Source organism: Anabrus simplex, chromosome 11, assembly GCF_040414725.1.
Source record: "Anabrus simplex isolate iqAnaSimp1 chromosome 11, ASM4041472v1, whole genome shotgun sequence".
NCBI lineage: Eukaryota > Metazoa > Arthropoda > Insecta > Orthoptera > Tettigoniidae > Anabrus > Anabrus simplex.
Window position 1 is genome coordinate 108,769,018 of NC_090275.1, and position 60,948 is coordinate 108,829,965.

Below are 60,948 nucleotides of genomic sequence, written 5' to 3' on the forward strand. Positions count from 1 at the left end.
GTAGCGTACGCTGGTTGCCTTGTTACGGTATTGAGTCTTTGTCGACGCTAAATAAAAACATATCCATGTTAACTCAAACGATACGCATGCAATGAAAATATAGAGCATGTTGGCAAGAATGCTTTAAACCCTTAAATATTCTGACATTCGCAAACTATTGCAGACAGAACAAAGAAAGGTAAAGAAATGGTTGTCGGACCTTAACTAGATCTAGAATTGCGCGTGTCTATCTCTAAGATACAGTTCAAATTAAACCTTACTAAAGGTTGTAAACCAGTAAAATATTCGCACGATTAATGGCAAAACCTGAGACACTTCGGGAAAATAATGTATCCCGAATAAAATTAATGGCGATGAAAAGTCTTTTCATAGAAATTATTTCCAGTGAATATACTTCAAAAATGTTTTATAAATAAATCGGTGGGTATGTTCGAACTCCCTGCAGGCATGACCCAGCGTAGTTATTAACGTTGTAATGGTTATCTTATCCCACGATATTCCACACTCTGCACCTACAGGAAAGTGCTATGTTGTAAATTAACCTACTTAAAGACTTGAAGTTTATCAGAGGAAAACGTAGTTGTATGCAGATTATTCTCTGTCAGTAAGATACACAAGTATAGACTAGTGTGAACTGGCTACTGGTGTACTCTTTAACGGTCTTTTAGGAACCTGGGCATCCTGCAGCCAGCCTACTTTGTATACAGCACTCTTATTGATGTCTTCTGTTTCTTTACGCACTTTTCACCACTAACTATTGATCAGCATCGCACTAGTTTATTAACTCTACCGTCATATTCTTAGTTCATGACCCCGCCAGGAAAAGTTGAATTCTTGAGCTGTACGACAGCTAAGGCAAAGAGAGGCAGGGCAGGGCGGCAAAGTCAAACTGAGAAAACGAGGGAAATAATCCGTGTGTCTCCCAAAATGAGAAGCTTATTTCTAAATAGTACCAAATCAGAAGTAACATTTTACACGAGAGAATAAAAAAGCTCAGGATGTAAAATTTCAACTGAAAATTCATGTTAGCACTTTTAATATGTGCAGATAATAAGTGCATAGTTATACAAAGTGTTTCTGTAAAAACCTTTGCAGTTCAATAAATATTTAAGAAAAATGATGGATTTGGTATTAGTTGACACTAAAACTGTAAGTACTTCTCTCCGAATGTCTTACGTTGTACTACAGTCATCAGGAAATTTACTGTATTGGGTGAATGTACAATTATCAAGATTATGTTATTTACAGAGAAGGTACAGACTAGTTAAATGAAATCATCGAAAACAACAATGTAAGTTAAACAATGTGTTCTGCTCCTGGTCACGTGCTCTGGAAATAGTTCCTTATTGGCTGCATGTATCCTATTGTTTTGGCCAATTCACCCCGTGAGATTTGGTACTTATTAGTAACAAAAGTGATTTTCAACGCCCTGTTTGATATGGATTTGGGCCGTCTTGACAATTTCTCTTTCTTTTCATATTATGGGTCTTCCTCCCAAGCCACGTTTTCCTTCATTTCACTTTTGAATTTTTCGGATTTGGTTTACCTTTTAAAAATAAGCATCTGAAATGTGTATGGCAGACCTTTTTCAATAATAGCAAATATATGTATAAAAAAGACGAATGTTCAAAGTGTCTATCCAAACAGATTTCAAAGTCAGACGGCGCAATAGTGACCGGGGCGGCAACCGCCAGTTTGCGGTGCAATCGGACGTCGGAGTGTGCAATAAAATGAGTAAAACTCGGGACTGCGACGTGATAATGCATGCTGCAAGATGTCGTTGGTTTTGTCTATGCAAAATCTATGGATATCTGTAATAATATTTGTGTGAAAATTTCACCAAGTGTCTGAAACATTGCAAAATCTTTGAGAAGTTTGTGAGCATTTCTGAAATGACTGCACTAATTCGTGAGCTCCAGTAAAAAGGGACATTATTCATTGCTGACATACGTTTAGTTATATCTATTTTCTCTATTTGAAACCATAACACAATCGTAATTTCCCTTGAATATTTCACTGTTTTTATATTAATCTTGACTTATATCACTATGACTTAAACCAATTGAAACACAATAATCGGAATTTGTAGAAATATGGACTTATGACACTCTTCTCTAGGGCTAACGAGTTTAAAGACGGTCCAATTCCACCGCAAATGGAATATACAATAAAGAACGAATCAAAGAGAATCAAACACGCCCAGAGTATCGGAGATTGGGTGTACTCGAGTCTGTGTACAGTCAAGAAATTATTTATCTGTGTGCTAGGGTGGAGGTGGAGATATGAAAGAGTGGCCAGCTCACGAACACTTTACTCATTCCTTGGGAATTTCCGCAGTGGAGCAACAATCCTGCCTCATCCTGGCGAAGGACGGTGCTGAATCTTAACCTGATACGTTCTGAATGATAGCTTTGTAAATGCTCTCCACAAATTTCCTTTTTAAGTCTGTACTATTAACACGCACAATGATTTTCTATTTATTTTAAAACCGAACTCCATGGCGCAACAACCCGAAGGACCACGGTCTAACAAGCGACCTGCACATTACGAGATATCATGTTATCGGCACGATAAAACCTCTCTGTCGTTTTTCTTGGTTTTCTAGACCGAGGCCGCTGGTGACTGCTCAACTGTAATCACATAGGCTGAGTGGATCTTGAACCAGAACTCAGATTCCTGATCTGGCCGGGGATTGAACCCGGAGCCTTCTGGTAAAAGGCAGGTACGGTGCCCTTACACCGCGGGATAGCCACTTATTCTGAAGATATTTCAATTTTCAGACGGTTAAAATTCGCAATAGGAAACATTTTCAAACTGGAACATTTCTGTAAGTTACGCAGCAATCAATGTACTCTAGCTTTAGTAAAAACTCTTGACAAAAAGAGCAAATAATCTAAACATTTTTGTTAGATTTAAGTTTTTGAGTGGTAACCTAACCAATTGTAACAATATTTCATTTATGAGTAGTCAGATTTTCTTAACATTTACATTTACGGTGTATTCAAGATAGGGAAGTAGGAGAAATCCACATCGAATATTGCTTATTTACAAAGAGAATGAATTTTGCTGAGCTTTCTATCAGTCTGTGATGTTTCCAAATAGGAAGTTTCTTGATGAAATGAATTTCGAGCAAGATAGCGTCTTAATATTTTTTTTAAGATAATTCGTACAATATTGTGAAAGAGACGAAGAATACGTAGTAACAATGTAAACGTGGAGCATCAAGATGCTATCACTGTAAATGGCAAAATGATGCCAAGTCGTATACGATGGAGTAAAGATTCTTGAACAGGATAGAAGAATATCAGAATCTGAGAGACCGAATCGTAGGAAGAAAGAGGAAGAACGAAGACCGGTGCTCTCTTAGGGCCCTCCGCTGCTACAGCTGTCATTGTAATAGAGTCTATGGACTAATCAGCCACCTAAGGACAAACAATATCGGTGTCTCAAATGACAGTGATCTAAAGTTGGATTTTTCCTTTTTTGAGTTGTTAGTAGTTCTAAAATTGCCATAAGGTACTAAGCGTTAAAAAAAAAAAATGTTCATGCTTCTTGGTGCAAGACTTCAGAAGATACTAATTATTCACTGTTGATATTAAGAAAACTGTATTTTGAGAAAATCACAGTTACAGCTTTCATCAATTTTCTTACCAATTGCACAAAGTTTTCATGATATCGAGAGGTGAAGACTTGAACTGCTGCATAACTTAGTTTGTTAAGAAGACCCGTAGGGAAAGTCCGTGTAATTTGAACCGATAAGTTTTTTGGTATTTGCAAGTTTGGTCCCCTCCTCACTGAGACAAGGTCAGCAAGATAGCCGAGAGTAGCTTTCTTCCTGGAAGTTGTTTTGCTAATGGACTTAACCCTTAGCCCTCTTTTTCTTCTGAACACTGCTGCCTCTCCAGCTCCATTTAAGAATCTGCTTGCAGAGGGATAACAGAGAGCACAAACATATTGACAGCATATTTATAAAAATCAGCTAAAGCAAACACAAAATAAATATAATACAAGTACAATACAGTATTCAGGTGCAATTTTCAGCATTTTCAAACCTAAAATTATCTCAGACAGTCACTTTTTGTCTGTAATAGTGCATTGTGTGAAACTTCCCAAAACACTCGCCGGGATGTAATCCAGGCTTTTTTCTGCAGGTATTGCTGAAAAAAAACACTCTCGCATCGTAATTTAAGCTTACTGTTCATTGCCATATTTAGGATTACGCCTAAAAATGCTTTGAATTCAGGAAAAGTAACATCTATCCACGACCTCCTAATAGACTCACGTGTGAGGTGCGTAACCTTTTGAATGTTTACACTAGCATACCGGTTAGTCTCGCGCACAATTTCCGACAATAACTCGTCCGTCAAAGGTATTAATTGGAAAAAGTCAAATTCATTTAACCATGCGGTTGTTTATAAACTGACGTACCTGTGAATGAGCTTTTGAAATCCAAGTCAGTGCCGCGGCATTTCCTCCATCCATCAGAAGAGGTACCAGCATTGCCATTCAGCATAATTTTCTCATTATCGGGATTTTTATCACTCAACTCACCAACACAGTCTCATTCCGCAATACCTTTCTCACCATTTAATTGAAAATCACTCCCACTATTGCTGAAATCAACGTCACTTTCACCTAAAAGTCTGGCGATTTCTTTCTCACGCTGCTCGAACGACGCCATGTTGCTAAGCAATGTTTGTTTACAAACTCACATGGTCTGCAAAGAATGTGCACAAAGCCTGATTTCAAAGAGATTATAGCTATACATGGCTTCAAATTTTCGTCGAAGGTTTGCAGTACCTTACTGTACCTGTAATTCATGCACGCGTAACCCGACAAAGGAGTTATATAGGGAAGAATGTCATGTCGGGCATTGCCCGACATAGGACCTATGCGGGATATTCTCGTTGTCGGGCATGGCCCGCCGCGTGAGTGCTAATGGACTTAAGGTTGAAAGGGGGAGAGGAAAACTATCATAAGACTCACATTCCTTGTAAGCCTATACTGTGACAAGTAAATGTACTGTGAAGCAGTTATTTCAGCCAAGAGGATGTTTCGCTTCTACAAGTACTGATGAAATACATAGGTAAGTTTTAACATAGTTTCATTCATACATTTCATATTATTAAGTTTTTGATGAAATCTCTGTATGTTGTGTAATGTGGACCGTAGAAACCATTGTGCTAATTACGCTTCTTCGTAGTTTTACTGGTGATTTTAAAGGGACTTGTTTTATAAGTTAAGGACAGGGGGCCTGCATCTTACCCGGAGGTCCCGGGTTCCATTCTGAGCCAGGTTAGGAATTTTTACCTGGATCTGAGGGCTGGTTCGAGGTCCACTTAGCCTACTTTATCACAATTGAGGAGCTATCTGACGGAGGTCCCAGTCTAGAAAGCCAAGAATAATGATCAAGAGGATTCGTCGTGCTGACCACGCGACAGCTCGTAATCTGCAGGCCTTCGGGCTGAACAGTGGTCAGAAAAATGCTCACTACAGACGCAAGAAAAATCTAAAACAGTTTGCATTGTATGTGACAAGCATTATGATGGCGATTGAATTCAGTGCAACAGCTGCAAATAGTGGGCTCATGAAAACTGCACGAAAATTCAGGATGAATTGTTTATCATTTAGAAAGTGACGACCAATATTCATAGTGTCGTATTTTCTTGCTTAGGATTTCATAATAAGTACATTAAATGCCTATGATGATCACTCTTAACCAGTAGTTATAAATGGTTGAGGTTACTGTGAAAATAAATCTCAACTCTTTTCGAATATTAACTTTTCTCTGATGAATTTGAAGAACTTGGCCTTCTTTATTATAAAACTAGCTGATGTACCCGTAATTCGCTACGAGATTCTCAGAAAGACTGACTTTGTGGTTCTCCTATCTGAAGCCAACATAGGCGATTAAAAGCAATGCTATTATATAAAATACTCGATCTAATGAATAACCGCACATTTTCTCACTTTTAACGAACAGTATTACGGTGCCGATCTAACAGTTCAAAGTTCCAAAGCTGGAATGACCAGGCTGCAGACAGCCGTGAACACTCCTCTGCCATTATTCCGTTAAACATGCACTGCTCATTCCAGTCAGTGCCTCAGAGTAGGGATTGAATAGCTGGAATGCTATGATGAACCGTTGGGTTACGTACCAGTGTATCAGAAAATGTATGAACCAGAGGAACGGCATGCTAAAGAAGAAAGTTATCTAACTTTTCCGCTAAACTACTATTTCACTCAGCGTGAACAAAATTGTTTATGGCCTAAATTATAGCGACATTCCCCGACTTTGCCTACCGATGTTAACTAAGGTACGACCACTAATAACAAAAAATTGAGAATTAAATTATTTATAGCTCAGATTGTAGCGACTTATTCCCTGACTTTGCATACCGATCTTCATTAAATTCTCGTGATGCGTGTGCAGACAGACAGACAGACAGACAGACAGACAGACAGACAGACAGACAGACAGACAGACAGACAGACAGACAGACAGACAGACAGACAGACAGACAGACAGACAGACAGACAGACAGACAGACAGACAGACAGACAGACCTATAGGCCTATATAGACTATCAGAAACATGAAAATGTTTTCTCTATTACTTTGTTTTTATTTCGTTCTAGCCAAATTAGTGCCTTTAGGTATTGTTTAACGTAATAGTTGTGTTGACTGTTGCTATTATGAAAATAGTATTTTGAGAAAAACGCAATTAAAACTGTTACTCATGTTCTTACCAGTTGTACAAAGTTTTCATGACAACGAGTGGCGCTTGCCTTGTTTTGGCCGATATCTTCAGTTTTTGAAGTGTCGGACTCCTCCCATTTTTGCCTATGATTAGTAATAATAGAGGATGGTTGCCCAGTTGTACTTCCTCTTAAAACGATAATTAACACCCCACCACCACCACCACCACCGCTGGGGTAATCACATTAATGAGGTAGCTAAGAAAGTTTTCAGATCTCTTCACATGGTTATGAGAATACTTAGGACTTGTAGTAAAGATGTAAAGGAGAGGACATATATGTCGCTGGTAGGACCCCAATTAGAGTATTGTTTTAGTGTTTTCGACACTCACCAGGATTATTTGATAAGAGAACTGGAAAATATCCAAAGGAAAGCAGCAAGATTTGTTCTGGGTGATTTCCGACAATAGAGTAGTGTTACGAAAATGGGAGTACGGAGATGAGCTGCTCGACTAAGCGGTATGTTCCGAGCTGGAAATGAAGAGATGGTCTGGAATGACGAATAAGCTTAATATGAGTGTTTAAAGGTGGGAAAGATAATAAAAAGAAGAAAAAGTTGGAATTCAAGAGGACAGACTTTGGTAATATTCACTTACTGGGAGAGGAACTACTGAGGAGAATAATTTATCAATCGATACATTTCCAAGTTCTTGGAAATCATTTAAGAAAAGACAAGGTAAACAACAGGTAGAGAATCTGCCACCTGCATGACAGTCCTAAATCCAGATCAATGATGACTGATAAGTTATTGATGACTAGAGAACTTAAACTTCCTTAGAGAATACACAGTATTCTTATTGCTGTATCAATCTGAATTATATTTTATATTTCTGTAAAAGTATAAATACCGATGTGGGGTACAAAAGGCACGAATTGAACTTCACATGCAGTTTCCTCAAGGTACCCACCATTTCTGTTAAAGCTCCAGCATTATAACATAAATTATTCACATCTGAAGCGCTTTTCCAAAAGATGATATGATCAGTAATGAAATGCTCTGCTGAATATTTATCTACCTAACTTGGCATTAATAGTGCTTACTCCAGTGGTCTTCCGATTTGAGTCAATCGATTTCTGAATTCAGTCCACATTATTTTTGACCTCTTCGAAATGGAAGAAACAATCAATCACATTAACATTCGGAAATAGTGATATTTTTTCTGTATATAATAATTTGACATACTGTACATTGAAGTAATTTGGAATTCTGAAATGTCTAGAAAAAATCCTAATTATACCGAACATTGTGTCTGACGACCATTATGTTACTCATGCGGTTTCTAATACAGTACGTGGCTACGCTAATGGATGTGATTGGTGGTGATTATTGTTTTAAGAGGGTGTAAAATTGGGCAACCATCCTCTATAATGAATGAGAACTGTCAGGTGACTGATGAATTTGGCTAACTGGATTAGTAGAGGGAAATAGATTTCCCCCCTGTTCCAGGAAAAAGTGTATGTTCCGGAATTATATGATTGTATGCGCAACGTTTATCCCGTTTTTTCCACGGGGTCGGATATGAAGTGAGATGAAATTCTGTAGCAAAGTTTTACGTCCGGACGCCCTTCCTGACTTCAACCACATCAGAGGAGTTAATGAGGTGAAATGAATGACGTGATGTATGATATTAGGAAGGAGGAGGGTGAAGCCTGGTGTCCTACCGAATAAGTCAATGGGTCTGCCCAAGGCTTTACGCCCCCATCCGACGGGCGTCATATGCCCTCACTCCATATGAGCACTGCGAAGAGGTTTGGAATCGAATCTAGGCTTTTGGCGCAGTATATAATGATTAGAAATTGTATACCACCATCTCCCTTACCTTGCCGGCCAGCATTTCGGTGGTGAGATATTTTCGATCAATGGGACTCGAACCCGCTAACCACTGTGTCAGACTTGACATCTTAACGATCATGTGCATCAGGAATCATACGCTCATTCTCGGTAATTCTAATTTTCGGTCGATAATGATGTTACTCGACATTTGGAAGTTAATAACGAAATCTTGTCCTATGTTTCAGGCACTCACCATTCAGCAGCTCAAGAACATGGCAAAAATGCCGCGATCCATGTGCATGCAGAGAACTGGAGCAAGTAAAGGTACGTAGAATGGTTTTTTTTTTGTACGTACATACGAAGTTTTTCTTACTTAACCCAAATATCAGCTACCGAGTCATTAAACTCGGCTTTATTTTTCTATTAATATTATGTAAGTCCGCCTCTGTGGTGTAGTGGTTAGCGTGATTAACAATCCTTCCCACCCACGGAGGCCCGAGTTCCCTTCCCAGCTCTGCCAGGAAATTTGAAAAGTGGTACGAGGGCTGGAACGGGGTCCACTCAGCCTCGGGAGATCAACTGAGTAGAGAGGGTTCGATTCCCACCCCAGCCATCCTCAAAGTGGTTTTACGTGTTTTCGCAGTTCTCCTCCAGGCAAATGCCGGTATGGTACCTAACTTAAGGCCACGGCCGCTTCCTTCCCTCTTCCTTGTCTACCCCTTGCAATCTTCCCATAACCCCACAAGAACCCTGTTCAGCATAGCAGGTGAGCCCGCCTAGGCGAGGTACTGGTAATCTCCCCAGTTGAATCCTCCGACCCAACGTCTCACGCTCCAGAACACTGCCCTTGAGGCGGTAGAGGTGGGATTCCTCGCTGACACCGAGGAAAAATCCAACCCTAGAGCTTAAACGGATTTAGAAGAAGAATAACTATTTACAACGTATTTCTAATTATTTATTCTCAGTCTCAATTCCTACTTTACAATAGCTTATGGTAACTATGCCAGATAACTATCTACGTGAGTCGCTTTTGACAAAGTAGGTCTTCTGCATTAACATGTCGCAACTACCACTGTCCCCATGCTTGATTCCAGTGCATCAAATTACGTATTCACCGGCAGAAAGGTAGTGGCCAACCTCCTGTATCAGCTTCCTCGCTTAATGGAACTCTTTACCTCTTCCTTGAATAGAAATATGTCTAGAACTACACAAGACCGGGAGAGTTGGCAGTGCTGTCAGGGGCACGCGGCTGTGAGCTTGTGTCCGGGAGATAGTGGGTTCGAATCAAACTGTCGGCAGCCCTGAAGATGGTTTTCCGCCGTTTCCCATTTTCACACCAGGCAAACGTTGGGTCTGTACCTTAATTACGGCCACGGCCGCTTTCCTCCCACTCCTAGGCCTTTCCTATCTCGTCGTCGCCATAAGACCTATCTGTATCGGTGGGGCGTAAAGCCACTAGCAAAAAAAAAAAAAAACACAAGAAGATAAAGCTGGAATTCAAGAGCAAATTGTAGAAAATATGGATTCATAGGACGAGGAGTAAGGGGTTTAAATAATTTATCAAGGGAAGTGTTCGATAAATTTCCAAGTTCTAAGGAAATGCTGGGTAAAGCAATTGGAAGGGAATCTTCCACCTCGGCGACAGTTCCTAAATACATACCACTGATGGATTGATTGATTGATTGATTGATTGATTGATTGATTGATTGATTGATTGATTGATTGATTGATTGATTGATTGATAATCTATCTCGGTGGGTGGTGGATAGTAAGTATCCTAAACATGTTTGTCGATTGTATTACTTCACACATTGATGCCCTCCGTAGATTCTAAAGGGTGTTTAAGGGAGGGATAATTTAGCCAATTTGGGAGACTGATAGGCTGAGGTAAAACAGGCCACCTTATATGAAATGGTTTTGCGTTTCGTTTTATTGAAAAAATAAGTTTTGATTGTGCTTTTTGTCATGTGCTTTTGCAATTTTCTTTGCTATCTGAGTATGAAGATGGTGACTGTTATTTTAAAGGGGTAAATCTACAATGATATCAACCCTTCCTAATAATAAATGTACGGAGAAAGTATAGGTCCCAATAAAAGAAGGGGCATGAAACTCTGAAGAGAACAGGATTTGGTCAAGGAAGGTCAGATAGGAAAGATTTAAGTGAGGATACTGTAATATCACAGAGGAAGCACTCTAGACTCAGATAGCTGTCCCGTAGTAGCTACGGATGTCTCATAAGTGGTCAGGCTATTAGAAGATGGTTGCTTTCTTCCCAATAATGAACTAACCCACTAAAATAGTACTGTTTATCAGGCAGATCTCGTGCACCGAATTAGAACATAGCAGAACAAAAGAACAGTAATATTATTTAGTCATGTTACTAACTTTGCGAGCTGAGAATAAGTATTACAAGTGAACTAGAGACAGTGGTTCATTCTCTCACTATTAAATTAGAGTCAAATATAATTAGTTCTCTGTGCTTCTTAATTTTTCAGTCACAAATGGAAATTATAACACTTAATATTTCCTCTGTTTCAGAAAACGTCGAGAAGATTCAAGTTGGAGAATTTGTTGATGACCCAAAGACTAAGGTAGGTAACTTAATCATTCACGAAAAACGTCTTCACTGTGATAATTCTTGAAAGTTAAAAGTGTCAACTAGGGTCCCTCAATGAACACAACTGGACTTGCTATTTTCTGATATGCTTTAAGCTCAGAGTATTTGCGTCGTACAAGAAGTTGGGAAGAGTTCAAATGCTTGTATCTTCTTGCTGTATCCTAACTATGACGAACTGATAGCTGATCATATCCTTACACTGTGGCCCACAGTTACGTGACTTCATGTTTACGAAGCTAATAAAATGCTAAAGGTATTCGTGTGAATTTTCTTCAAAGAGCACAGTAATGACGCTAAGTTCGTCCATAGGTGATGTTCCGGCCTTACTACACACTACGAGATTTACATAATTTCAGTTGCATTTTCAAGTTAAGAAATATCGAGTTCCTCGTAACATTCAGCAAGTCAGTCTATGGAACTTACTGGAGTTCCAATACTTCATTATGAACATTTATTTTAATAGGTGTCTTCTTCTTCACCTTAATTTATAGTTACCAAACATACCCTACATATTTTGCCCATACAATTTCTGGCCTTATGTGCCTGCATCTTTGATGAGATGTACTGTTTACAGTTCACTGTGGGTTTGATAAATTTGTTACTTACTAATCAGGATCTTCTTTCTGTTTCAGTGCTACATGAAGTGCGCAATGAGCATGATGTCCGTGGTAAGTGAACTACACATCTTTGCTTTTGCTCTTTCTATCAGTTACAATATCACACAAGTTATATTACGCGACTTTTGCTTGTTAGAACGTAAGACGACCTGTTTGTTAATAAATAACAGTCAAACTAACATACTTTGAGACTTATTATAATAATAATTAATGTTATCATTATCAAATACGTTGCAGGTGGGTTACATCCCGATGGCGATGCCTATTTGCAGTAGTTTAACAAGAAAATACGAACATTTAAACAAGAAGCAAAAATACGTGATAATTAACATAATTACTGTGCTAGTCAGTCAGGAATTCACTCAATATATGCAGTAATTTAAAATATCCCATTACCAGTAGATTAGCATAATATCACATGCACCATTTTCTTGAAGCATCTTACATTTTTGGCAGAAAATCTCTAAGACTGCCGCTGGCAATACATTCCAATTATTATCAGTTCTCCGATTGACAAATGAATATTTTTCATAGTGTGTTTCATCTGGTCCTCCTTACAGTATGTAACGGGCCTTTCATATTACGTCTTTAAAGCGTTAGCACTATTTGGACAGAAAATTAAACATGAGAAACGACAATTGCGATTTTCTGCTTAAAAGTACTCAACGTCATAGGAAGAAGGATCGAACTACTGGAAGTACTCGCAAGCGGTAAAGTTATAACATATGGAAGTTCTATCTTCTTCTGGCGAAATTTTGCCAAATTATTCTCCTCTCACAAATTACATTCAGTACCTTTTAATTCGTGATTCGGTGTATCCATCTTACCGTCAGCATTTTTCTGTAACACCACATTAAAAAAACTTCTATTCTCGTTATTTATCAGCTAGTTATCATCCATATTTCATTTTCATACAATGCCAGTCTCCAGCCGAAAGTCTTCGAACACATATTTATAATGCCTACTTCAATGTTCGAAGTCAGCAAATTTATTTTCTTAAAAAAGTTCTTCCTCACGTGTGCTAGTCTGCATTTTGTGTCCTCCTTACTTCTGTCATCGTTAGTCATTCTATCACCCAAGTAACAATATTAATCTACTTCCTTTAATCTGATATTTGCTCCTGTTCCAGATGAAGAACGGTAAATACAGCGCTGAAGCGGCCACGAACCAGGCGAACAAAATGCTCCCCGATGACTACAAGGACCGAGTGAAGGCCTCCATTCAGAAGTGCAAGGATATGGGAAGTGAGTATTGCATATACAATCGCCTTTGTGCCTGTACTTCCTGAATCTTTCTACCCTTCGACTTTTCCCAGTTAGCTGGCGTCGGAATTCCGTATGAACTTAGCTCAGTTTTACAACCGGTTGTCCTTCCTGACGCCAACCCCATGTTGAAGGATATATTGATTATTGCGTGAATATGAGGTGGTTTGTGTGTATTTGAAGATGTGTTTTAAGACGAACACAACTATCCAGTCCCCGAGACAGAGGTGCTAGCTATCCACAGTTAAAACCCACAAATCAACCTGATGTTTCTTTCTTTTTAAACATCGGATAGGGCAAATAATAGCCCATGTCGGGTTCGGTGTAGTTTTTGTCGTCTGTTACCGCATCGCGGGAGAAGAGATTGGTGGATATTTAATGAAACTCGAGGATAGGGGCGAGCAGGACCTTAGCTGTAATTTGTCCAAATATGTTAGCAGATGGGCGCAAGATATTGGCCATGACAAAATTTGTTTAGAATATTATTTAAAAGTATTTTTGGTCTATCTTTTGTTCCATACATTGGAAAATAAGGGAAATATAAGGGTTCAATAGCCGATAACTAAATCTGTAGAGAGCTGCTGTGGAAATTATCCCGGCCAAGCTTTAATGCTTTGTACATCTGACTGCACGTATTGAATATTAAGAGTTTGGTTCTGATCTATGGGACACTCACCAGGGTTACCTGATAGGACAACTGAACAAGATACAAAGGAAAGCAGCACGATTTGTTGTCGATGATTACCGACAAAGAAATAGTGTTACGAAGATGTTGCAAACTTTGAGCTGGGAAGACCTGGAAGTAAGGAGACGAGCTGCTCGACTAAGTGGTATGTTCCGAGCTATCAGGGGAGAGATGCCATGGAATGACATGAGCAGACGAATACGTTTGAGTGGAGCTTTTAAAGGTAGACAGTATGAAGATAAAGTTGGAATAAAAGAGGACAAGTTCGGGAAAATATTCTCTTACAGAAGAGGAATTGAAGATTGGATAATTTATCAAGGGAGATGATTGATAATTTTCCAACTTGTTTGAAACCATTTAAGAATAGAGTAGGCAAAGAACTGGGAAGGAATCTGCCACCTGGGGGACAGCCCTAAATGCAGATAGTTATTGATTGGTGCTTGGTTTGCCATGTTTTCCATTGTCTGCGTATGGAGCATGTCCAGGAATAGATTTACTCTGACGGTAATGGTAATTTGTTTTAAGAGGAGTACAACTGGTCAACACTAATCAGAGGGAAAAATTGGAAGAAGTCTGACAGCTCAAAAAATTAAGGTATCGGCTAAAGAAAGGCAAAGTCCACGAAGGGAGTGAAAATCCAAGGCTCCCTAGGCCTCGAATACTTTAGTACCGCCGGGGTCGGAAAAGAACAGGAGTTGACTAAGGGAGATCGGATAGACTAGATGAAAGTGAGGAGCCTAGCACAAGTGGGAGCAATGCGAAGGCTCACCTGAGGATCTCGTGGTCGTCAGCCCACGCATGCAAGCCCCTGGAGTAAACAGTCAGGGCATAACGTGGAAGTATTTTACCATCCCCGCCCACAGTGGGTATTCCAGGTGAGTCTGGCATGTTTTTTCACTAACTTGTAGCGGCTTTTTCACGTTAATCTTTCCTGTTCTGCCTCCCCTGGTAATTCTCTTCCAACACCAACATAGGGAGTGCTTCATTTTCACACCCTTCATGGTCCTTCACTTTCTTTTTTAGGGTAGTGGTAAGAGCTGGAAATCTCTTTAAGAAGTAAACGCTACGACCAATATTCTTGCAGATTAAAACAACTAATTACTTGTAGAATTATTTTCTGACGTGGAATTAACTTTGCTTATCCCCTAAAAGTATTTCTCAAAAAGGAAAATTGTTCTGTTTCAGACACTGCTGATGACTGTGAAAATGCGTTCCTAATTACGAAGTGCAACTACGAAGCCGACAAAGATGTAAGTAAATTTATTAATTTATTGTAATAGTTCCACATGGTATAAATGAATGGATGGTTGTAGAAAGGACTTCAGTCCCTTCAGTAGAGGCTTGTAATATGGAAGAAAGGCCGTGATATTTCTCACACCAAATTTAATGGGTATATTATGTCAATTTCTCTGGAAAACATACCTCAAGTATACTTTTAAAGCTGTCGTGTTAACACTTCTTGATTCATCTAAAATAGTGATTACAATTTATGCTTCCCGGCTACAGGTCCTTTCTGCACTCAGTGGGAATATAGGAAAAATATATAACGAGCCCCTTAAATCACAGTGAATGGCCATAGAAGACAAATTCAAGTAACGTACAAATTAATTTCTTATTATGTTTTAACCATTATGGTTTCTTTTTGGTCTGTAATGAAAACACTGGTATCGGTGAGCAGTGCATTAAAACCTGCAGCCACAACAGAGGAGCTCAGGATGATGATCAGTAGCAATGAAGGTGCTTGGGAGACGGATACAGGTGAATCTTTACATCAGTCTTTGCTTTACGGGAGTGAAAGTCGGGTGGACTCACGATGTCTTATTCATAAGTGAGAAGTACAGACGTGAAATTAGCGAAGATGATTGCTGGTACAAACAGGTAAGAGCAATGGAAGGAGGGAATTCGGAATGAGGAGATAAAGGCTATGCTAGGAATAAAGTGGATGGATGAAGCTTTACGCATAAACAGGCTTCGGTGGTGGCGTCATGTGAGGCGAGGAGGAGGATAGGTTACCTAGGAGAATAATGGACTCTGTTATGGAGGGTAAGAGACGTAGAGGGAGAGAAAGATGACGATGGTTAGACTCAGGAACGATTTAAAGATAGGAGATATAGAACTAAATGGGGCCACAGGCCTAGTTGCAAATGGAGGATTTTCGCGACGTTTAGTAAATTCACAGAGGCTTGCTGACTGAACGCCGAAAGGCATAACGGTCTATAATGACGTATGTATGTAATATGCAAGTGAATTATGTTGATATTCAGATTGCAGTGCACTACAAAATCTTACATTAAAATACAGAACAATACGATCAAGTTCAACAGTTTTACAGTGAATGGTATGTTCAGTTTACAATCTAAAATCATACATTCGAGGCTTCTTAGAAAATTGATTCAACAGATCAGTTGGTTCAACTATTATGTCTGTGAATGTTTGTTTATTTGGTGTATTGTCAGTTTCTCTTCATTTTTTTTGTAAAATTTCCGTGGCTGGGGGGGGGGGGTCTAATTTCCAGTAACCCCCTTGGCTACGCCTTTAATGATGATCTCCACACGACCTTCTGTCGTCTGCACCATTATTCAGTTGGCGAGACTTGCAAAGATAAAACAGGCCATAATTAGGAAACTGTTTTTTTTTTGCTAGTGGTTTTACGTCCCACCGACACAGATAGGTCTTATGGCGACGCTGGGACAGGAAAGGCTTAGGAGTTTGAAGGAAGTTGACGTGGCCTTATTTAAGGTACAGCATTTGTCTGGTGTGAAAATGAGAAACCACGGATAACTATCTTCAGGGCTGCCGATAGTGGGATTCGAACCCACTATCTCCCGGATGCAAGCTCACAGCCGCACGGTTTACCTTAGGACAAAACGGTTTGCGGCTTTGAACACCTCAAGAAAAAGCAACTATAAATGATGTCTTTATGCCTGTCGTTCCATTTATGGCGATCGGAGGGGTCACATGAGTCCTTGGGTGCTTCACCTCCCCCAAACATCATATGTAACCAATGTGGACCTCCAACACACCAGCCTTTCATATGACAGTGTTACCATGTGATTTATGGTTCATCCTGAATATTGACTGGATGTGTAAAGCGCACGGCCAGAGCATTATTGGGTTTTTGAGACAAAGACATGTGAAATATACTGAAGTTCAAGCCACCAATATGATGACAGGCAAAAGCCAACCCCTTCCTTTTCGGAGACAAACTGGTCAAATCTTACGATTTCTTGCAGCAGAGCACCAAATATAGCCAACTTCAAAGAGCAGAAAGGTTGGACATTCTGGAATCTGGATGCTTTTTGTACTCAACCAGTAATTCATTCGCATATTTCATAATTTAGATATCCAGGGACTGAGGTCCTTTCAATGCTCGAAGGTGAATACACTTTCAGAGATTCAGAATCTACTCATAACTGAATTACATTTTTAAAAACGTGGCTCAGGTCCTTTCTTCAATCATCCATTCAGATGTTAACAGTGCCAATGATACTCATGTGATCTTTTTCAGGTGTTCCTGTTCCCTTGAAGAACGTTTGGCCTTCCACCACACCAGGTCTGCTCCCAAACGCGCACAGCTTGCTCCATGTACATACAGTCTCTCTCACCTGCTACCACGAGAGAAACAACGACCTAACGCACCTGAAGAGCACAACTTAATGTATTTGTAACATAATAAAATCTTACAAGCAATTTTAAAATAATGTATGGTTTTGATTGGGCTTTCATCAGTATTTTAGAAGATGATGTCGTCAGCAAGAAGTCTGTGTGCTCTGGGTTTAGTTACAGAGTTTAAAATTGCGGCGTGGGGATCTCAGACTGGACTCATGTATTTTACTCTGTAGTGGTATATGGAAGGTTTCGAAATTAACCTATGCTTCATTATTGTCATTATTCACATCAATGATTATTATTAACATTATTATTATTATTATTATTATTATTATTATTATTATTATTATTATTATTATTAACATTACTCGTTGGCTGAATGGTCAGCGTACTGGCCTTCAGTTCAGAGGGTCCCGGGTTCGATTCCCGGCCGGGTCGGGGATTTTAACCTTAATTGGTTAATTCCAATGGCCCGGGGGCTGGGTGTTTGTGCTGTCCCCAACATCCCTGCAACTCACACACCACACATAACACTATCCTCCACCACAACAACACGCAGTTACCTATACATGGCAGATGCCGCCCACCCTCATCGGAGGGTCTGCCTTACAAGGGCTGCACTCGGCTGGAAATTGCCACACGAAATTATAAATTATTTTTATTGTTAACTTTCTTCTTATACTGGTTGAGGTGATCTGTTGTTTTAATCTTGGCTCGCCATTTTACACGATCTAGGGCCTCATCTGGTCTTAAGTTGAGTGTCTTTCACCATTCACTGTGTCATGCCAACTCTGCTTTTGATGTCCACGTGGACGTTGTCCAGTGATTTATAAGGAGTGGGTGCAACACTCACGATGTGACCTTATTCTCAGTGATGGGTGCAACACTCATGATGTGACCTTATTCTCAGTGATGGGTGCAACACTCATGATGTGACCTTATTCTCAGTGATGGCTGCAACACTCATGATGTGGCCTTATTCTCAGTGATGTGTGCAACACTCATGATGTGGCCTTATTCTCAGTGATGTGTGCAACACTCACGATGTGACCTTATTCTCAGTGATGGCTGCAACACTCATGATGTGACCTTATTCTCAGTGATGGCTGCAACACTCATGATGTGGCCTTATTCTCAGTGATGTGTGCAACACTCACGATGTGGCCTTATTCTCAGTGATGTGTGCAACACTCACGATGTGGCCTTATTCTCAGTGATGTGTGCAACACTCACGATGTGACCTTATTCTCAGTGATGGCTGCAACACTCATGATGTGGCCTTATTCTCAGTGATGGCTGCAATGCCAATTTGCTGGCGAACGGTGTCGTTTCTCACATTATGTAGAAGTGTGATGCCCATATACCAACGGAGCAGACGCATTTCCGCGGTGTGTAACTGGTGCTCCTTAGCTTTGTCAACACCGTATAAAGCAACAGGACGTATTATCATGCGGTATATTTTGTACTTCGGATGTAGTGGTATCCTTCTGTCGCATTGTGCGCCTGTGACTTATCTCCATCATGCGTTCTGCCTTTATCCTAGTTCGCAAATCATCATCAGTCTGTAAGCCAGATTCTATTCGTCAAGGTCTCTCTGTTAACTTGAATGGAGCCGTTGCTTGGGATATTTTTCCGCGGGGTAAGGTGGTCTACCTCGTCCGTCTGTGACCAAGACATGAGCTGGATTTTCAAGTATGATTGAAAAAGTATTTGGTACGGCAGTACTTCAATTCTTCTTTCTTTCTTAATCTGCTTACCCTCCAGGGTTGGTTTTTCCCTCGGACTCAGCGAGGGATCCCACCTCTACCGCCTCAAGGGCAGTGTCCTGGAGCCTCGGACTCTGGGTCAGGGATATAACTGGGGAGGATGACCAGTACCTCGCCCAGGCGGCCTCACCAGCTGTGCTGAACAGGGGCCTTGCGTGGGATGGGAAGATTGGAAGGGATAGAAAAGGAAAAGGGAAGGAAGCGGCCGTGGCCTTAAGTTAGGTACCATCCCGGCATTTGCCTGGAGGAGAAGTGGGAAGCCACGGAAAACCACTTCCAAGATGGCTGAGGTGGGAATCGAACCCACCTGACCTCCCGATGCTGAGTGTACCCCGTTCCAGCCCTCGTACCACATTTCAAATTTCGTGGCAGAGCCGGGAATCGAACCCGGGCCTCCGGGGGTGGCAGCTAATCACACTAATTACTACACCACAGAGGCGGACCCTTCAATTCTTTCTCCATCTTATTGAGCCAGAAGACTTGTTGCGGTAGTCGAGTGGTATTTGCTAGACAAAGAAGACATCCCTGTGGGTGGGGGTGGTAGAGTAACACCCACGGTATCCCCTGCCCGTCGTACGAGGCGACTAAAAGGGGCCTCATGAGCTCTGAGCTTTGGAGAGTGGGGCCCTTAGCTGAGTCCTAGCATTGCTTCCACTTACTTGTGCCAGGCTCCTCACTTTCATCTATCCTATCCGACCTCCCTTGGTCAACTCTTGGTCTTTTCCTACCCGGACGGTATTAGAGTACTCGAGGCCTTCCATTTTCCCTCTCTGGTGTCATATAGAGGATGGTTGCCTAACTTCCTCTTAAAACAATAATCACCACCAGTTACCTTCGGCAAAGAAGACCCAAACCTTGCATTCGCCACCTTGGAATATAATCTTTGAGAGGTGCCTGATAGGCGCCGTGTATACAAATCCCCAGTATCTGACGTAGGCACCGCAGCTGGAATACGTCAAGATCGGATGAACGTAGTGATACAAGACTCCGGGCTGACAATCGACTTGCACGTATAAACACATCGTGCACAGAGATATTTTTACAATTTTGTTTTACTTCGGACCGACACAGACAGGTCTTATAGCGACGATGGGATAGAACAGGGCTAGGATTGGAAAGGAAGCGGCTGTGGCCTTAATTAAATACTGAATTTGCCTGGTGTGAAAACGGGAAACCACGGAAAACCATCTTCAGGGCTGCCGACAGTGAGGTTCGAACCGACTACCTCCTGAATGCAAGCTCACACGTTCGTACTCCTAAGCGCACGGCCAACACGGAGATTTCTGTCAGGCGTGAAAACGAAGAGCAACTACTAACAGCTCGTGGTCAAATTCAGAGATAAACAAACCATGGCACAACAGCCTTGCAGGGCCATGGCCTACCAAGCGACTGCTGCTCAGCCCGAGGGACTGTAGATCAGGAAGTAACACCTACTCAAGGAAACCTCTCCGCCCTTATTCTTCTAGACCGGAGCCGTTAATGATGTTTAGGTGAGATGAATCTGTCGTGGTGGCCCACCTCATCAGAGGAGTTAATGAGTTAAAATAAATGATGTGATAGGCCTATAGTATGGAGAGGGTGAAACCCGGTGCCGGCACATAGCCTACTCCTGTCGAACAGCACCAAGGGTCTGCTCAAGGCTTAACTTCCCCATACGACAGACGAATCACCATCAACAGTGTCACATGCCGTCACTCCATATGAGCACTGCGGAGAGGTTTGGAATTTAATCCAGGCTTTTGCCACGCAATCTAGTAATTGGAAATTGTATCCTACCGCCTCCCCTACCCTGCCGGCCAACATTCTGATGGTGTCATTTTTTCGACCAACGGGACTCGAACCGGCTAACCACGGTCTACACCTTAACGACCATAGCCACCAGGTGGACTATAATAATAATAATAATAATAATAATAATAATAATAATAATAATAATAATAATAATAATAATAATAATAATAATAATAATAATAATAATAATAATAATAATAATAATAATAATACCTATATGCAAGCGAATGTCTGGCATTAAACTATAATTTAGATAAACTAGAAATACTAGAAAGGCGAATCATGAGGAAAATATTAGGCCCACAAAACACAGCAGAAGGTTGGAAATTACGAAGTAATGCTGAAATATATCAAAAAATAGAAAATATATCAGATGTAATGAGGAAAAGGAGACTTATGTTTTTTGGACATTTATATCGAATGCAAGATAGTAGATTAACCACTAAGATTTTCAGATATTTGTGGGGTAAGAAATCAACGACAAGATGGGTAAATGAAGTAAGAAAGGATTTAGAAAAAAACAGTATAACAACAGAAGAAATAAATAATAGAGAAGGCTTTCGGGAAAAAGTATTGAAAATAGAAGATTCCAAGGTAAGAAAGTAAAAAAGACTGGTTCAAAGTGGTCTGAAGACAGAAAGAAGAAACATAGTGAACAGATGAAAGCGTACTGGAAGAAAAGGAAAGAACAAAGAAGAAGGAATTGAAATTGGCACGTGATCCTCTGGTGGCCCATTCGAAATAATAATAATAATAATAATAATAATAATAATGATAATAATAATAATAATAATAATAATAATAATAATAATAATAATAATAATAATAATGTTGGTTCCTTCGAAAAAGCTTGGGCCCAAAGAAGTCGCAAAATGACCAACATATTTTCCGGTTGAGATCGAACCTGGAACTCTCTAAAACCATCGATAAAATCACAATACGATGAGGAAAAAGAGACTGATCTTTTATGGGAACTTTAAAACTATAAATCAAAAGAGGTTGGCGAACAGAATATTCCTTCTACAAGAGAAGTGGAAAATAGCCTGAGTGGCGACACCGATGCACATGGACCTGGCAGAAGAGAAAGAGATACAGGGCAGAACAACATTTAGGAAAAAGTTTGCGGGAGTGAGGGATGTGGGCAAAATCCACTGGCCAAGCCGAAGATCGAGAAAGAAGAAGGATCTTTGGTGAGATTGCAAGGAGAAGGGCAGGTAGAGTGTGTAAATGTGGCTCACAGATAGCGGTATCGAAGAATCGTCGAATGAAAAACTAAAACCAAACCCCATGGCGCAACAGCCCCCAAGGGCCATGGCCTACCAAGCGACCGCTGCTCAACCCGAAGGCCTACAGATTACGAGGTGTCGCGTGGTGAGCGCGACGAAACCTTCCGGCCGTTATTCTTGGCGATCTAGACCGTAGCGGACGATGGTTCTTCAATTTTAATCACGTAGGTTGAGTGGATCTCCGACCAGCCTTCAGAGACAGGTAATAATCCCTGATCAGGCCGGGGATCGAATCCGAAGCCTCCTAGTACGAGCCAAGCTCGCTACGTCAAGACCGCAGGACCAGAAATTCTGACCCATATTAGAAGTCCAAATACAGTAGTTAACTCCCAGATAAAATACGTTTCTAACATATAGAAGAGAAAAGTCACATATGCGAAGGGGGTAGGTTATTGGGTTTGGAGCTCCCCTCACACTGAACTTGTCTCCGATACATTCCCTCACAATGTTCTCGGTCGCCCAGAATACTATGACCGAGAAATCCTAGTATCCATACAACGGCCACTTTTGTATCCATCTCTTGGCACAGGCCAGAGTAAAGTGTAGCTTTCACCAAAGTCCCAGTCTCATCCATGGCTGTGACAATATGGAAGCTGCTGGGGTATGGATGGTGCTGAGTAATGGCATTCAGAGCATGAGTAGTGCATCTGAGTGTTATGAAAGGTGTTGCTTATAGGGTCAGTCGTGCTGCAATAGCACTTTCTGACCCAGTGAGGAAAGCAATGGCAAAGTACCTCACTCCTCGCCTTGCCTAGTACGCCTCATTTTGGTGCTGCCTTTGGTTTTTGCGGTTTCCTGATAACCGCATAACCTTTGGTGGTGCTATTTGAGGATCCAAACAGCCTCTGGGCTGATGACCTAACAGACAGACATACAACGGCCTTGGGTTGAGCCAGTGTTAGTTCATTCCATCATGCTAGTAAGTCGAAGATAGGGGAAAGTTCGATTTTAAACTATCCCAGCATTACAACTAAGGTATTTAGCCTTAGAGATTGCGTCAAGATGAAGAGATTCTCGGAGGAGAAGAAAGCAAATTCATCTGCTAAATACGCTCAATCGCTCTCCTTATTTGGGCACAACTATGCGATAATAATAATAATAATAATAATAATAATAATAATAATAATAATAATCATGGAGTGTGGCCTCTGGAGTGGCCTTGTGTAAGTATTTGAAGTTCACGCCATGAACAACCTGCGCTTCTGCGAGAATGAAATTAAACGTTAAAGAAGACACGAACACCCAGTCTCTGGCTGGACCTAAAAGTAGGAAACGCAATTAAATTACCGGTAAACTGCGTTTGAATAACGAGGCTTCAAAATCAGTCTCCACCGTGATGAAATTCTGGGTGCGTCGCTGCGTTTGACTTCCAGTTTACGTCATGGGAAGTGAACTGGGATACGCATAAGCCTTGACACTTCCTAATCATTATTATTAGCTGGAGTCTTAGGAACGATTACTACAGATGGAATTGTTTGACTTCTTAAAGGAACTACAATTAGTAGAATATAAAAACTAAGTTCTTAAAGACAGCCATTGCTCACATTGACAGTAACAATTACAAGTATCTCTATTTCTCGCAGCAGTGACCGGAAACTCGGACTGTATATTAAGAATATGTTTGTATTCGTTACGAGGTACTATTGAGTCACAGTTAATTCATATCCAGTGAGAAGAACAAGGCCAAGTCCGTGATTAAGACCGGTCAGTTCTTGTATATAAATACGGAGGTGAACCTTACAGTGTTTACACCGGTAAAGCGCAAGCAGCAGACATAATGAACTTCATGTTCCTGGGAGCAGCAGTCTGCCTAATGGCTGCTGGAAGCTTGGTAAGTTACCTGATTGCACCATTCACACTGATTTACAGAACATTACTATTGGATCAGGGCATGAAATATAAAGTCACTCCAAATACTTTAGTGACAAGTACGTTTCTTCCTCAGTAAGATGACTGTAAAACAGATGACACTGTAATGCTATTTAATTGCGTTCGTTCAGTATGTGTTCAAAATGTTTGCCACCAGGTGCTACACGTTGTTGGTAACGTTTCTGAAGATTATTAAACATATTGATGAATGAAGTTTGCTGTAAGGACCCAAGAAATAACGTTATCTTCTCGCGTAATTAGGGAATATTTGCAGCTGGACCAACTGTCTTTAAAAATGATTATTTCAACATGGCCCATATGTAGGACTCGATCAATATTAGAAAGGAGGTTCAAGATGAATTGAAACACATATGTAGCGTTTATAGATATTGTAAAGGCTTTCGATAAAGTGGGTTGGGTCAAACTGTTCAAAATTCCTAGAGCTACAAGTTTGGACTGGAAAGACAGGAGGCTCATGTTGCGACTCTATGAAGGACGGGCCACGATGGTAGATATCGGAGAAAGTATCCAGACAGCAAAAATGAGAAAAGGTGTAAGGCAGGACTACGCTCTCTCGCCCTACCTTTTCAATGTATTCATTGAAGAATCCACAGTTTAAGGCAAATAAAAATGGACATTTCTATCTCTTCAGGCTGGCAACTTAATGTTGAAAACATTCTAGGAATATGAGCTACGAATTTTAGGTAAATAAAGTGCGAGACAGCCAACATGGCAGGCTTAAGAATTTCAGCAGAGAAAACAAAATTCATGACGAATATAAAAAATGCTACAAAGTTGCTAAGAACAGATGTTGGTTCAATCGAAAGAGTAAAGCAATTCAAATATTTTGGGGAAACAATCCAAGAAAATGGTTTGGAAAAATCTACTATAGAGGCAAGGATAAACGAAATGGACAGAGCATACGGCATAACAAAAATACATACAACAAAAAATGTTTATCTAAAAATATATAAATATATAAAATAAGAGTTTTGTCTGTACATTGCTCAGAATTTGAAAAGGATGGTATTTCTGTATCAGTCATGTCCATAGTAACAAGGAAATGCATATTTTAATTTTCCGTAATTTCTGTCTGTCTGTCTGTCTGTCTGTCTGTCTGTCTGTCTGTCTGTCTGTCTGTCTGTCTGTCTGTCTGTACACGCATCACAAGAAAACGGCTGAAGAGAATTTAATGAAAATCGGTATGTAAAGTCCGGCAATAAGTCGCTACAATCTAGGCCATAGATAATCTTTTTCACGCTGAGAGAAATGGTAGTTTAGGGGAAGGCCTAAAATTTAATTCTCAAAAATTTATGTTATTAGTGGTCCTATCATAATTAAAACCGGTAGGTAAAATTCTAAAATAAGTCGCTATAATATAAACTATAAATAATCTTATTCACCTTGAAAGAAATTGTAGTTTAGGGGAAGGCCTAAAATTTTTCCCAAAGATTTTTGTTATTAGTGGTTCTATCTTAATTAAAATAGGTATGCAAAGTCGGCGAATAAGTCGCTACAATCTAGGTCATAAACAACTTTATTCACGCTGAGCGAAATGGTAGTTTAGGGGAATGCCCAAAATTTAATTCACCAATATTTGTGTTATTATTGGTGTTATTGACAATTTCTATAAAAATAAAGTTACATAGTATTAAATTCCCGATCATTTAGGTCTTAAACATTTTGACCGTACCACCTATGATAACAGAGATATTCATGTATATGGATTTTTGTTGCTATGATCAAATCAGCGCCGTCACGAGAAAATGGGTAAACAGAATTTAATGAAAATCGGTATGTAAAGTCGCTAGTCTACGCTAAAATTAATTTTATAAGACGGCCTTATTACAGAGTCGAAAGAAAACCGAATGTGAAGGCCTACAATACCGAAAGCTCATAACATTGATCAACAATAACATTACATTGACCATTGTTTGTTGATATTTGCTTTGTGTCTCTGCTGCCATTCATCTTCTATAGATGGGATTACTGCTGTATATCGATTTTTTTTTAATTTGCTCTACGTCGCGCCGACACTGATAGGACTCATGGCGACGATGGGATACGAAAGGGCTAGGGTGGGAATGAAGCAGCCCCTATGTTAATTATGTTACAGCCCCAGCATTATCCTGGTGTGAAAATTGGAGATCACGGAAAACCATCTTCAGGGCTGTCGACAGTGGAGTTCGAATCCACTACCTCCCGGATCCAAGCTCATAGCTATGCGCCCCTAACCGCACAGTCAACTCACCCGGTCGTACCGAGTATAACAGCCTGCCTGAAAATTGGCGGGAAGTAGCTGGCGAGTTAGATAAATTTCTGATACTACTGATACCTAATAGACTGGTTCATCATAGCACTCGAGCTATTCAATTCCAACTCTGAGGCACTGATTAGAATGAGCAGTGTGCATATTTAACGGAATAATGGCAGAGAAGTGTTCATGGCTGTCTGCGGTCTGGTCATTGCAGCACTGGAACTTTGGACCTTTAGATCGGCACCGTAGTACTGTTCGTTAAAAGTGAGAAAATCTGCGGTTTATTAATTTGATCGAGTATTTTATATAACATTGCTTTTAATCACTACATTCCTTCTGACGTGTCCAAGAAGGAAAACCACAAGGACAGTCTTCCTGAGAATCCCGTAGCGAAGCACGGGTACATCAGCTAGTCTTAAAATAAGGCGCTACAACACAGTTGTGAAACCAGAATGTTTGTATGACAGTGAATGCTTAGTACTCAATTATAACTTGAAAGACTGGAAGTACTAGAAAGAAGAATTAAAGGAAAAATATTAGGCCCTCTAAAAAGTACAGACTTTTGGAAATTAAGTAATAACGGAATTTATCAGAACATAGAAAACAAATCTATAACATTACGGAAGAGGAGACTGGTACTTTGTGGACATGTTTGCAGAATGGACGACAATAGACTAACCAAAAAAAGGTCTTCACGTATCTTTGGAAGAAAAAGTCAACAACCACCTGGAATCAAGAGATCAAAGAAGACTTGGAAAGAAACAACATCAGAGAAGAAGAAGATGGAAAGAGAAATGTTCAGGAAGAAAGTTTTAAAGATGGAAGGATTCAAAGGGAGGGAGGCAAAGAAAACCGGCACAAAGTGATCTGAAGGAAGAAAAAAGAAACATAGATAAACAATGAAATAATATTGGAAGAAAAGGAAGGAACAACAACAAAGGATGAAGAATTGAAATTATTGAAATTACAGCGTAGTCCCTAGTAGGCCCTAACACAAGGAGGAGGAGGAGAAGAAGAAGAAAGTATGAGAATGCATTCTTTATTATTCCTAAAAATTACAATTCCTTTCTTAATCATCGTTATCCGGTCGATTATATAAGCAGTTTGCCTTTTTCTACCACTACGAGCGCTAATGTGAGTCAATGCATTGTTTCACTTAGGTCTAAGCCCTTGTAACTACATTCGGCGTGGACATTTTTCAAAACACACCTGAGGGTATTGAACCAAGAAATAATTATGTAAATAAGTTAATTTGGGTAGGATTTGAATAAAAAATAAAACAATTTATGAAACAAGCGATTTTTGGCTCTTTTACAAAAAAACAGGTACTTCATTTAGGCCGGAAGTAATTTTCGCTATTTGTTTTTTACTTTGATAGAGATAATCAAAACTCACGATTTGAAACCTGTCCGAGTCTTTCAGCCCATCTACTTTCGGCACAGTTGAGGTGATTGTTAAATTTTACGTTTTTCGTAGTTTGAGAACCCCTACTTTATCTACTAAGATGTGTTTTTAACATTAAACATGCCTTAAAGTAAATGGGTGCCATATTCAATTTTCAGAAGACATAGCAATTATAGCAGATTCCGAGGAGTTGTCCAAAATGCTGAATGTCTTGTCAAAAGCATTGTCAGATTCACGCTTAAGAACAAGGTGTTAGTTGTGAGTAAACATCCTGAACGAACTCACACCAGCATCAAGCTTACTTTCAAGGTAGTGGAACAAGTCACCAGTTTCCCTAATCTAAGAACAACGTGTGCAGAAAAGAGATCAGAAGCCGCTTGCCAAACAGGTGTTCGGTAATAAGAGAAGTCTTCCGATCAGCGCAAATTGGAGTTAGGAAGAAATTTGTGATGTTTTTTATATGGAGTGTGCTGTTGTGTAGATGTGAATATTGGAACAGGTTTGGAAACGCCTGGAAGCACTTGAGATGTGGGTCTGCAGACGAATGCTGTGGATTAAATGGTTTGGCTGTAGAAAGGGATTCCAGATATGAAAAAAACTGATGCTAACGATTCAGAGAAGAAGAGCTAAATTCACTGGTCGCATCTTGCCACATAATTCAGTACCAATTGTCACAGAATCTTCATTATCGTCCCTACTAAAAAATGAAACAAGAAGCTGAGGACGGAGAACATTAGTTGCATAGACAAGACCCGTAGGCACTGATGATGATGACTGTATTTATATATCTGGGGCCGTGAGATCCGGGGAGCAGAAGGGTACGGAAATGGAGTCCCACGATAAATTTGGTGATCTCCACAGTGTCTAGGCTGTAGCTCCATCTTGCTGCATCCATTGTCGTTGCAGGGGTAAATTTCTGTGTCGACATAAAAGGCTGTAATCCACGAATGGGGTAATTAAGAGATCTCTGTATGCTGTGCAGCATCTCGACGAAATAAGCGCCCAATATTCCATGACTGGCCACGGCGCACCAAACTTAGTTTCAGCGATGTTCGTCGTAGTCTGTGCTTTGGAGAAGTCGTCCGTGATTCTTGTTTGTGGTGTCAGAGCCCTGTTGCCCTCTTTCGTTGACATAAGACCGTAAGACTGATCCCGTACTACGAGTACGAAACTTTTCAACGACTGTTAACATTGTTCTCCCTCCTTATAAAATCACTCCTCGTAATGTTCTTTAACGTGAAGCAAATTCGGCCAACGCCCCATCAACGATAAACACCTTTTCTTTTATTGTGAAAACCATAATTACAGAAATCCACACAACACTGAATTCACAATATGTCAAACTACTATATACCGGGTGATCCAGGGGGCAACGCGTCCGCCTGTCATCCGGCGGCTCCGGGTTCGATTTCCGACCGCGCCAGGGGCCTTTGACTGTAAATGATTAATACCCCTGGCCTGGAGACTGGGTGTTTGTGTCGTCCTTAACATTCCTTCCCTCACTTTCAACACTGTACACTTCCACAATTTCCAAATACATACGGTTCATAACATATGGTGCAAAGTAGGAGCAAAAGATCTTTCTAGGTCGACTCCCCGAATAAATAGCATTATTTAAAAAATAGCGGGTGGGTCACCAGCCCCTTATTTTTCCGTAGGTAAGTAACCCAACTAACGCACATATCATAGTCATCCGAAAAACATTAGTATCTGCTTTTTTATGGCTTTAGTACAACTATACCGTATAAATTATGCTCACAAATATGGTAGGAATAATTAGCGGCTGTGTTATTTCTATTACATGAACTATAAGAAATATGTAAAACGATCACAGATGCGAATGACACTATCTTACGTTTGGACAGGAAGTGGACTAAAACGTGCTAGCTATGTACAACGGCTCGCAGTAGCTAAGGTGACTAAACCACGCATCAGCCAAGCTGTCTGGTAGCAGATTCGATTCACAGGCTGGTACACATAAACCCATTAGCAAAAATATTATTATTGCATCCCCACTAAAATAGACAACTCTATCTTTCAAAATATGTGACTTACGCTGGATTCGAACCACTACGCCACCGATATTCTTACACGCTGTGCTCCAGCCCATATTCGATTCAGCCACGAACTCAACATACATGCTGCTTGCTAGAGGTTTAGTACTTAAGAATGGGTGTTTCACCTCGAAAGTATATATCCGTGTCAAAGTCTTCAGCGGTGGTTTACAGTATCCATTTCTTTTTTTTCTTTCTTTTTTCTTAATTTGCTTACCCTCCAGGGTTGGCTTTTACCTCGGACTCAGCGAGGAATCCTACCTCTACCGCCACAAGGGCAGTGGCCTGGAGCTTCAGACTCTGGGTCGGGGGATACAGCTGGGGAGGATGACCAGTACCTCGCCCAGGCGGCCTCACCTGCTTAGCTGAACAGGGGCCTTGGTGGGGGATGGGAAGATTGGAAGGGATAGACAAGGATGAGGGAAGGAAGCGGCCGTGGTCTTAAGTTAGGTACCATCCCGGTATTTGCCTGGAGGAGAAGTGGGAAACGACGGAAAACCACTTCCAGGTTCGCTGAGGTAGGAATCGAACCCACCTCGACTCAGTTGACCTCCCGAGGCTGAGTGGACCCCGTTCCAGCCCTCGTACCACTTTTCAAATTTCGTTGCAGAGTCGGGAATCGAACCTGGGCCTCCGGGGGGTGGCAGCTAATCACACTAACCACTACACCACAGAGGCGGACTACAGTGTCAATTTAACACCTTTAAATTACAGAGCACATGGCATAACCTATTAATTCGATCATATCACGGGTACCTGTGATTTTTAAGGCCCAATGAATCTTTTTTTTTTTGCTAGTTGCTTTAAGTCGCACCGACACAGATAGGTCTTATGGCGACGATGGGACAGGAAAGGGCTAGGAGTGGCCTTAATTAAGGTACAGCCCCAGCATTGGCCTGGTGTGAAAATGGGAAACCAGGGAAAACAATTTTCATGGCTGCCGATAGTGGGGTTCGAACCTATTATCTCCCGAATACTGGATACTGGCCGCACTTAAGCGATTGCAGCTATCGAGGTCGGTGCTTAATGAATCACATGTTTGCATAATGCTCCTTCGTATTTGCCTTGGAATTCTGTATAGTAGTTTTTCCAGGGCCTTAAGTTAGGTACCATCCCGGCATTTGCCTGGAGAAAAGGAAAATCACGGAAAACCACTTCCAGAATGGCTGAGGTGGGAATCGAACCCACATCTACTCAGTTCACCTCCCGAGGTTGAGTGGACCCCGTTCCAGCCTTCGTACCACTTTTCAAATTTCCTGGCAGAGCCGGGAATCGAACCCGGACCTCCGAAGGTGGCAGCTAATCACGCTAACCACTACACCACCGAGGCGGACACAGGAGATACATAAACATGGATATAGACACATTTCAGAAGTTAATTGTTAAACAACATGTTTCCCAGGCAGTGACCGAGTCAGGGATGGCAATGAATGAAGCCCCATCTTGCGGCGAGGATAGGAACTGTGCCGGTTGCCGAAGCCTGTCGTACTCCTCTGAGGCAATGTTTAGCGACTGACAGATGAAATGAAATGATAGTGGAGGGTGTTCCTGGAATGAAAGGTGACATGGAAAACCGGTGTGCCGGGAGAAAAACCTGTCCCGCCTCCGTTTTGTCCAGCCCAAATCTCACATGGAGTGACCGAGATTTGAATCATGGAACCCAGCGGTGAAAGGCCGACGCGCTGCCGCCCGAGCTACGGAGGCTTTGCTCCATTAGTAGTGAAGCAAAATACCCACTTCAGGAATGCTATAAGTTTTATTGCCACTGGAGCACGACCAAGTACATTATACGTATTGTGATTGAGCATGTGAGAAAAATAAACGTTCTGAGGACCCAATAGTTGGCTAAAAACATGGAGGTAATTGCTAATATTATGATATGTTTGTAATTATAACACTACTATGGCACTACGTTTCTCTAGGCATATATAGTAAAAATGCAATAATATCAGCAATTACACTCATCTTTTCAGCCAACTATTGGGTCCTGAGAACCTTTTCCTTTTCATATCCTTAATCGTAATGACCCTCAAAAGTTCATTTGCCATATTGCTGTATTTATTTAATCGCAATTCTCTGTTTTAAAATGTGTGGACTTCGAACTGTACAGCAAATCTTTCTCCTCTTGCAATTCAATAAGCAGTTTCGCTGCAGCAACTCTCCAATTTAATTATTGACCATTTTACCAGGTTATCTTTGACCTTTATCACGAAATCTTTGATCAAATATAAGAACATGGAGAAAGTATTCAAAGATTGATCCAGGATGGTTTTCATCCATTTTCTTTTGTCAAAGATTATCAAATTTCCTTGATCCAAGTTATTTGACTCCAAGTTTTTTGATTGAGTAATACAGGTCCACTCAGTCTACGTGCTTACAATTGAGGACCTATCTGTCGGTGACATAACGGCCCCAGTCCAGGAAGCCAAGAATAACGTCCGATAACAATACGAAAGGAAGCAGAATAGTTTTCATAACACGTATCTTGGGAGTATTTACGGCCATAAAGTTGTGTGCTAAATCACTGACCATTTTACTGGACGTAGATCTTGATAAGTGAGGCTAGGTGGGAATGTTGTGTGCTTGGTCTGCTGCCATAATGCTGGACGTAGAGCATGGTGCTATATATTTCATTCGATGTGTGGGAAATATATATGCTCACTGTGGACGAGTGAAACGATGTACCCCCTGCAAGTCGTAAGAGGCTACTAAGAGGGAACGAACAAACTATATATATACTCACTTCTCGTCTTCTATGCCTAAAATACATCCATGATTCTATGATTTACCGTGTAACAGAGAAATTTACAAACCGTATATTTAGATGGACCTCTTAATTCACACATCACAATAATTATCGTACTATTAAAAAAGCACTCAACAACTAACTCACGAGCTGATCGCTGATACGTATCATAAGACCCAAACTTACCAGTTTTTTAAAAATTTGAAATGTCAATTATTTTTGCTAATGAAGATTAATTTATTATAGCTCAAATTTGACATTCATTACGGTATTCAATGTGCTACTTGTACTCTCTCTTTCTATTCTAGGGGCATCTGCTCGGTTTGCCTTCACGAAGGTTCGCATTAGGCTGATTCCGATCATTTTCTTGATCTGATCCATCCATTGCATCGTCTGCGTCCTCTGAATCTTGGGCCGTCGACTTTATCATCTATAATGAATCTTTCCATTGCCTCCGGTCTTTTGATAATGTGACCAGATTACGCAAGTTGTCTTTGGCTGATAAGGGTCTACAGTCTTGTACTGACTCGTAGCTCCTTCAGAATGATTCATTAATGTTCGGTGTGTGGGTTTACCATACGCCCCGGTAGTCCGACCAGTTCATAAATTATCCCTATTTGAAGTTTAATACTCATAAAATAAATTATTGTAACAGAAACAGGATGGCCCCGCGGTGTAGGTGTAGCGTGTCTGCCTTTTTATCCGGAGGCCCCGTGTTCGATTCCCGGCCAGGTCAGGAATTTTCACCTGGATCTAAGGGCTGGTTCGAGGTCCACTCAGTCTACGTGATCACAATTGAGGAGCTATCTGTCGGGAAACCAAGAATAACGTCCGAGATGATTCGTCGTGCTGACCACTCGACACCTCATAAACTGCAGGTCTTGGGGCAGAGCAGCGGTCGCTTGGTAGGCCATGGTCCTTCGGAGTTGTTGCGCGACGGGGTTTGGTTTGGTTTAGCAAAAATGAAACGGTGAACTGTCTGCGGCCCCAGCGCTGCCAATTTAACTTCATTTTCTGCAGGTGATTTAACAGTATTTCGCCAGTAAAATGAATTAAACTATTCAATTGTTTAAATTAAATATGAATATGAATAACTGAATAACTGGGTTCAACTGTTCAGTTATTTCAAGAATTGAAATACTGTATTTCTGCGGGTCACCCGCGTTTTCGAATACATTTTTCTGTCAGAATCGATCTTCTGTTCTTGATGGAAGCGTATTTTCAATTATGACCAATGTATGGTCCAAAAGAATGTAAAATGGTGGAATGTACAAAGAAAAGTGTATTGATCTGTAAATTAAACACTGAACTGTGTTGAGGTGTATTTTATAACACAGTTAATAATGACTAAATAAGGTCCATGCCAGTAACAAGCACGAATGTTTTCAGTCATACAGGCAACATTATTTCTGCAGTGAGTTTGTTTCTCGTGTAATTAAATGCTTGCCTCTTTTGTATTTTTTTTTTTTTTTTGCTAGTTGTTTTACGTCGCACCGACACAGATAGGTCTTACGGCGACGATGGGACAGCAAAGTGATAGGAGTGGGAAGGAAGCGACCGTGGCCTTAATTAAGGTACAGCCCCAGCATTTTCCTGGTGTGAAAATGGGAAACCACGGAAAACCATTTTCAGGGCTGCCGACAGTGGGGTTCGAACCTACTATCTCCAGAATACTGGATCCTGGCCGCACTTAAGCGCCTGCAGCTATCAAGCTCGGTTTGTAATTGTTTGAGAGCACAGTTAATATTCTATAATATTAACATGTGCTCATGTAGGTTAGCGTATGGTGCAATACTGAGTCATAGAAAGCAACGGTGGTTTATCCACGTTTTTTTTACAAGTGTCTCGGCTTGAGAAGAAAATTCTGTGGTAAGTCTATCGATGTGCCTGCCATCTTATATTGCGGCATGTTTATAGAGCTTCAATTTCCGGCGACCAATCACTTACACCGTCCAAGTTTCTACTGCAAAGGTTGCAACAGGGAAGATTAGTTGTAACGAGGATGAGTTTAGTATTGGAACGCTCATTAAAAATATTATTAACAGTCGATTGTTGAGCGGCTGCACACACTGGAGCGGTTAGTCGGACGGTTTAAACAAAACCAGGGAGCATCAAAATATACTAAACTCTACGAAATGCAATTATCGCTCTCGTTTTAGAGGAAAGTTCATTTGTCTAAGTATACAAAGGAACGGTGTAATATTTTATATTTTATATACAGGGTGTCCCGGGAGGAATGGACCATACGTTAAAAGGTGATGGTATTGGCCATTCTAAAGCTAAAACATTATATGAACATATGCTTTATTTTCAATAGTTTCCGAGATACAGACCGTATTGGGTACTTGTACCAAAGTGGTCATGGTAGCCAAGCCGGTTGCCATGGTGACGTTTGTTGATTAAATTCTACGAGAGCCATCCGGAAAGTAGTACCCGTTAGCGCCGCATGAAGCGCTCGCTGACGACTCGGGTAGCCGCTGGGCAAGGTCAGACCGCGTCAGTGGCTTGTCTGCCTGCTCTGTGCGAGGTTGCGTAACGCTAGCATTGCCTGTGTTGTGTCTGTGATCGCTTAAAATGTTTAAAAATGGAGAACCCCGCCAGTTGTGAAGTGAGGGTCGTGATTAAATTTCTTAATGCACGAAACGTTTGACCTTGTGATATTCATCACCAATTAACGGAGGTGTATGGAGACAATGTGATGGACGAGTCGTCTGCTCGGCGCTGGTGTCGGAACTTCAACCTGGGGAGGGGGAATACACACGACGAGGAGCGTTCAGGGAGACCATCTGTCATTACAGACCAACTGCTGAGCGCAGTGAGGAACGATCGGCGCGTCACAATTGACGAACTCTGTGAACATTTTCCTAATGTGTCTCGAACAATTGTTCATGAAATTGTCAAAGACCATCTGCATTATTCAAAAATCTGTGCAGGGTGGGTCCCTCGCGTGCTTACAGAGGAGCACAAAACCAAGCGTATGGCTGCAGCACTGACGTTTCTGGGACGTAATTCCGATGAAGGAGACTCTTTCCTGACTCGCATCATTACTGGGGACGAAACATGGGTTGCTTATGCATCACCTGAGAGTAAACGACAGTCAATGGAGTGGCATCATGCTCATTCACCAAACAAACAAAAAAAAAAAAAAAATTCAGGACAGTTCTGTCCACCAGGAAACTCATGGCAACCGTTTTCTGGGATCGCCGAGTCGTCCTGCTCATTGATTTTATGGCCCGAGGAGACACAATTAATGCTAATGCGCATTGTGAAACATTAAAGAAATTACGGCGGGCAATACAAAATCGACGGCGAGGTGTATTGTCTAGAGGCGTCATTCTCCTTCATGACAATGCCAGGTCTCATGCAGCTGCGATAACACAACTTTTTCAGCAATTCAAGTGGGAAACCTTCGACCATCCCCCGTATAGCCCGGACTTGGCCCCTTTGGATTTTCATCACTTTACGAAGCTTAAAGACTTTCTGGCGGGAAAAAGATTTGACAGCGATGAAGAACTTAAACGAACCGTGACTACGTATCTCAATACGCTGGCGCTGGAGGACTATGACGCTGGAATACAAAAACTCGTCCCACGTTATGACAAATGCCTAAATTCGCTTGGCGATTATGTGGAGAAGTAGTGAAAAGTATGCTCTTTCCAATAAAAATGTGTATATTTGTTAATATTTACTCCTGTGTCTTTATTGGGCAAACGGGTACCACTTTCCGGATGGCCTTCGTTTCTTTAATGTGGTGATGGGCAGAATCGAATACTTTTCAGAATCGATTCCTATGCATCCGAGAACATTTAAGAGTCGAAACTTGCATTCGAAATCAAGTTCTCGAATCTTACATAACTCGAGTAACTGAAATGTAATCGAACTCTGGACATCAAGAAGAATTCTAGGGTCCAGGAAGCGCCTTAATAAAGGCTTTGTACGGTGTATGTGTTATTTGGCGAACAAATAAGAAACTTTAAATTGCAGCTATTTTATATAAATTTGATATTGCGGCATTGTTTGTTGTCAAAATGTGTATTTTCATTCTCTCAATCCCTTTCTTAATTCTCTTATTGCTCTACTGAATATTTTCAATCATATGTTACATATTAGTTGTGTCAACTAACATTTTATTTCATCGGGAGAGTGGCCGAGTGGGCCAGGGCACGAAGCTGTCAGTTTGCATTCGGGAGAGAGTGGGTTCGAACTCCACTGCCGGCATGCCTGAAGTTGGTTTTCCGTTATTTCGCATTTTTCACACCAGGAAAACGTTGGGGTTGTTTCTTAATTAAGGCCGCGACCAGTTCCTTCCGCTCTTAGCCGTTTTCCTTATCCAATCGTCGCCATAAGACTTATGAATATCGGTGCGATATAAAGCAAATTCTGAAAAAATTAAATAGAAAACATTTTATTTCTCCTTATAGGAAATATAAAGGAAGCAAACGATTGAGAGCGATTTGCTTTCAGATAGTGACCGATAACCATCATTACAACTTGAGATTGGCGCACAAGCTCAATCGGTAAGATTCTATTCGAGAACATCTCGTTCTTCCGTCTGAGAGAAACATTCGAATACATCTTAGGTAACTACTCATATGATGTGCATTACTCTCTTCACCCTCATCATGAATACAGAAGTAGTTCTGAGTTTCTTCCAGAGATCGTGGTCTCGCTTTGGGATTATCGTTGGATTATCCTTATTGAATACCTCGAGTGGAAGTATTGGAATACTTTTATCAGGACTCGAGATATCTCGAGAACATATAAGAATAGAATTCTTCGACATTTTAGTCTCGAATACTCCCATAACTAGTTTAATGTATTTAGCTTAGCAGGAAGTATCGTATTTCACTGTTTGTATATTTCGTTTGTTGCACTCCTCAGTCTAATTTATCCTGGACGTTGTGTCGGATGTCATGTTGCATGACTTGCTTATGCGCACATTAAAGAAGAGAGACATCAGCTCTGACTAGCAACACAGCATGTCAGCAAGAGCTGCAAAATGTATTGTACTTGGTGGGGGTATTTTTGAGAATACGTTGCAAAGAGAAATTGACAAGTACATAATACAGTCTGTATCTCGGAAACTATTGAAAATAAAGTATATGTTCTTAGGATGTTTTTGCTTTAGAATGACCAAAACTATCACCACTTAACGTACGGCCCCTTTCTCCCGGGACACCTTGTGGGTGTTGAAATCTTCACGGTTTTTTGGACACACTTTTTTTCTGGTTTTTTTTCACGGTTCCACAATGACGGCAAATTTTCCTTCGTCGTGCGAAATTTCCCTCAATCTGGCAACACTGGATCATTCACCATGATGTAAAAAGTATCACCATTAGATCACGGCCAGAAATATTGCAAACTGCAAAATGTTCATGCAATTTTTGTGTGAACTTGTGTTGGAAACATTGCACAGACTTAATGGAATTATTTAATTGAAATTACCAGCGTTTCGCCCCAATGTGACCGTGGCTCGTCAGCTGGATTGCTACACTTGCTGGCGACTAGTGCGTCGTGAGATACCAACATTCCGTACTCTAAAGGGATACGGCGAGCTTCTTAGGTAGAAATGCCCTCTCTCAGGCAAGGAGATTTGAATTGCTGGAGGAAATGTGCGGGAAGGTGAGAGGTTGGAGGCTTTGACCTACGCCAGAAACTATCTCAGCATTCCCCTTAGTACAGGAGAATGGAACACCACGAAAAACCATTCTCAGGACAGCTGACGGTGGCAACCAGCCCCTCTCCGTCTTCCGAATAGAGAGGCGCAGAGCCACGGTAGAGCAATGGCTCTGCTCGGTTGCCTGATCAGAGTGTAGAACTGTCGGACCACGGCCCAAGCTTACGCTGTGACCGCCGCCGTTGCCATCACTGCAAGACTTCTTTGTAGGACAGTGCAGTGGCGGTGCACCAGGGGAAGTATCAATACTTACCTCCAATTGTATAAATGCCTGCCTTTGGCTTTTATATAAAACAATTAAACTCTCAGAAGGAAACCATATTTAAATTTCATTGATTGAAAATGTTAAAACTTGAAACATATTTTACTTCAGGACAGGATCTAGATACTTCGTGTTAAGATGTATTGAGACAAACACAAATACCTAGTCCCCGAACGAAAGGAATTAACAAGTATTGTCTAAAATCCACCATCTAAATTACGTTATTACTTTGACTTTTCCAGGCTATGACCATGGATCAGCTGAGGAACCTGGCGAAGATGCCACGTTCGATGTGCATTCAGAAGACGGGAGTTAACAAAGGTAAGTTTCTGAAATTAAATCTTATTTGTTTTATAAACACGATAAGTGCATTGAATGTTGTGAGAATGAATCCTGGTAAGCATCTGGAAGTGCTTGACTGTGAGACAAATAGTCAGTAGATTTCCTGTTAAGGTATCATTCTAATAAGTAAAATGCAAAACACTCAAAATCTGCTAAAACGCCTGTTGTTGAAAGAACATAAATCACAAAGCAAAACTATCTATCTATCTATCTATCTATCTATCTATCTATCTATCTATCTATCTATCTATCTATCTATCTATCAATAAATCAATCAATCAATCAATCAATCAATCAATCAATCAATCAATCAATCAATCAATCAGTCAATCAATCAATCAATCAATCAATCCTGATCTGCATTTAGGGCAGTCACCCAAGTGGCAGATTCCCTATCTGTTGTTTTCCTAGCCTTTTCTTAAATGATCGCAAAGAAATTGGAAAATTAATGAACATTTCCCTTGGTAAGTTATTCCAATCCCTAACTCCCCTTCCTATAAACGAATATTTTCCCCAACTTGTTCTCTTGAATTCCAACTTTATCTCTATATTGTGATCTTTCCTACTTTTAAAGGCACTACTCAAACTTATTCGTCTACTGATGTCATTCCACGCCATCTCTCCACTGACAGCTCGGAACATACCACTTAATCGAGCAGCTCGTCTCCTTTCTCCCAAGTCTTCCCAGCCCAAACTTTGCAACATTTTTGTAACGCTACTCGTATGTCGGAAATCGCCCAGAACAAATCGAGCTGCTTTTCTTTGGATTTTTTTTCCAGTTCTTGAATCAAGTAATCCTGGTGAGGGTTCCATAAACTGGAACCATACTCTAGTTGGGGTCTTACCAGAGACTTATATGCCCTCTCCTTTACATCCTTACTACAACCCCTAAATACCCTCATAACCATGTGCAGAGATCTGTACCCTTTATTAGCAATCATATTTATGTGATTACCCCAATGAAGGTCTTTTCTTATATTAACACCTAGGTACTTACAATGATCCCCAAAAGGAACCTTCACCCCATCAACACAGTAATGAAAACTGAGAGGACTTTTCCTATTTGTGAAACTCACAACCTGACTTTTAACCCCGTTTGTCATCATACCATTGCCCACCGTCCATCTCACAACACTATCGAGATCACCCTGCAGCCGCTCATAATCCTGTAACTTATTTATTACTCTGCACAAAATAACATCATCTGCAAACAGCCTTATCTCTGATTCCACTTCTTTACACATATCATTGATATATATATAAGAAAATATAAAGGTCCAATAAGACTGCCTTGAGGAATTCCCCTTTTAATTATTACAGGGTCAGATAAAGCTTCGCCTACTCTAATTCTCTGAGTTCTATTTTCTAGAAATATAGCCACCCATTCAGTCACTCTTTTTTCTAGTCCAATAGCACTCATTTTTGCCAGTAGTCTTCCATGATCTACCCTATCAAATGCCTTGGATAGGTCAGTCGCAATACAATCCATTTGGCCTCCTGAATCCAGGATATCTGCTATATCTTGCTGAAATTCTACAAGCAGAGCTTCAGTGGAGTAACTTTTCATAAACACAAACTGCCTTTTGTCAAATCAGTTATTAATTTGCCAAACATGTCTAATATAATCAGAAAGAATGCTTTCCCAAAGCTTACATGCAATGCATTTGAAACTGATTGGCCTGTAATTTTCAGCTTTATGTCTGTCACCTTTTCCTTTATATACAGGGGCTACTATAGCAACTCTCCATTCATTTGGTATAGCTCCTTCAACCAAGTAGCCAACATATTCTCCTTCTTCCCATACTTCTCCTTCCTTCGATTCGACCTTGTAACATGCAGCATTATTATTAACAATTATAAAATATCACATTAAGATAAAGCTAGATATTTTCTTCTTAGATTCAATCTTCGACTATTATATTTTTCAGTACAGTTGGAGAACATCCTAAATTTGATCCTGTATTTCCCTGACATAAGTAAGTTGACGAAACCAAATTAATATCAGGTCTGAACCTAAATGAAAAAAAGGACAATTTATTTTGTTGTAATTTTCTTTAAGGTTTATTTTCAGTATTCGGAAGGGGTCTATGGTTAACATTCCGAATGATCTTACCAAAGAATTAAAGTTTCTTCTTTTTGATGTTGTACATCACCTCTAACTCTTTGTTCAGGTGTTGGAGTACTTGAATGTTACGTACTCGGTCAATACATGGTATTCTGAACACCACAAATGAAAGGTAGAATAACCTCCTACACTATGGCATATGCCGGAACAGATCCTTTCGTACGCCACTGCCGCTAACCCGTCACATTATCGGTACCTCAAATCACTGCTACAAATCTCCTGGCCTGAGAGTAGGAGTTACTCTCTAGGAGACCTGCCGAAACCCTTCAGGGTACGCAATGAAAGCTTGCCGAAATTTTAAAAATATTTTAAAGTATAACATTGTTACTATATTGAAGGTAGTTTATAAATTAATTTCGGCAGACTGAAGAATGTGACAGTTGTCTGTCTGTCTGTTAGGTCATCGGCCCAGTGGCTGGTTGAATCGTCAAATAGCACCGTCAAAGGTTATGCGGTTATATGGAATCCCCAAGAACCAATGGCAGCACCAAAATGAGGCGTACTAGGCAAGATGAGGAGTGAGGTAGTTAGCCATTGCTTTCCTCACTGGGTCAGAAAGTACTATTGCAGCACGACTGACCCTATGAGCAGCACCTTTCATAACACTGAGATGGACTCGTGCTCTGAATGTCATTACTCAGCACCACCCATATCCCAGCAACTTCCATATTGTCACAGCCATGGATGTTGACTGGGACTTCGGTGGAAGCTACACTTTACTCTGGCCTGTGCCAAGAGATGGATGCAAAAGTACTGTATCCATCAAGAAATGACAGCAGGCAAGATGGGACAGTTATAACTTATAAAATATCACTTCCGCTACCACACGTATCTCCCGGTTACCGCCTGTTACCAATGACTGTCCTCTTGGAATGGCCTGTCATAGAATATAGAGTGTTAATAGGCCATTTTTCCACCCTTGAAATGTTCAATTACCTTGGACCTGCAACCTAACAGACTTGGTACAGTTAGAACAAACTGTAGCTTCCACGGAATTCTGAGTCAAATCGCTTCCCTGTGGTAGTATGAAAGCTTTTGAGAAATAAGCTGTGTTGAGTAATGACATTCAAAGAACGCGTGTACTCTCGGCTAACTTTCGAACAGACAAAAGTGGAAGTAACGTCATTGCCTCGGCACACTCTCCTTGGTTTCCAAATGAACCGCCGTGGGATTGAAAGCACATTTGGAAGAATTAATGCACTAACGTATTAGTGGAGTTTCACACTGTCACTGCTGTTTTAAACGTAACTGCACTCACGTGGTCAAGACATCTACTGAGTAAGTATGGCAGCTCCGCATTGGGTACACTATTGCTGTAACTCGTGCTGATAGGCAGGATGAAACACGTGCCCCCTTTCCCCTCTCCTACTATGAGACAACACCGTAAGCGCAGTCCCTCTCACTCGCGTCCCCTGGCCTATACCATCTCTTCCGCTTTAGCCTGCATAAAAAGGTGATGTGGAGTTCAGTGCGCCTCGAATGCTGTGAAAGGTGTTAGTTATAGTGTCAGCTGTGCTGCAATACCAGTTTCTGGTTGAGTGAGGAAAGCAGTCTCACTCCTTATGGTGCATAGTACGCCCCATTATGCTGCCCTGGTCAAATCTTGACGGTTACTCTTTAACGTCATAATCTCTGATGTGCTGTTTGAGGATCCAACCAGCTTCAGGGCCCAAGACTTACAAGGTAGACGAGTTACTAAGCAAATCCTTGATGCAAGAAATTCAAAAGACAGTACAGCTATCCTCAGTATGTTTGTCCCTCTCTTGTCCAGTTTCTCTTTGAGGTGGGTATGAAATGAGGTGAATCTTCGTAGCGATTTTTACGACCAAATGCCCTTCTTGACGTCAACCTCATTAGATAGAATGAATGACGTGATATATTATAGCAAGAAGGGAGAGGGTGAAACGCGGTACCGGCAAATAGCATTCTCTTGTCGAATAGTACCAAGGGGTCTGCTCAAAGCTTAATGTCTCCATCCGACAGACGAATCACCACCAACAGCGTCATATGCCCTCGCTCCATATGAACACTGTGAGGAAGTTTGGAATTGAATTCAGGCTTTTGGCATGCAATCTAGTGATTAGAAACTGTGTTCCATAACTTCTCCTACCCTCCCGTCCAACATTCTGGTTTTTTTCGACCAACGGTATTCGAACCGGCAAACCTCGGTGCCAGACCATACAGAGTTTAAATTTCAACGACCATGGCCACCGGGCCATTACAGTAAGAAAGTCTGTAATGAGAATTGGAGTCACGGAAGAAGTATTTCAGCTCATTCTAGAAGGCCTTGCTTTATGCAAATACTGTCTTTGTTTGAACATTTTTCTAAGCCTTCACCACTTTCATAGCTCACTGCTCTTCAATTGCCTGTTCTAGATCTGGTGGATAAGATACAAGTGGGCGAGTTTCCTGAGGATCCCAAGTTGAAGGTGAGTAACTCCTAATTGTATAAACGTTTCACGCACGGTTCAGAGAGCACACTAACTACAGAGAATATAAATGAATCGCTTATTCAGAGAGGCCTTATGTTCATCTCACCTATTTCTGACAAAAACAATTAGAATTGTTTACTGTATGAATCATAAAGATAACGTTATTTGCTAATAGTCTTAAAAATTTAAGAAATATACATTCATAAACAACGTTACATTATTAAAATAAATGCTTGGATTTAGGGCCTTTCTCTAATAATTCAGTGCTGCATTTACTGGTCAAAGGTTTAAATTATTTTCTTTGTAACGGATAACTGTAGGTATTTATTTTACACGCAGTAAGCATTACCGCAAAACTATGAGCAAGGTAAGAATTTTTTAGGCCATCTGTACCAAAGAACACATAAAGAGTACGAATAATATCCTCAGAAATGAACTGAATTTGTCATTTTCTTACACATTAGTGTACTCTTCTCAAACCGATTCAGTCATTCACAGCCTTCTTCACTCCATGCTCTTCATTCTGTTTACCTCTGGAAAATCGCATTCCAAAAGTCCAGAACTGGTTCCTCTTGCATGAAGTAGGAAGCTGATTTTTGTATGTACCATCTTACTTGTTAACGTTGGAACGTGGTCTTCAGGATAAGTTCGTTCGATGCTAAAACACGCATGTTCACATGAAATTCCAGACAAACCTAACCGGAATGTATGGAAAATTAAGTTATCTATCATAGTAGATGCTGTCGGTCTCGTTGGATGAATGGTCAGCGTACTGGATTTCGGTTGAGAGAGACCCGGATTCGATTCCCGGCCGGGTCGGGGATTTCAACATTCATTGGTTAATTCCAATGGCTCGGGGGCTGGGTGTTTGTGCTGACCCCAACATCCCTGTGACTCATACACCACACATAACATTATCCTCCACAACAATAACGCGCAGTTACATACACATGGCAGATGCCGCCCACCCTTATCGGAGGGTCTGCCTTACAAGGGCTGAACTCTGCTAGAAATAGCCGCATGAAATTAATTATGGTAGATGCTCTCACTAGGGGCTGTCTGGCCGAGGCGGTAAAAGCGTGCTCGGTTCGCCCGGAAGGACGTGGGTTCGAATCCCCGCCAGGAAGTCGTAAAATTTAAGAAAAGAGATTTCCACTTCCGGAGGTGCATATGGCCCTGAGATTCACTCAGCCTACGCCAAAAATGAGTACCAGGTTAATTCCTCTACCCATCACCTGCCGGGGTTAACAATGGTGGAAGCCTTTACCTTCCACTCCTCCAAGGGCCTTCATGGCCTGTACGGAGGTGACTTTGCTTTGCTTTGCTCTCACAATTCCAAATGCATCACCATGAAGACGTAGTGATGAAAGTTTGGCCATGGAAGGTGGCTTGGTGCTCAAGCAGTTTTTTCACTGACTGAGCCGTCTTCTTATACAGTTGCTTCCACTATAGCGCACCTATTGAGTGTAGAACTTCTCTATGTCCCGCACTCAACGTTAACTTCTTGCTGCTATACCCGCCGTTATTATATCGAGCCACAGGTCTTTCCTTCACTCAGTGGTGGCTTTACCATTGAAGAACTCATTTATGATACAAAAGCAATACTAAAATGACAAAAAATGGACATTGGGATTTTATGAAATAAGCGATTCAAATAAGCAAGACCTACAACAGGCTCTTTAGAACGTATTTTTGGCACCGACATCGTCTCTATTTCACGACATCAACGCAAGTATTCAAACATTCACAACCATTCTATACTCATATCTCCACTTCACGTCAGAGAAGGTCATTACACACAGGACAATTTGATGTTCTCAAAACGACTAACTGGCCGAATACTGGTTGCAGGGACAACACATTTCGAATTGTTACTGAAATCAAGACGTGTGAATTTAACATGTAAACGGTTACAGCATGCACTGTGCTACAGTAGATGAGAGATACTTTTGATAGAGTTCTGCAGCTTCTCCCGTAATTTGATCTAATGACCCTCTTCTTCTTAATCTGTTTATCCTCCAGGGTCGGTTTTTACCTCGGACGCAGCGAGCGATCCCATCTCTACCATCTCAAGGGCAGTGGCCTGGAGCTTCAGACTCTGGGTCGGGGATACAAGTGGGGAGGATGACCACTACCTCGCCCAGGCGGCTTCATCTGCTATGCTGGACAGGGGCTTTAAGTTAGGTACCATTTGCCTGGAGGAGAAGTGGGAAACCACGGAAAAGCACTTCTAGGATGGCTGAGGTGGGAATCGAACCCACCTCTACTCAGTTGACCTCTCGAGGCTGAGTGGACACCGTTCCAGCCCTCGTACCACTTTTCAAATTTCGTGGCAGAGCCGCGAATCGAACCCGGGCCTCCGGGGGTGGCAGCTAATCACACTAACCACTACACCACAGAGGTGGATCCTAATGACCTACTACATGATAATCCTTGAAAAAGTTGTAGATGAGAACCTTAGTGACAAAAAAAGCGCACAGGTATATTTCAGTGAAGTTACACGATATGGCAACACTTCACTGCAGAAAATATAGGGTACAGGGTTAAAAAAAAGGGTTCGACGTTGTGATTTAGTTCAGTATTTATTTTGCTACTTAGATTATATCAGCCTGCTTGGTGGCAATGAGCGTTAAGGCGTCAAGTTTTTATGGTCTGGCACCAAGGTTAGCCAGTTCGAGTCCCGTTGGTCAAAAAAGGTATCACCTTCACAATGCTGGCCGATAGGGTTTGGTATACAATTACTAATCACTAGATTGGGTGTCAAAAGCCTCAATTCAATTCCAAAATTCTGCTCATATGGAGTGAGGGCATATTACGCTGTTGATGGTGATTGGGCCGTCGGATGCCTTGAGCAGACCTCTTGATGCTATTCGACAGGAGCGGGCTATGTATCGGCACCTCTCCCTTCCTACCATCATATATCGCGTAATTCATTTCATCTCATAAGCCCCTCTAATGAGGTTGACGTCAGGAAGGGCATCCGGTCGTAAAAACTCGCAACGAAAATTCATCTCACTTCATACTCGACCCCACAGAAAAACGGGACAAGCAATGGGCATACATATGGAGGTTATATATTACGAAGGGTATACCCTATATACCAAAAAAAAAAAAATACAAAGAAACCGGCACTCGGGTCAGCTAAAGCAAACTCATCGGCAACACGTCTCCTGGGAACGGTTCCAGGAACATGCAGCGAAGGTCCAATGACTGCCATTGCCACCCGGGAGCCCGGATATGAACCCTATCGACCATATCTGGGATGTCCTGGAACGCAGACTACGTGCCATGGATCCTGCACCCACGAACAGACCAGCATTGGCGGCCGCTCTGCAAACGATTTGGTGTCAGTTGCGTCCAGAGGACTACCAGGGACATGTCGACTCACTTTCGCGGCGTCTCACTGCAGTTCGCAGGGCCAGAGGAGGCCCCAAACGCTATTAGGTGACTATCCCATGACATTTGCCAAGTCAGTGTAGTTCATGTCCACAGAATGTGGCGGCCACAAAATTCACTGTACTCCATTCATTTCAAGGAACTAACTGACTACTCTGGATAATGGGCACGAACATTATCATCCACTATTGCAAATTCATGGCCTACACTGGTAGCAAATCCTGTAGATACAGGTTGGAGGATGTTGTCTCTGTATACCAGACCAGACATGTTATCCTGGATAGGAATTATGGAATGACCAAACATGATCCTAGCCCAAAACATGATGGCATCCCCTTCCTCCTGATGACGCTCCAGGATCAAATGCTTGTTCACTCTCTCACCAGATCAGCTGCTGACTCTAACGCTTCTGCTGTGTGGGTGCAAGCTTATGGCGACGCCGACAGAAAAGAGCGCACGCTTCCATTGTTGCTGACGCCATGACAACAGTTCTTGCCCACGAGTTTTCCTATGATGTGGTTTAACAAGAGCTTTTGACACAGGCTTCCTTGATGTCAGCCTTCCCTCTTGCACGAAATTTTGCACCGTGTGATCTGACACATTCACTCCGAAGATCCTGGGAGTACTAGGTGGAAGTAGCATTGGGTCTACGACCTGCTGAAAGCTCCTCTCTGCGAGTTGTTCTGCGTAGGTGTCCTTTCCACTGCCAATCAGCAACCCTTTGTGTCTTTTCCAAACTCTGGCGACATCACCCTGACTCACTACAACACGAGTGGCGAGATCCACTTGTGGCCATCGATCTTGCAGCAATGTCACAATTAGAATATTACTTCTTTGTCTTCGCACAAACACGTCAAAGGTTTTCGGCAATGTAAGGACGGGAAAGGGCGAGGATTGGGAAGGTAGCGGGCCAACAGCCCCAGCATCTCCCTAGTGTGAAAGTGAAAATCTAAGAGAACTATCTCCGTGGTATATGTTATTTGCAGATGATATTGTACTATGCAGCACAAGTAGAGGACAGCTTGAACATAACCAGAGAAGAGCTCTAGAGGAAAGAGGTCTTAAAATCAGCCGGAATAAGACTGTATACATGCGCCTGAGAGAAATTGGGAATGAAACTGTTCAGGACGGATGGAAACCAGCTCTTGGCAAGGAACCGTTTCAAATACTTAGGATCCACTATGTCTGATGATCGTAATCTAGATCTAGAAATTACTCGCCAAATTCAGGCTGGCTGGTCTAACTGGAAAAGGTTGTCTGGTGTCGTCTGTGACAGTAGATTAAATATGCAAACGAAGGGGAAAGCCTATAAATGTGCGGTGAGACCCGCAATGCGACATTGTACCGAAGCCTGGCCAACAGCGCAGTCACAATGTAAGCGGCTGGAAGTATCTGAAATGAAGATATTGAGATGGATGTGTGGGGTTACGAGGAAAGAACACATCAGGAACTTCTGTATACGAGGCAGCGTAAAAGTGACAAATATCTTGAAAGGTCCAGGAAAGACGATTGCTCTGGTATGGCTACATTAAGCACAGGGATGAAAATTAAGTGGGAAGGAGAATGCTTGACAAGAAAGAGGAAGGTAGGAGGGAGAGAGATAGACCCTGAAGAAGATGGATGGATTGTGTGCGGGAAGATCTCAGGGAAAATAATTTAAGAGAAAATGCCGTTTGGGACCGAGGGAAGTGGGAACGACTTGTCAGAAACCTCGAGCCCGTATGAACGGGAAAAGAAGAAGAAGGTGCGAAACCACGGAAGAAGGGGTGCCGGCGGATGTTTCCGAGCCCACTATCTCCTGAAATGCGCGACCGTACCGCACGGCCAACTCGCTAGGTCTGTTCGAATGCGGTCAGCAGCAGAAATGGACTATTGCCATGTTTACTTTATTCCTGCAGGTGCACACCACCGACCTTACAAGTGCCTTATGTTGAACAAATATCGAGCCTTATCTGGACTTGGCCTCTCTTTCTGTCTCATACATTAGCCTAGAGTGGAATCTGTAAGGATGTTCGAAGTACCATGTCACATTCCGTGTGGATTCGTATTAAGCAAAACATTTTTGAACACTGTAAAGTTACTGCAGTTGTATCACGAAATTATCTAACAAAGAAAAAAACAAACACACACACACACACACACAGACATACATATATATACATACTCTCTCAGTCTCTCCCTTGGACATAAATCTCCCGTTCTCTCCTCCCATTGATTCCCATATTAACCTTAAAGTCTCCTCATTATACTTGTCGACTACTTGAAACCGGACTGAGTAGCTCAGACGGTTGAGGCGCTGGCCTTCTGACCCCAACTTGTTAGGTTCTATCCTGGCTCAGTTCGGTGCTGTTTGAAAGTGCTAAAATACGTCAGCTTCGTGTCTATAAATTTACTGGCATGTAAGAGAACTCCCGCTGGAATAAATTGGGGCACCTCAGCGTCTAGGAAATCCGTAAACGTAGTTAGGGGGTCGTAATTTGAATATTATTATTATTAACTACTTACATCTCTACCCAGTTTAACAGATTTATCTACCATTTATTTACCACTTCTCCTCCTCTTGTCATCACATTTGTCTTGCTTGTCTCCACAGAGATTCTAGTTCTCGAATCTTCCTACTTTTCTTTTTCTACATCAGACTATACTTGTACTCGTCTCTTATCCCTTCCTCAGATCACGATTGTAAACAGCAAAGGTGACCATAGATTTCATATCTTTCAAACAATTCAATAATTTATTGACCGGTGGTATAGACTAAGAAATGTATTTACATATGCAAAGGACATTAAACCATTCTACCATGGTGATCAAAATTTTCAATTACAACTCGTTTAATAACAAAATAAAGTATTATATATGTGTTGTGACAGTTTTATCCTAATCTTTCAATAACTTACCCACTTCGAATATACTGTAACAAGGGAAGATTACAAAAGATTCTGCTGAACTAATATTTGCAAGTCACTGGGTGGCACTGAAGTTGTCCTGAAGAGGTTAATAAGCTCAGTAATGAAATTGTCGGTACAGAGAAATGTATTCTACCGGTATGACTGTAATTTTGAACCTAGTACTGGAGAATATACCCAGGAACCTGAAGTATAACACTTTGGCAACATTCTCAGACTATCAGATGTATAGGGTGGTTGATACTAAAATTATGGGCTCCACCCGTACTATCTAATAAGTACTGTCATCTACTTTACAAACTGAATCATTTGACATGGATTTAATCAAACTGTCATGTTTTCAGATCATAACAACTCTAATCAATACATTAATTAATTAATAAAGCACAAATGGAGAACAAAGACTGGGTACTGTTTCGTTTAGTTTTCTTCTCTTGTCATGGTTATGAATTATTTGGCTCAATAAATGACATTTACTCATAAGCTGACTTCTTGTGTTTTTGTCTGTAATCCCACCCTAATGATGTTTCATCATTTGTTTCAGTGCTACATGAAGTGCGCCATGGGAATGATGCAGCTGGTAAGTACATTGATGTGTCCTCGCTATCAAACAGAACATATCCTAGGACTAAGTCCGTTTAAAGTCTTGTGTGTTTGAGACCATAATGTGACTGCGTTGTCTGTCCGTGTAATAGTATTCTCATCGGCTTTGCAGTTCACACCGGTTAGTATTCTGTAACAGACATAATTCCCCGTTCGTGAAAATTAGCACATGTCCAATAAGACAGCTGCTCCTTTAGAAGTGACTGTAACACCCTTCGTTCTCCTTCGCTCACTGGCTGAGCTCCACCTGGATCGAACTGTCTACCACCTGCCCGCCGCCTTATATAAGGGGGCCGACCCTTAGAGGTACATCGGCCACTCGAAGCTCGTGGAAAACTCTAGATATGGAAGGCTCTCGCTCCGGAGGTCTCGATGTATTTGGACCTCTCGAGGACTCTAGCGACGTAGCGGCCCATGATGGTCACTGTAGCAGGGTCTGGCCAATGAGAGTCGCTCCTCCTCCCATCAGGTTGCCTGTACAGCGGATAACTCGACTCCGGCGCGTCGACATCACACTGAGCGGGGCCATAATGGATCTCTCCCGCTCCACAAAACAGCGAACATACCACCATATGATTTCTGTATTTCATTACTAAGGGAAACTTCGTACAAGTTTATCTCAGAACTTGATTCTTTGCCCATGAACGATATGAACGATATATACATATGAACATCGGCACACGTAATGAGTCTGACCACAAGGATCCTAATTTTGTAGAAACTCCAGTGGACGTTATGTTACAATAAAATAAATCAATTATTCGTCTACACAAAACAGGGTCTCCCATATAACATAAGACCGAACGCTCGGTGATTGTAATCTGCGCTGCGACAGTTGCCTCAGCCCGCGGCCGCCCTGCAATCTTATATGAAATCATGCCATATAAAAGAAGCTGGAAGTGTCGTCGTTCCTGGGTTATGAAGGTACTGTATCCGGTAACCACATTCTGGCTGCCGCGAGTGAGTTGTGTCGCTGTAATATTTTTGATTCCATTGGCAATGTTTTCTTTCACTTCCTCCGGTGTGTGTGAGGATTTGTTCGATACATTATTTCAGTTTACCCTACAAGTAATTATCATGCACTGTTGGATCTGGGTAACGAGCCGGTAATAGACCAGCACTGATCACTCTGTCTGCAAACACTTCCGATATTGTAAGAAGGGAATCTTCTGGTGTATGAGCAGCAGCTGAATCTTGTTGAACCATCCACGCGATTTTTCTCCTGACGTTAACTGATTCAAGAACGGCCTCAAAATGTCATCTTGCTGCTTCTCTGCACTTATTGTCGTCTCGAAAAATATAGGCCCATTTATTCGTTTTGGACTAACATCACACCAAACACCAATTTTCCTATCATAATGAGGGACTTGATAAACGCCATTAGGATTTTGTGCACACCAATAGAGAGAGTATGGCTCTTCACACGGTCATTAATAATATGAAACCAGGCCTCATCCGAAAAAAAAAAAAAAAAAGCACAAGCTGTCTGTCGAATAAACAATCATTCAGTGATGCAAGGCACAACTTACAGTATCTCGTTATTTGCTTTACGTAGCACCAACACAGATATGTCTTACGGCGACGATGTGATAGGAAAGGCCTAGGAATTGGAAGGAAGCGGCCGTGGCCTTAATTAAGGTACAGCCCCGGCATTTGCCTGGTGTGAAAGTGGGAAACCACGGAAAACCATCTTCATACAGTATCTCAATCTCGTGGCTGGATCAGCATATTTTAAACAATGGGCCTGTATAGATCTGTACGGTTTGATGTGCAACAACTTTGTAACTCTGTGTGCAGAAGAAACCAAAACCCCTACTTGTTGTGCTGATTTTGTGAGTGATTTATTCGGTGACCGTTCAAGATTCGCACCAATGTCATCCAGCTTTCCCTCTGTTAAAACTGTTCGTGTGCAGGCATGTTTTTTTTATTGAGGACTGAACCAGTGATTTCAAATTTATTTACAAATACGTAAAATCTGTGCTCGTGAACGTGAGACTTCACAGGGAATTGCTGAACAAATACATCGCGTACCGTCGAGCCGACTCGTACTTAAAATAACCTTTACGTACGAAAATTCAGTGTTACAATGATAACTGTCTCATCATGTTAACAGCTGAGATTGAGACTGGCGACTGATGCTTGCAAGGTCAAGAACTACGCGCGCGCCTCCAATACTGCAGCTTACGCATCGGAGAGTAAAACCGCTCTTTAGGCGGTCTTAGTTTATATGGGAGACTTTGTAGAATACCTGCTTGGACACTCACACTTCATGTAAGGACCGTTTCAAATAGTGAGCGTTATATAAATTGAACCATGTTCCTCAGGTTGTGGAAAGTTAATATTGACTACGGTGTAGACTGGTAAAAAGATAGTAAGATACTTCAACTACTGTAATTAAAGAGACTATCTTCTCTTATTCACGTAAAATTAGCTGACATCTACAGTAGGGTGAACTGTTCTCTCTCCACCACAACTGTACTTGTTTGTTAACAATATATTGATATAGGGTGAGTATTGTTCGGTAATATATCTATGAATTTATATTCTCCTTATAACATTTAGGGGCTGCGGTAAATGCGTGCTCGGTTCGCCCGAAAGGACGTGGGTTCGAATCCCCGTCAGGAGTACTAGGTTAATTCGTGCGGGCAAAGGCGGCCGGGCGTAGAGCTAGACACTCTACCCCATCACGTGCCGAGGTTAACAATGGTGGAAGCCTTCACCTTCTACTCGTCCAAGGGCCTTCATGGCCTGTACGGAGGTATCTTTGCTTTGCTTATAACATTTACAAATATTTAGTGGTTAAATAAAAATAAATAACAAATTCCTTCTCCCTTCCAGTTAAAGAACGGGAAGTACAGTCCTGAGGCAGCCATATCTCAGACGGACAAGATGATGCCGGACGAATTGAAGGAGAGGTTCAAAGTCGTCATCGAGAAGTGCAAGGAGAAAGCTAGTAAGTAACTTAGAGGGTATTTATAGGTACACAAGGAATTGATTATATATGCTATAAACTCAATAACATTGGAATGACATTTCTTGGCGAATGTATTCTTATCGGGGTTATGGTCCATTGAATTCCGGGAAAATAAAAGGATTTCCAGAACAGGAAAGATAAATCCAGGAGTCTGGAAGACATTCCAGGAGCGTAAAAATTGTCAGTAGAGGGAAGAAAATTCCGAAATTGCAATTCATGTTCTCTTCCGGTCCCCCGACTTCATGTGATTAAGGAGGCATGGGTTGTTCTTAATTTTGATTCGCAGATACCTCCATTTTGCGTTCAAAACTCTTCACTTTTCCCTCAGATTAGTGTTCAGAGAGGACGGTTGCATAACTGCATTTTCTTTTAAACCAACAATCACCACCAGCACCCAATTTTTGCTAAAGTTTATTTTCTTTCAAATTATCTTCCTGCTTTCGATACATTGTTTAGTTTTTTCAACCTCAATCAGCATTTCATGACCACTAAGTGAACACGTGAACCTCTATGTAACCAGACTATATGAAATGTTCTTGTGTTGTGTTGTGTGGTTTCTGAACCAAGAACTTTCAAAGACTTACTTATGATGAGTGTATAATTGTACCATCCGACATCCTCTTTCATTAATTTGTCCCAGTGCATATTCCTCTACTAACGGTACAGTATATTCTCTTCCTTCTGATTGCATTCCAAACTTCCATTACAATTATATTTCATCTCCTTTTATGTCTTCTTTTAATTCTTCTATCCCTTCTCATATTCTTCCGATTTCTTTATAAATTTCTGAGTTGGTAGACATGTAGACTTGTGTTATTTTTGAACAGAACAATTCGTTCACTATGTTGGTCATATAACCTTACACTTTCTTCTATATCCTTATCCATTTTAAAACCAACTACCGCATTTCCTCTATTTGATTTTGTGTTAATAATTCTGCAGTTCCTTCCTTCCAGCACACTTATTTCAACTATCTTTAACTTTAGTCTATCCATTTCCCTTTTCAGATTCGCTATCCTACCACGCAGACTCAAATTTCTAGTATTCCACGTTCCGACTTGCAGAATGTAAGGGTTCATTTTTCTGATACTCACCCACTATACGGCCCTAGAGGCTCTTAACTTGCGAGCGTGGGTTGGCAAAAACGGGGCCCTTAGCTGAGTCCTGGCATTGCTTCCACTTACTTGTGCCGGACTCCTCACTTTCATCTATTCTATCCCTTCCTGGAACTTCCGAAAGACTACTACTCACCTTTTCGTTGAACCATTTGTTAGTCTGATCTCTCGACAAATATGGTCTCACCTACCGCATGGCTACCTGCTTCACAAGGACGTACAAAGCTTCACGTGGTTCTCAGGGAAGGGGTTATTCCTGAACTTTTCCCAACTACTGTACACGTAGACGGAGCTAATACGGATTAAGGTCAGTTTAACGGCCGGATGCCCTTCCTGACGCCAACCCTATGTGGAGTGATGTATTCACGAATAAGTGTTTCTGAGATGGTTTGTAGTGAGGTGTGTATTATGGCGACAAGAAACACCGAGCCCCCGTGTTGAAGAAATTAAGAAAACATGGTTAAAATTCTGTATGGAAGTGGAACCAGGGTCCTCTGAACCAGCGACCAGTGCACTGACCATCCAGCCAAGGAGCCAGTCATAGGAGGGTATCAAGTATCCCTCACAAATATGAAATTATCACAGTGAATTTCCTGTATCACTCCTTATGACAGCTTCCTGTGGGTGGGGGCGGTAAAACGACACCGATGGTATCCCTTGTCTGTCGTAAGATGTGACTAAAAGCGGCCCCATAAACTCTTAACTTGAGAGCGTGAGTTGGCGATTAGGGGGAACTTATCTGAATTCTGGAATTGCTTCACTTACTTGTGCAAGGCTCCTCAATTTCACTTACCTCATCCAATCTTCCTTGGTCAACTCTTGTTCTGTTTCGACCCTGACGGTATTAGACCTCCGGAATCCTTGTTTTTGACTCCCCTCATTACCCTTCCCCTTCTTTCATTTTACGAGAGCATTTATCGTTTATCTCCTCCTGAACACAATATTCACCATCAACCATATTCTCTGTTTCAGCTGGTGCCGATGTCTGTGAAGACGCTTTCCAAATTGTAAGATGTAATTACGAACAGGACAAAGAGGTAAGAATTAACTGAAATTAATATTTAGGACAAGTTCTCAGTAGACTATAAGAAAACATTGAGGATAATGTTGTTCAATTACTGTAGAACTGGAAACCAATGCTACGCTAATTTCATTTTCCAGTTTTAGATAGATAAAACCTTTATTATCTATAGCGAAGTTAGGGCTCCTGGCCTTTCTTACTCTCAACCACACACATATTATTACTTATTAATACTATGAAACTGACAAACCTAAAATACTAAGAATTACAAATAGCAGTCATGTTGAAGACAAACATATTCATACAAACACACAAAGAAGAAAGAAAAAGGACTGCCTACATAATACAGGTTTGAAAAATACCAACTTCACTGCAACAACTGAAAGCATCCGTGGCTTAGGCGGCAGCGCGCCGCCCTCTCACCGCAAGATACTGTGGTTCAAATCCCGGTCACTCCATGTGAGATTTGTGCTGGACAAAGCGGAAACGGGAATGGGTTTTCTCGGGGTAGTCCGGTTTCCCTGTCATATTTCATTCCAGCAACACTCTCCATTAACATTTTATTTCATCTATCAGTCATTTATCATTGCCCCACAGGAGTGCGGCAGGCTTCGGCAGCCGGCACGTTTCCTATAATCGCCGCTAGATGGGGAATTAATGCTTTCCATTCCTGACACGGTTGAAAGACTGGAAACAGGCTGTGGATTTTCATAATGCAACAACTCAAAGAAATGCAAAAGTAAAACTACTAGTAAGCTTAATAAGAACATTAAATGGATTTTAACTAATTTTGATCTTGATCTAAATTACATACTGTAAATACGGATTTTTAAAAATTAAATTAAATTGTTGGCAACACTGTTAAATCAGAAAGTCATTGAGTCAGAAAGAAGAGCTTAATGAATCTAGTTAGGATGAAAGTTACAGATTGACAAGTTACAGAACTAAATTTGAATTATCGCATTAACCCTATATTTTGTTTAATTGTACAATAATCTCATAATATCATTTTCACACACAATCACTCGTTCCCCTCATACAGGTACCTTGCTAGAAGCGTTTAACGGGGAACTGCTACTAAGAGTACTTTTTGGCGCAGCATCACTGATGTCTTTGGGAGGAGCATTCCGCCATTTTAAAAATCTCCTTTAGCAAAATCCAGGCAGGGATATATTATATCAGTACGCCACTGTGGTGTAGTGTTTAGTGATATTAGCTGCCACCCCCGGGGGCCCGGGTTCGATTCCCGGCTCTGCTACGAAATTTGAAAAGTGGTATGAGGGCTGGAACGGGTTCCACTCAGCCTCGGAAGGTCAACTGAGTAGAGGTGGATTCGATTCCCTCCTCAGCCATCCTGGAAGTGATTTTCCGTGCTTTCCCACTTCTCCTCCAGGCAAATGCCGAGATGGTACCTAACTTATGGCCACGGCCGCTTCCTTCCCACTTCCTTGTCTATCCCTTCCAATTTACCCATCCCCCTGTAAGGCCCCTGTTCAGCATAGCAGGTGAGGCAGCCTGGCGAGGTGCTGGTCATCCTCCCCAGTTGTATCCCCCGACACAACGTCAGAACACTGCCCTTGAGGCGGTAGAGGTGGGATCCCTCGCTGAGTTCGGGGCAAAAACCAACCCTGGAGGGTAAACAGATTAAGTAGAAGAAGAAAAAGAAGACCGAGCTCGATAGCTGCAGTCGCTTATGTGCGGCCAGTATCCAGCATTCGGGAGATAGTGGTTTCGAACCCCACTGTCGGCAGCCCTGAAGATGGTTTTTAGTGGTTTCCCATTTTCACACCAGGCAAATGCTGGGGGGCTGTACCCTAATTTATTAAGGCCACGGCCGCTTCCTTCCCATTCCTAGCCCTTTCCTGTCCCATCTTCGTCATAAGACTTATCTGTGTCGGTGCGACATAAAGCAATTGCAAAACAGGAACTGTCAGTAAACTTGACGGCAGTATCAAAAATCTTCCCACTCCTACATTTTCTCTGCTTCACGGTAACGCATGGAATCACGAATATGTTTCTGGGCTTAAAAGGCGAGAGAGACATTCTTTGGTTATTCCCCTCTTAGTAGCCTCTTTCGACATGCAGGGGATACTCTATGACTCCACCCAAAGTAGGGATAAAGAGTTCCGATAATCGAAGAAAGAGAGCGCATGTACAGGAATGGCAATTGTGAGAAAATGAAAAATATTCTAGACCTCGTAAATATGATACTAATATACTTCTTCTTACTATTATTATTATTGCGTAGCTGTGAGTTTGCATTCGAGAGATAGTGGTTTCGAACCCCACTGCCGGCAGCTCTGAAGATGGTTTTCCATGGTTTCCCACTTTCACACCAGGCAAACGCTGGGGCTGTACCTCAATTAAGGCCATGGCCGTTTCATTTCCACTACTACGCTTTTCCTATCCCATCGTCGCCATATGACCTATCTGTGTCATGAGACGTAAAGAAGTAAAAATAGTTCTTCTTCTTCTTCTTCTTATCCTAATCCACGCTTTGGAGGAAGCGTGCCTCTCTCTTGTTCCAAGACTCTGGGTTCGTCTTCAGGCCAGTTCAAGGATTTTAATTCTGGATGCAGGTGTAGAACGTTGTTCACTTGATACGAGTCCGGCTGCATGGCTAAATGGTTAGCGTGCTGGCCTCTTGTCACAGGGGTCCCGGGATCGATTCCCAGCAGGGTCGGGAAATCTAACCTTAATTGGTTAATTTCGCTGGCACGGGGGCTGGGTGTATGTGTCGTCTTCATTATTATTTCATCCTCATCAAGACGCGCAGGTCGCCTACGGGAGTCAAATCAAAATACCTGCATCTGGCGAGCCGAACTTGTCCTCGGACACTCCCGGCACTAAAAGCCATATGCCATTTCATTTTCACTTCGTACGAACTTTTCTCAAGCTCTTGGTTACAGGAAGAGCTCGCCTGGTATCCATGGTCTCACATCGTGGTTAGCTGGTTCGAGTCCCCGTTGGTGGAAAAGAAATTCACCATCAGATTGTTGACTGACAGGGTAGGATTTCTAATCAGTAGATTTCGGGCCAAAAGTCTAGATTCAATTCCAAACATCTCCGCAGTACTCATATGGAGTAACGGCATACAATACTGTTGATGGTGATTCGTCTGTTGAATGGAGACGTAAGGCCTTGGTACCGTTCTACAGGAGTAGGCTACGTGCCGGCACCGGGTTTCACCCTCACCCTTTCTGCTATCATATATCATTTCATTCATTTGATCTCATTAACTCCTCATCATGAGATCGACTTCAGGAAGGGCATCCGGTCCATCTGACCTCATAGCCGCACTGTAGAGAAACGGGACAAGGGGTAGTTACAAGTTACAATGAACAGATGACGCTACTGACGAAAACTGGTTGCCATGGTTACAACTGTGTCCGGAAACTGGTGAATCTAATACCCAGCCCAAAAACATATCCATTTTGAAATTAACTTGCCGAAATGAAACCGTAGTTAAATTTCACTGCATTGCCCTACAAAGGAGGCTTGTAGTGGTGTCTCAACTTCACACTAGCCGCCAGCGTCGTGGAAAGGTGTAGCAATCCAAGCGATGAGCCCACTGCTACACTGGGGCGAAACGCTGGTAATTTCATGATTGGAAAAGCCTAAAGAGACTACAGACTTTGACAAGAGTAACTTTCAACGGAATTTTGACATACGCTAGATTCGTATTCTAACATATCAAACAAATCTTACAACTGGAAGTTATTACTGAAATCGAAGTGCTTAGAAATTGCTTTCATGACTACCAGCATAATACCGGTATGCCAATAGTAAAAGCTGGCATAAGGGCGGTAAATTTGGTAATAAGTGGCAGTACGCTTGTGTCAGTACGTTCGTTGTCCACCGGATTACCTCCACTAACATGTTTAGGACGTCATGGTCCTGTTATGGTGGAAGAAACACGGCAGAGATCTTTGTATTTTTTTTACAATTTGTTTTACGTCGCACCGACACAAATAGGTGTTATGGCGACAATGGGACAGAAAAGGTCTGGGAATCGGAATAAAGCAGCCGTGGCACAGGCCCGGCATTAGCCTGGAGTGAAAATGGGAAACCACGGAAAACCATCTTCAGGGATGCCAACAGTGAGGTTCGAGCCTACTATCTATCGAATGCAAGCTCACAGCTGCGCGCCCCTAACTGAGCGGCCAACTAACCCGGTCTTTATAATGCCAATTTTGCCTCTACTTCTTGTCCCAGAAGTGTGTGAAAATGAGATGTCAGTTCGAAATAAACATCAGCTGATTGCTACACGACGCATATCTGGTCACGTGAAATGAACATGCAATACGGTGGAGCCATACGAGAAGAAGAAGAAGACATATTTGCAGAGAGAGAGAGAGAGAGTTCGCTAAGCGGTTTGGATCACGTAGCTCTCAGCTTGCATTGAGGAGATAGAGTGTCGGTAGCCCTGAAGATGGTTTTCCGTGGTTTCCCATTTTCCACCAGGCAAATGATAGCGCTGTACCGTAATTAAGCTTACAGCCGTATTCTTCCTGTCCTATCTGATCGTCACCAAATGACGTAACTAGGTTGGTGCGTCGTTAAAACACTTGCAAACAGAGGAAGAAGGAAATAATTCGTCAGTATCTCCACCCTTGTACAGCGTATATTATTCCACAAGCTACTCCCAGGTGCACTTTTCTCAGCAACAAGTGAATTTACAGACATAATATTTATTGTAGGTATCAATACAGCTTGTATCTGCATGGCACTGAATTATATTTCGATAATAGTTCAAATCAATACTATGCACTCGTTTGTTTCGAGCGAATGATCAAGAATTAATAACACTGTTCTCCTGTTTTTCAGGCTTTCTTCTTTCCTTAATACCTGCGACTGCTTCCAGGCGATACGAGATGTGTTCCGGACGTACTGATAACTGAAGATGTAATTATTATGTTCACACAAGCACCTACTATCTTGTCTAGTCTCTCTTCATAATTTGTACGCATTAAACCAGTTTGAAAACTGCAAATATTGTCATAGTTTCAACTTAATTCCTTCACCTTAGATTCATAAGCAATTTCTTGTAACACTGAATGAAGTTAATTGTAAGTTTTATCAAGGAGATTTTCATTTTATTCTCAGAGAGTTCACATGGAGAATAATGTTAGTTGAAAGTACACTCTGATGAGGTAAACAAAAAATAAATTTTCGGTTCACTCATCGAAGGAAAAAAAGTAGGAACTTCATTTTCACTCATACAAAAGTACACGCAGTTCAGAATTTGAGAACAGGTTAGCTCAAAGTGATAGAACTGGCCGGTCGTAAAAGTAGCTACTCTATCCCATCTTGTGGCGTTGTTACGGGTAGTAAAAGCCATTATTTTCAACGTCTCGAGGGATCTTTAAGGCATGTGTCGAAGAAGGCTTCGTTCTCTTGAAAGTGGGACGAAAATGAGGAGATCCATCGTGTCCCCATCTCAGTGAGGTGGTGGTGGTGATTCTTGTGTTAAGAGCAAGTACAACTGGGCAACCATCCTTTATTAAAACTATACAGAGGCAAAAATGGAAGGGTTCTGACAGTTCGAAAATTGAAGGTGTCGGCTAAAGAAAGACAAGAGCCACACAAGGTGTGAAAAT

General features: G+C 41.6%; 2 protein-coding genes across 2 annotated transcripts in view; both read left to right on the forward strand.

Annotated features, from left to right (window-relative positions):
• The window catches only part of LOC136883417 (general odorant-binding protein 72), an 18,950-nt gene extending 1,559 nt beyond the window's left edge, over positions 1 to 17,391 (forward strand). Inside the window, exons 2-7 of the mRNA XM_067155686.2 lie at positions 8,778 to 8,856; positions 11,071 to 11,123; positions 11,782 to 11,817; positions 12,896 to 13,010; positions 14,899 to 14,963; positions 17,222 to 17,391. Of these exons, the coding sequence (XP_067011787.2) occupies positions 8,778 to 8,856; positions 11,071 to 11,123; positions 11,782 to 11,817; positions 12,896 to 13,010; positions 14,899 to 14,963; positions 17,222 to 17,239 (366 nt within the window). The 3' untranslated portion in view covers positions 17,240 to 17,391. The remainder of the gene's footprint in view (positions 1 to 8,777; positions 8,857 to 11,070; positions 11,124 to 11,781; positions 11,818 to 12,895; positions 13,011 to 14,898; positions 14,964 to 17,221) is intronic.
• A 6,551-nt stretch (positions 17,392 to 23,942) lies between these two features.
• Positions 23,943 to 60,296, forward strand: LOC136883165 (general odorant-binding protein 72). The gene is made up of 7 exons (XM_067155345.2): positions 23,943 to 23,996; positions 38,677 to 38,755; positions 43,278 to 43,330; positions 50,180 to 50,215; positions 53,077 to 53,191; positions 55,300 to 55,364; positions 60,176 to 60,296. The coding sequence occupies exons 1-7, from the start codon at positions 23,943 to 23,945 to the stop codon at positions 60,191 to 60,193; spliced, it is 420 nt and encodes a 139-aa protein (XP_067011446.2). The 3' UTR covers positions 60,194 to 60,296.
• Positions 60,297 to 60,948: the final 652 nt, after the last annotated feature.

What these genes read in the sequence shown, in the direction of transcription:
- LOC136883165 (XM_067155345.2), top strand. Translation starts at nt 23,943, where the DNA reads ATGAACTTCATGTTCCTGGGAGCAGCAGTCTGCCTAATGGCTGCTGGA. An exon ending in CCATGGGAATGATGCAGCTG is followed by an intron (nt 50,216 to 53,076) that starts GTAAGTACATTG and finishes TCTCCCTTCCAG; the next exon opens with TTAAAGAACGGGAAGTACAG. An exon ending in GAAGTGCAAGGAGAAAGCTA is followed by an intron (nt 53,192 to 55,299) that starts GTAAGTAACTTA and finishes TCTCTGTTTCAG; the next exon opens with CTGGTGCCGATGTCTGTGAA.